Raw genomic sequence first — 72089 nt, 5'->3', positions numbered from 1 at the left:
CAGTCAACTAGCGTGATTGATTTATCAGGTATGCTTACACGTTTTTCATTCTAGCCTTTTTGTATACATCTCCGTAATCTTCTTTTTCTTCGTCAAACTTTCTCTATTTACCTTGTGCAACTAGCTATGCAACTGCTACCTGGTGTGCCACCTGGTGTAATAATATGCAACTCCAGTATAAGGTGTGCCGGTAATGACGCTACGCGGCGCGCACCTCAAATCACGTTACAGGTCGCACGCTACGATGCTAATGACGATGATGATTTATTGGCATCCCCTTGGAAACGCAGCGGTGGCGTAGTGACCTTGCCAGCTCTAATTAATCAGGTACACAATGTATATTTTTCTAGCATCTTTTATACATCTGTAGCATTTAGAGCACGTTGATCATCGTTGATGAGCACGCCGATGCGTAGAGCACCGTCGTCCCTCGGTGTAGTCGGCGTAATCGAGCGAACGAGCAGAGCGAAGGATGAAAGGAAGAACGCGGAGCGCAGCGGGGGATGAAAATTGAAAAGAGTGCGAGGAGGAAAGTGGAGAAGGAGGCTACTGCGAAAGCATGCGGCGGAAAGTGAAGGAAGAGATTATGGCGAAAGCGCGGGAAGAAAAGTGTAGTGCCACTCTGCGGCGACGTTGGCTACGAGATGGCGCCAGAGTAGCAGGCGTCGTCTGTTCACCGATGGCATGAGGCGAGCGCGTCCAATGATACTATATATGAAAGTGCTGCATTAGCGGATGTCTGTTTGCGGCGGCTGCTGTGAATCTCGCTCACGCGTCACCCACGCGCTGTCTCTGGCGATCTCCCGATTAGCGAGGCAGTCGCACCACACTTCGCTCCGTTTGCAATGGGCCGTACGAGTCAGATTGTCCGCGCCAGCCTATATATCGCGAAATCAAAACACGTATAGCGTTGCGCTCAAATTTCGAATTTGCAAGTATCGTATTCGTCCGTAAATTTTTCTTCCTCAAACCTTCTCTAACTACTTTGTACCGCTACCTGTGCATCTGGTACATGGTCAATACATAGGAACTGTTTTTTTTTTTTTTTCTCCTTCCCGGTGATAGCTGCGACGGACACCGGCGGCGGCGACGGACACCATCGCCAACCGAAACGGCTATCGGAATGATCCCATTGTATCACTGATTACGCTGTAAAAGCTTTGTGATTTGGGCGATTCTTTTGCAACAAAGCCGCAGCAGCACCGTGCATGTCGTGACCACCTTGTGGCGGGAGCACACGTTGGGTGCTACCAGGGGCCTCTGGTGTTAGACTTAGTTTTCTCCTCCCTCGCGCCCATGCATGACGTAGGAACATGATTTAGCAACTCTTTTCGATACGTGGGCAGTAGGCCTTGGTGCCCTACTTAATAAGTGGAAACCAACATTCCGTTAAGCTGCGTTTGTGGCGCGATTTCATTGATGTGGCTTTTCCTCCGCCATACATTACATCTAATCGCAGGTTTCTTTGCGCCTTTTTACGCCCAACCATGAAATAGTATGCCTTCTCTGGCTGAAACCGAACAAGGTATATGTATCAACACATACGAGCACAAAGAAATTGCCGTTCAAACAAAATTCTTGCCAAACAATTATTTCAGTGATAAACGCAACGCGCAAGTTGCGAAGTTCCCGGTTAAGAATAAAACTAATGAGTTTACTGTCTAGCTGTGTTTAAATATAGTTTACCTATAGTATGATTGAAACCGAGATGTGAAATGGGGGGATCATTTGTGTTCGCTAATCATCTATTCAAGTTGTAAATAAATCATTCTTGTGCCAAGAAGCCTGTGGTAGTACCCGAGTTTGCTGGTTGAGCTATCAGACTTTGCGCTCTTTGGTAGCGAAAAGCTTGACAACCTCCTTTGTAACGGCTGTTTTGCGGTTTGATAACTATTCTGACTCGCACATCTTTACTGACTGCCTTAATGTTACTAGCACTCCGCGTTGCCCAGACTTCTCAAAAATCAATTGTCAGCATACTGTCGCACCTCGTCAGTCTTTAGTCACCTGTGCGCCTGTTTGGCCAAAGACGTCTGTTTGCCCTATTGCACAAAGACCCCTTCAGACGCTGTGTTCACGCCGAGAGAGTGCGTCAAAAGTAAAAGCAATAATTCAAATACAAATATTTAAAATGCAAATCAGCGCAATTACAATCATCATCATCAGCCTGGTTACGCCCACTGCAGGGCAAATGGCCCTCCCATACTTCTCCAACTACCCCGGTCATGTGCTAATTGTGGCCATGTTGTCCCTGCAAACTTCTTAATCTCATCCGCCTACCTAACTTTCTGCCGCCCCCTGCTACGCTTCCCGTCCCTTGGAATCCTGTCCGTAACCTTTAACGACCATCAGTTATCTTCCCTCCTCATTACATGTCCTGCCCATGCCCATTTCTTTTTCTTGATTTCAACTAAGATGTCATTAACTCGCGTTTGTTCCCTCACCCAGTCTGCTCTTTTCTTATCCCTTAACGTTACAGCAATCATTCTTCTTTCGATAGCTCGTTGCGTCGTCCTCAATTTAAGCAGAACCCTTTTCGTAAGCCTCCGGGTTTCTGCCCCGTACGTGAGTACTGGTAAGACACAGCTGTTATACACTTTTCTCTCGAGGGATAATGGCAACCTGCTGTTCATGATCTGAGAATGTCTGCCACACACTCCCCAGCCCATTCTTATTCTTCTGATTATTTCAGTCTCATGATCTGGATCCGCGGTCACTACCTGTCCTAAATAGATGTATTCCCTTACCACTTCCAGTGCCTCGCTACCTATCGTAAACTGTTGTTCTCTTCCGAGACTGTTAAACATTAGTTTTCTGCGGATTAATTTTTAGACGCACTCTTCTGCTTTGCTTCTCAATTACAATACTATTAGGCAAAGCTGTCATATCCACCAGATAATGCTGTGGTCAACACAAGTGACGGCGCTTTCGGAAGACGCCCATTACCGAACTAACCCAACCAAGCGCATTACTAGCGATGTAATTAACCTGGTAGAAGGAAAATTGTCGTGTAACCGAAAGTAATCGCGAAGCTTTGTTAGTGTGGAGGCTTGGAAGAGTTGGTGATTCACGATTCAAGCACAGCGTGCACGAAAACAAGACATTAAAAAGAGAAGAAGAATGGTACACGCACACGACATGAAAGTATACTATATTACTCGTAAACGGTTTCCTGCGAAAGAAAATTCGTCCTGCTTCGGAAGTCGAAAGCGGCAGCACAAACTTTCGGGTGTACCACCTGTTCCATCAAATTAACATTCCAAGGAGAAGGAAAGAGTGCCCTGAAAAGCTAGTAGGACCAGGTCCGCGAAGTAAACTGAATTCGTCCTCAACTCAAAACATATATGCATACCTTCTCAAAAACCTGCGCGGGTTTAGTTTTTAGCTTCATGGTATAGCCACGTTTGATATGAGAATGCACCTTGTGCGCATAGTCGTCGGAGTTCCCAGACTGCACGGCGGGGCCGACCTACGAAAAATTGCTTTATTCAGTACCCCTAATGGAAACGGTGCTGAGTTCTCTCATTTCTCATACGTCAGCCTTCGAGCCCATTGGTCCATCCTTCAACGTGTTTCAGTTTCAGTTTATTATTCTTTAAATACAATGAAGCATTGCGTACGTCGATCTCTCCACCAGTCGCCCGACGTTGAGAACTATTGTGAAAACACAACAAAGCAGAATAACGAAACTACCGGAGAGCTTCTTCACTCTCTCTCAATGAAATCGCAGTTCGTCATATTCTCCATGCTAACTGTATACTCACGATTCAAGTTTCTCTTTGTCCAGGACACCTCATACAGTTCCGCCAAGAGCAACACTGTACAAGAAAGATAAAGTTTCGCACTCCCAACCTTCTCTTTTAACTGAAACGGGGGACCGTGTAGGAGCTTGTCGTGACGTTCTTCTTTTTTTTTTTTTTCGTCGTAAACGTAGGACGGGTGCGGCGGCGTAAACATGCAAAGTGAAATGGCCTTTGCCTGGACACATTGTTTCTCCTCGACGCTGCTGTCTCGTTGCTTTTGTTTACAAGTGCTATGTCGCTCGGAGGGCCCAAGAAGCCCGTTTCTCTGGGGATCTCACGCTCGCTGACTGACGCGTCGGGTGATAACGCGCCGTCTCCAGCGACCCCTCGAGTACACCGACCGAACCGTACGGCCAGGGCCACGCGGTGAAGTGTGTACCCTGTAACCTCGGTGAGCGCTCGAAGGAGAGCAAAGCCAGAAGAGGACAGTCACTGTGACAACCGTTCTCCGGAACCGCACAGCGTCGTGGAAGGGGCGCGTTTATCTCCTTCCTGCAGAAAGTTCTCTCTGTTCACAGCGAGCCTCCCCATAGTAGTTGCTGCATGCTTGTCAAACGATCCAGTTTTCCCACGCTGTGCTTAATTAATGGTGGCATTACGTGTGCTTTCCGCTCTTCTTTGAGTAGCGCCATAAAAACTGAAAATAAACAAAGAAAACTTAGAGAGAGAGAAAGAGAGTTACAGGAACAGGTGCTTCTCGTTCCCATAGGCTGTTCCACGTGTGGTACCATAGGTAGTATACCCTAGTCCAGGTCGAGCACTCCATCAACGACAACGGCTAAAATAGAGAACGCCCTCTGGGGCTACGAAACGCTGATATCGTGCTCAACTTTGGGTCGCCTGAATCATTGGGTTTAGATTTAGTTTTCTTTCTTTCACTGTGGGGCAAAGTGAGGCCTTCAATGCGAAATAACAAGCGCTACTACGTGTACGTGTGTGTGGCGGGAGAGGGAAGCGGTTCAGTTTAACACACTTTGCCATCTATCTGTTTCTCCGTATGACACCAAGAATGTCGCACACAAAGTAATGGTGTTTGAATAAGCGTCTGTTTAACTTGACAAACCATACTTCAAAGAAACAAGAAACTGAGATTATTTGTAGTTCCTGTATACAGGGTGTCCCAGCTAACGTCAGCAAAGCTCTTGAAAATATAGTATACGGTATACGAGGATGCAACCAATGGTATACTGTCAGCAGTGACGTACCCCGCCAGATGGCTTCTTTTTTAATAATTGAACCATCCGTAACTAGACTAGATTAATTAACAAACATTTTACTTACTATATTGAGGGCGAGAATTTCGATAGAAAAGTAATAATTGTGTATTAAAACACCCGATTCAGTTGCCTGCAGTGTGCTATGTCTCGCGTAATTATTTTTTCCGCGTTATAAAGAAAACACGTGAAATATGACAATAGCCGCATGATTACGCGTCTTTTCGCCGCGACACTTGTGGTCCCAGGCGTTACTCGGAATAAATAAAAAACTCTTCTCAACCTGCTGGACAGCTCACAGGATGTCATCTATAGTGATTCAAGGTCTGCAGTCAGAGCATTTGAAGAAGGCGCCGTTTTCAAACAGGCCCTCACACTTCTTGGGGGCAAAGCAATCACGCACAATTTCATTTATTGGTTTCCCGCACATCAGGGTCAGATAAAGGGTGCTCCTCCCAACCTAGAGTCGGCTCACGGGCTGCGCGTCAACTTGCCCACTGCGCTACCCTCGACCAATCGGGAGCCGACTCCCTAGAGAACAGGAACACGCCCTCCACCTACAACGAGATTACTAAACACTACTATCTCAGCCGTACAACCTACTTTGTTCCTCATTCGCGGCTCAATAGACCTCCAGTATTAACGCTCCGTCTACTACAAACGAATACGTATCCCAATCCGTCGCTCTTACATAAAATCTATCCGGATACTTACACCAATGCTACCTGCCGCGATTGTGAAGACATAGCCGCGTTAGACCACATGCTCTGGCGGTGTGCCCGGTCACGCTCTATCATCGATAACAGCTCGGCCAGATGGGAGGCGGTTCTCCGCAGCCCTCTTCTGGCTGATCAACTCTGAGCTGTCCAGCAGGCCCACGATGCGGCCGAGAGGCTCAGCCTTCCGGTTCCCGCGTGGAAGCGGCCCGCTTCGTGAAGACTCACGATCTGCAGGACTTCATTGAAGCTTTACATACCATACCATACCATACCATGCCTGGCTCAGCGGCCACGTGAAAGTGGCGAGGCATCGGTGTCGGCACTGGTCACCGCCAATGGCGAGCTGCCTTTTCCGCGTGAAGCGCGGAGTCAATGCAGTTCGCATGGGCATTGAGGAGGAGAACAAAGGAGAATATATACATATATTTCTTTTTCTAGCGTGGTTGGTATTTGCGTGTACACGACTGTTCCTTCCATCCCTGGCCATATGAGCTTTCGTCAAACCTTAAATTTCAAATCCGAACGAACTAACCAAGCGAAACGTCCGGCGCGATTAGCAGACTTCTGCATTTCGCTGCTGCGTTGCGGTAATTGCAACAGCCGTGTACGTCATGGGTGCCCAGCGTTTTCCACGAAATTATCATAACTAGCTGCGTCATTCTCTGGGTCGGTTAGGCATGCGGAGAAGTAAGCGCTCTTCTGCGGTGCTCCGTAGATAATCCCTGCGCAAGATCTAGGCAGAGTCCTTTGGCGGCATTCTTAAGGTGGTTAATAATAATTATTTGGTTTTACGTGCCAAAACCACTTTCTGATTATGAAGCACGCCTTAGTGGAGATCTCCGGAAATTTGGACCCCCTGGGGTTCTTTAACGTGCACCTAAATTTAAGTACCACGGGTGTTTTCGCATTTCGCCCCCATCGAAATGCGGTCGCCGTGGCCGGGATTCGATCCTGCGACCTCATGCTCAGCAGCCCAACACCATAGCCACTGCGCAACCACGGCGGGTAAGGTGGTTAAGGGCCTGTTTACGCTCGAGCCGGCCATCACCGCAAGCCGCACCGCACGCGTGCGGTCGCGCCGAAAATTACACATATCGACCACTTGCGCACAAATTTCAGTTTGCAATGTGTATGGTTTACACTGTGTACGTAGTGTAAACGGAAATTTGTGCACAAGTGTTCGATATCTGCAATTTGTCGCGCGACCGCACGCGTGCGGTGCGGCTTGCGGCGATGGGCGGCTCGAGCGTAAACAGGCCCTAAAGGCCGAAACATGTTCAATCCGCCCGTCCGTTCCGCCCTCGTCCGCCCGGCTGCGTATATATGGCTATCCGGTCGTCTGGACCACAGACGGTCGACCGTTCGCAGCTTTACCATCCACACGCCAGCTCGTCTGTCATTGGCTGGTCTTAGGCGGATGACGTCGGGGAGTCGGGCGTCTTCACGGTAAACATGGCACTTCCTCGAAGCGAAGCGAAGTGGGGACGCGAGGCCTAAGCTACAGCCGCATCAGAAACAGTCTATTTTTCTACTTCTTGCGATCTTTACTAGAGTTATCCAGCACCCAAGGAGATAGCCATCGAAGGCAGCAAGCCCGCGTACCCTTCCAGGCCTCATCAGTGCGTGCGATCGCCGACAGAAACAGAGAGGGCGCAGGAAGTGTGTGTTGTGCTTACGACAGCGGTCGGACGAAATATTTTAAGCGGATCGACGTCGTGATTTTTCGTTCCATGCTTCGCGCGTGGATTTCAAACGAGAAATCCATCACACACACGTGCATTCTGAGCACGACACATGCATGTCCAGGAAGTGGCGAAATGAAATGTCTGATCGGCGCGCCCAACTTATGAACGCGACTTGTATTTGTTCTGTGTATGCGGTTCGTTGGGGCGAAGTCGTGGACGCAAGTCTTTTACAACTTTCAGAAGTGATCACACGATCAGTAGCGATGAGCTTTATTGCCTCGTTATTGGTATTGCCGGCTGCGATGCGCCGTGGTGATGCGCCTTGCTTTTACGAAGTGTGTTCGCAAGATACAAATCGCGATATATACGTGCGATGTGTCGCAGCAGTATTAGGCATAAAAGCGCTCTTTTTATGCGATGTCCGCGTGCTAATAAGTGAACTGTGCATAAGTGTTGCAGATGGCGTTTTTTTATGTAGTACCCCAATAGAGAAAGCCTAATCACAACGGCCTTTTCTGCTTCGTACATATATCGTTTGTTTCAAAAGTTGTTACTGCACTTTTGAAGGTGCTTCTATCGGTGAATTTATGGAACGTCTTAAAGGTTACATACATCAAGATATACAGTACTGTCGTCAAATGTGGGCAAGCCGGAGAGCACTATTGTCATGAATGCAAATTTCTGGCAGCCTTAATTTTTTATCATGTGGACATAGGTGTGAATAGCAGGAATTTTTAGATTGCACTAAATAAATAGCTTTATATTTTGTGATGTAAACGGCTTAATTGCATAGCCAAGAACCCTAACTACTTGGTTTTTGCTAATGATCAAGCACAAAGCCGCTTTGTGCAGGCACCAGTGGCATGGTAGATTAATGTATTATAGGTAAGAACTAGATATGTCCTTCTGAATCTGTACTAATTTACGTTTTCTGACAAAAATAATAATGCCTGTAAAAATAAACAAGTAAGACTGCACAAAGGTATGGCGATATATGATATTCTGCTAGCAGCCAGTGGAATCGCATAAAATTAATTTTACCGACACTTCTTCCTCATTGGCTAACCTTGGTCACATTACTAATCCATGCATAGTAAGCTAAAGGAAAGTTTGCCGTTACGTTGTAGATCCACCCAAGTTCATTCTGTGGTTCGTGCCCCCATTTTGGCACGAGCCTTCAGTTTAATGCGAACAAAATTTATTACTACTACCAGCAAAATCTGCCTGGGAAGTGCTTTAGTTTCTATCCTCTGGTTGGCTCTGCAGACAGTCAGCGCCATATATTGGGCCTTAAAATGACTTGCGCATGCAAAGTATGCCCATTAAGTGTTTTTGCAGTACTATTTCATCTAGTTGTAAGCGTACTGCTGCCAATCGTTCGTGGTTGTAGGATATTGGACGTTCTAAGTGGCCATCCCTTTTATCTGGACAGGTCACAGTTTCATTCATTAACAGAACCGTTTTCAGCTGCGTTGCCAGGCTATAGAAAGAGGCATCGCTCGCCTCCCGTCATTCTTTAGCAAGGTCATGACCACGGCGAATTGAGCCTAAGAATTGGCTATTGGCTGTCATGAGAATATTCTGAGCACAGATTCTCACAAATATGTCAATATTAGTCATGTGATCGAAGCCATTCAATGAGGACGAACTGCTGGAAAAATTTTCAGTTGACTGTTCCGGCAGAATATCGGCTCCCTACGTTATATTAGCCGCACTGTTTTGGTCAGTGTACTACATTTTAAAGCAAAGCTGTTTGTGGCTAGGTTCTGGCGGATCTCATCTCCGTGGACATAAACCAACAATTTTTTATAGCTGGGCCGATCCCAAAGATAGTGCAACGCCGGGCCGACCCGCGGCGGAGGTGAAGCAGGCGTTAAGCACTCCCCATACGTGGACCGATCCCGAAGATAGTGCAATGCCGGGCCGACCCGCGGCGAAGGTGAAGCAGTGTTAAGCGATCCCCATAAGTGGGCCGATACCGAAGATAGTGCACTACCGGGCCGATCCACGGCGCAGTTGAAGCAGGGGTTAAGCAATCCCCATACGTGGGTCGATCCCAAAGATAGTGCAACGCCGGGCCGACCCGCGGCGGAGGTGAAGCAGGCGTTAAGCACTCCCCGTACGTGGGCCGAGCCCGAAGACTGTGCAATGCCGGGCCGGCCTGCAGCGGAGGTTGTGGGGTCTTAGGGTCTCACAGGAGTACCGACCACCGCGGGTTCGAGCTTAGCGAGCCACAGGGCCGCGTCAGCCGTCAGCCTCTAGCGCCGCTGCGCGCGAGCTCAGGCCACGAGGGGCTACCGAGCGACGCACGCAAGAACACAGTATTGCCCTAAATTGACGGAAACCGTTTATTGTCTCCAACGGCACCCAACACTGCACGAACGCCCAGTCCCGGGACGGCGGGGAACCAAAGGGGTCCCGCACCAAGGGCGAAAATACAGTTAGGGGCGCCTGTAGCACGTCGCTGCGAGAGCACAGGCTCAAGCTGGGACGCGCCGCTAGGAAAAGTCCCGGCGGCTATGCTACTCGCTCTCGCGATAACCGATGGGTCAACTCGGGAGAGCTCGGGCAATCTCCTTCGGCTTGGGCCTCCGATGAGTGCGGCTCGGCGTGGTACGACCTCGCGCGAGCACTAGGCACCCGTTCTTCGGCTTAGCGTCGGGATAGGAACAACACGAGGTACGCGCTCCCCGCACGGGCAAAGGCACCGTGCGTGAGCTCAGTCCTAGTCACAAAGGTGTCGGCGGACGAGAGGAAGCATGTACGTACCGGGTGCTGTCCCAAGGAGCAAGAGAGTCGCTACCGTCACGGCAGTAGCCACAAGGGGCCGCTCCGTGACGTCACTAGCTCCGCCCTCACCGCGAACCAGCGCAAGTGGAGCGCCACCGCCAAAACTGGTTCGGAGCAAGGACGACGTGGCAAAAAGGATTGCAGACATGGGTGAAATGCGCCCGCGCAATGGCGCGTCGAATTCCCCAAATCCCCACAAGGTGAAGCAGATGTTAAGCACTCGCCATACGTGGGCCTATCCTGAACATAGTGCAATGCCCGGCCGACCCACGGCGGAGGTCAAGCAGGCGTTAAGTACTCCCCATACGTGGACCGATCCCGAAAATAGTGCAATATCATGCTGACCCGTGGCGGAGGTGCAGTTCGCCATTAAGGGGCCCACATTTTCAGCTTCGCTGGTCATCCTTCATTCAGCTTCGCTGGTCATCCTTCATCACACAGTGGGAGGACACTGTTTTTTTTTTTAAATAAGTTGACTCTCGATAGTCACAAAATTAAGCGCAGTTATTCACTCGTTTGCTTCTGTCCTTGACAAGGAGGGCCAAGTAGATGCAATAGTTTTGGATTTTCAAAAGGCTTTCGATGTGGTTCTTCGCGACAAATTAATTTGTAAATTAACGTTCCTTGGTATTGCTAGCTTCATCGTGTCCTGTGTTTCTGCTTACTTAACGTGTCGACAACAGTAGATAGTGATTGATGTGCGGCAATCCAATTCTCTTTCAGACCTCCGGCGTCACTCAAGGCCACGTGTTTGGCCCACTACTATTTTTTTATTTATTGTAACGACACAGTTGACGTAATAGGTGGCCTTATTAATATACATCTGTTCGCTGATGACTGTATTATATTTAACTATATTAATTTATTAATGATCAACTATCGCTTAATTTCGCTTTAAACAACATTCTTGAGAGGAGCAATAAATGGGGAATGAAACTCAATAAATCTGTGCTTCTACGTATAACAAACAGAAAAGTACCCCAGAAGTTTCCTTATTCCATTGGTACAGATCCCTTGGCCGAAGTGAGCGAATTCAAGTATCTTCGAATTTCAGTTGCTAACAACCTAAATTGGAATAATCACATTGTTAACACCGCATTTTCAGCTTTTATAAAACTGCCTGCTTCCCCATAGGCTTAAAAAATGCACCCCATGAAGTTAAATCATTAGTCTATACCACTTTTATTCGACCAATATTAGAATATCCATGCGTTATTTGGGACCCGTTTACCAAAAACAACATTAACACCCTTTAAAGGATGCAGAAAAGAGCCATACGATTAATTTTCTTCAAATACGATCGAGAAGAGCCCATAACTTAATTATTGTGAACTAATGGTTTCCACACCTCTCAAACGAGACGAAAAATAATGCGATTGAAGTTCCTTTATTCCTTAATAAACCGTAAATTTTCTTTAGATCCTAGACCATACATAACTCTTTATACATTTGGGGAAACCCGTCATTCCCACTCCATCACTCTCTTCCCCTACATTTCCAGGACAAACCTCGTTAAATTTGCTTTCTATCCTCGAGCTGTCGAAGAATGGAACCTCATATCTTTCCATCATCTGAATGCCCCTGAATCAATCCAAACTCATATTATCAGTACTTCCTAATTAACATTGATATATTGTGCTATTTTTGGCGTTCTCAAGTTTTATAGTGTGCAATTCTGCCTTTTGTGCGCATATATTCTTTTATGTGTTACCTTGCCACTCCTGCTTGGGCCACATGACCTGCAGTATGATGTAAATAAATAAAATACACACGGACACGGCTTTATTTTATCCTATTATGGAAATGATGCCCAAGCCCAGATTAGGTTAACATCAGCTTAATATATGCACGCAGTTAACTTCCTGCATGTGAGAAAAAGAAATCATCGGGTAACTAATTGGAATTAGTCCTGCACAACATATAATACGTTCATATGTCTTGATTGTATAAGTTGTGCTTTCGTTTGACACACACAGTAACAAGTAAATGCAAAATGTATGCAGACCTTGTGCTTGCGTGCATGTGTGTTTAAATAAAACAGCACAACTTATCATATTAAGACATGTCGTGTCATTCCCATTAAATGTGTTCTATACAGAATTCAACTCGTCTTACTTAAATTTTATCAAGTGGTACAGGTACAGCTTTCCTAGGTATACTTTGTGGCGCACAATACATTTCTTGAATAGGGACAGAAGAAAGAGAGACAGTGATGCGCCACAAAGTATACCTAGGAAATCTAAGCACCAACTTGCCCAAGAAGAAGTCCTTTTGGTACAGGTACAGCCTTTCATACCTGTAGGTAAAGCAATTTATGTACTCCATCCGCAGCTTGTAAGAATGCCTTTTTTAGAACAATGACAGTACCTGAGGCAGGAGCTTTTCTTTTAGCCTTTGTCATCGCTCAGTAGAGTGGTCTTGTTGATTATATCATCTAAACAACTCATCTTTGTGTTTAATATAGCAGCATTGGAATACTCAACACAGCTACACTACTTTGTATACTAGTGAGATTAATTCCATTGCTCGTTATTCTGTCACGTGTTGTTCTTCAATCGCACATGGTGAATGCATTTGGTGTCATGAGTTCTAGGCGAACTTTCATTTGGGCCTTTCAATCAAGTGAAATCTCGCTCTTCAACAGTCAATTTATCAGAAAGCCACCACTGAACCGATAGTTGCAAAACCGATTCCTGTGCACTTTTGGCCAATCAGATTATGTGCGGAAGCTTTGCGTTATACATCACTTCAGCTACATCAATAATCACACAGCTCAATCCGCAACATGTACTTAAGTCACTCAGAGAGGCAGGGCAAGAGGTTGAGCTTATGCAACCGTCACTCATCACTTGAAATATGAATGACCCAAATCTTCGTGAGCATATCGGTTACAACCATGCGACAGAACACGGGTGAGCTAAGCTTTAGAATAGCACCACCATCTCAGCTGGTTTGCCATGGTGCTCTTGCCTGCATGTTTCTTGTTTATATTTAGTAGGCTTTCTGTTTTATGAGTTCACAGCTTTCATAGCAGTTACTGCCTTAAAGAAGGCACAGCACCCATACGACTACTGAAGAGGGTATCTGTGTGTGTAAAACAGAGAGAACTTATGGGTAAGGTAAAAAAAGATACAGGTAAAAATACGTCAACTTATTTTCCAATTAGAAGATATACCACCGGCAATACATGCACATTCAGAAAATGCAATAAGTACCATGGGTGAGAAATGGAAACGTGTGATGCTGAAAACGTGCTTGCCTCTTGAATATCGATGTCAAGAAATATTGCAGTCCGAACTTTTGTCTTCTGTGTCCAAGGGTAGAATATCAAAGATGTGCAAAACGGATGTTGTATGTAGTAGTCCATTATGAATGTGCTTCTCAAGTTGCACCAACTATGGCCATCAGTGCGCAAAGAATTGGACCAGTAACTATACGTATGCCTGACACATTAGAAATCTTTTGCATTGATCATTCTGAACTCTTATTGAGAAATGCATGCCGTTTTCAGCTTGAAATAGTGGATATGTATATTTTCATTGCAGCACAAAGAGCTGATAGGATAAAAAAAAATATGTACACGTGAGTGTTATGCTGCTTTTCATGGTGTCTCAGTTTACTTAAAACAGTTTCGGATTTACAGATTTTATAATATTTTTATATTTAAAAACCACATAGAAACCTACAGAAAACTACCATCATTGTCACTGGGAGGTCACAACACAAGTATTTGTGTGGTGCCCTTCCTTTCCATCCATGTGGTCTTGCACTATATGTGTAAAATATCACACCAGCAAACTGAGTATGAACCCTTACATTTCAAAGGCTTTTTTGAATGCTAGGCAGTTGTGCCTATCAGCATATTCTGACGGCAAATGTGCATCACCTTGAATGAATGAATGAATGAATCTCAAGGACCTTCATTTCAGAGTGATGGAAACCCTATCAAAATATCTCATATGACACGTGTGCCACATATCCAAGTATTTCGTATCATATGAGAACACCTATGTTTCATATGTGTTCTCATATGATCATACGATATAATTGGATATGTGGCATACGTGTCATATGATATTTTTTCTAAGGAAGGGTTGTTTGTGCATATCCAAGCTGTACTAGCGTGCCTGCAGGAATACAGTAGTGCCTGGTGGGACCGTATAGTTTAGGCGTAACAGTGAACAAATAGTAGAGAAAGCGGCTGATGCTAAGGTGACCCATGTGTAGGAGGATCATATTATCCAGCCGCGTGCAAAGTTCCTTTCAGTGTACTGAATTACCACAGCTTTGATTTGTGAGGTCATTTTACTGTGTACGTGAATTATATACCCACACACACACAGCGCTGTAATAAAGTCTGTACAATGGTGAGCAATGAGGCCACGAATAAAATATTATTTGTGATTTGCGGATTTGAACAGTACATGTGAATGCATGCCCAATTTCCAACAGTGTACATTTTCTTGTGGAACAATACTACGTTTTGCAAAGAGACTGACCCACTGACTCTCTTGACTGCAAATTTCTGTGTTCTCTTTCACAGTGCCCATGGGGGTAGCATTTACTTGGCTACTCGAGTAATGACTAGATAATAGAGCACGCCAATTTGTGACTTTTTGGAGAACACATTGAGTATTAGTCACCAGTAAGTGTCAATTAACCTCCTTCACGCATAAACTCAATCCATACACGCTTGATTATAAATTAGATACTGTGTATACAGCTATCACGAGTGAGTGAGTATAAATATCTTGGGGTGTAATTTTAATCCGACCTAACTTGGACTTAGCAGGTTGAATATGCAACAGCGAGAGTTTGCAAAATGCAGCATTTCGTGACTCGTAACTGCAAATACAGGAGCTCCCAAAATTATAGAACGACCTCACTTAAGTACGATCCATATTACAGTACACCTGCGTGGTCTGGGACCCGCAATCTAAAATACTTCATAATACGCTTGAACTCGCACAAAACAGCGTAGTTTGATTTGTTTCTAATAATTACAATCTTGCTTCTAGTGTTACTACACTTAAGGATGGGCTGGGATGGGAATTATTAAGCTGGCGCAGAAAAAAAAAGCTTGCCATTAGAGATGTTGTGGGGATTACAATGCTGCAGCCACGAATTTCGCTCACTCGTCTCCCTTTGGAGTGCATTCGGTTGTGCCCAGTGGCGCAACCTTCGAGCGCGCACCTGTTTTGTCGACGCTGGCTGCAAGCGGCTTAAGCAATTCACGTATAGCTGCCTCAAGTGGCGGCTGTGAACGACAGCAGGCGCACCCCGCTAGGAGCCCGTTTTGCTCTGGGGCTGGCGGTGCCGCGGCCGGTATCCCTGTGGAAACCGCACCGCTAATCGAGCTGGACGACTGTTCACCCTTGCTCGGCCACGCCGCTAACGCGCCAACGGTTCCCTTTGGAGCAGGTGCACAGACGCTGTTGCAAAACGCCGCCGAAATGATTCAGTCACTCTCGGGGGCAGTTAAGGCGCTTTCGGCTGTACCGAAATGCGCGCACCCCGCTGTACGGTTGGCAGTCCCGACTTACAGCGGATACGGTGACCTGCTCAGTGCCAGGGATTATTGTGACTCCCTGGTACGCTACCAGATGGCAAATCGTTTGGAGGATCAGGAGGTGCTGGAACGCGTCGTTCCCGTAGCACTTACTGACACGGCGGCTAGGTGGTACCGGCTTTCCGGATACCGTGCAACAACCCTCGAGGAGTTCCGCGTGGCATTCCTGCGCGAATTCCTACCCGCTGACTACCAGAGTAGGATGCGGCGAGAGCTTGAGCTACGTACACAAGCTCCTGACGAGTCGCTTCAGGAGTACGTACGCGCGATGCAAGACCTGTTCTTAGTCGCCGAGCCCAAAGCTTCGAACGAGGAACGCGTCGAACGGGTGATCAGGCAGGCACATCCGACCTTTTCGGCGTACCTGCGCGGCGGCCGCTTCCGAGATTTAGAAGAATTGGCCGCCGAGGCAAAGCGCATTCAAGGCGACATTCTCGCCGCGCGAGCCTATCGCCCACCGCCGCCCGCCAGCGAGGCCCTTGAGCCACGCTGCGCGTGGGGAGGGCCTGTGCCCCTCCCCCAACGGCAACAACCCGGCCAAGCTGCCTTTGCGGCTACAAGCGGGTGTGCATGGGAGCTGAGCGCGCGCGCTCTAGATCCCTACACGTACGGGAGGCGGGCAGCCTGTGCTGCACCACTACCCGAAATGCATGCGCAGAGACGCTCTTCGACCCAACGCATCGCAGATGCGGACGCTCGTGACAACAGGCCCTTTGGTCATGCAGCGAGTCGACCCCGGCAGGGAGCTGAGGCCGCTCCGCCTCGGGAAAGGTACCGCGGCGGAGTGCGATGTTTTCGCTGCCAACAACGAGGGCATATAGCAAGGGACTGCACCGCGCCCAGGCCTCCTGCGAGGTCGGGAAACGGGAGCGCGGGTCGCTCGTGAAGGCACGAGTGACCGAAACCTTGCTTGTCCCCTCGGCGTACCGAGCAGGTTGTGTTGCTGGGGCGCACGCGCCCTTTATTCCGGTGACCATTGTCGGCCGCGAATTTCCTGCGCTGCTGGACACGGGCGCAAGCGCTTCGTTGTTCGGCGAACAGGTGTTATCCCACTTGCAGAAGCACTCAGTGCGCTTGCGGGATTGCCGAACGACATTCAATCTTGCGAAAGGCGTGGCCCATTCGGCGGGCGCCGCAAGGCTGACTGTCAGGTGGGGAGAGCGAATGAGACGCACGCGTTTCGTTCATCTCCCCGGGCTCAGTGTTCCGGTGATTCTCGGAAGGGACTTTCTCCTTAAAACCGGAATCGTTGTGGACATTGCGAATGGCGGCTATCGCGACGGACCGTTTACGTTGCTAAAGCCGTTCATCAGCCCGCCGGCGTCCGATCTTGCCTGTGCAGATGGGGCGTCGGAAACGTGCCGCGCGCCAAGTTCGGGGGCAAGCCCTCGAGCTGTGCGCTCGCCTGCTAAGACTCCCCTTTGGGAAGGAGAGGCACGGCACGAACCGCGTCGCGCGCAGAATTCGGGGGCAGGCCTCTGCGCTCTGCGCTTGTCGACTCAAAGTCCCCATAGGGATCGAGCGACACGGCACGAAGAGGCACCACATCCTCTGGCCGCCTGTGCGGTTCATTTGGATGATACACAGAAGGCTCGTTTGTCGGCACTGTTATGCCAGCACGAAGAGCTCTTCACCGATCAACCTGGCTGTACCGATTTGGCGAGCCACGCGATCGAAACTGGAGACGCGCTTCCTTTGAAGTGTAACCCCCGGCCCGTCAGCCTAGCCAAGAGGCAGGTGATCGACGGCTTGCTGGACGAGATGCTATCGGCCGACATTATCCGCCGCTCGTACAGCGCCTGGGCGTCTCCAATTGTGTTGGTGCCTAAGAAAGACGGCAGTCATCGCCTGTGCGTAGACTACCGCCGTCTGAACGGAGTGACTCGTAAGGATGCCTATCCGCTCCCCACGATTAACTCCATCGTAGGAACCCTGGGCAGTGCGAGGTACTTTACTACGCTGGATGCCTCCAAAGGTTACCTACAGGTCCGGATGGATCAACGTGACCGGTGCAAGACCGCGTTCACGTCCCACAGAGGGTTATTTGAGTTTACTCGTATGCCCTTTGGTCTATGCAACGGTCCTGCGACCTTTCAGAGACTCATGGACCGCGTCCTCGGGGAAGCAAAGTGGTCATACTGCATGTGCTACCTCGACGACATAGTGATTTATTCACGAACCTTCGAAGAACACTTGGCCCATGTTGCCGATGTGCTCGAGAGGGTAAGGGCCGCCGGGATGACTTTGAATCCTGCGAAAGCCCAACTAGCGCAAACCCGAGTTCAGTTACTGGGGTTTACGCTGGGCGGAGGCTCCATTGAGCCGGACCGGGAGAAACTTCGGGCAATCCTCGATTTCCCCGCGCCCAAGGACGTACGTGGCCTTCGCCGCTTTTTGGGAATGGCCAACTTTTACCGGTCATTCATTCCGTCCTGTGCCCGAGTGCAGGCACCCTTGAGCAAGCTCTTGGGTAAGTCGGCCGCGTGGCAGTGGGGACCTGAGCAGCAGCAGGCCTTTTGCCAACTGTCTAAAGCCATTGCTGAGACAGCGCAGCTCAGACTCCCCGACCTGACCAGACCTTTCGTTGTCCAGACCGACGCGAGCGATCTGGGTTTAGGAGCAGTCCTCCTACAGGAATACGATGGTGAGTTGCAGCCGTTGGCCTTTGCCAGCCGCTCCTTGATTCCGGCAGAGAGGAATTATTCCGTGACCGAGAAGGAGTGCCTCGCTATCGTGTTTGCGCTACGTAAGTTCGATGTTTACCTTGATGGGACGAAATTCGTAGTGCAGACGGATCACAGTGCGCTCAGTTGGCTGATGCGGCTCCGTGAGCCTGCGGGCCGGCTGGCGCGCTGGGCTCTCCTGATACAGCATTATGACTTTTCAGTGCAGTATCGAAAGGGGAGCACGAACGTGGTAGCTGACGCGCTATCCCGTGCCCCATTGTCCACCAAGAGCATTCCTCCAGGTGTTACAGCCACTGCCGGTGCCTTTGCGCCAGCAAGCGTCGGGGGCGAAACGAGCGCAGAGAGAGGCGAGTCCGCAAGCGGGCAAACCTGTCATTCCGCTCTCCAGGCAAGCAGCGCGCCGCAAAACGAGCGAGCGGGGGAGCTTCTCGAAAGCGAACCCACGACGCCGTTGGCTGCAGTCCTGAGTGGGGACGAGACCGGACTCCCCTTTGGGAGAATTGGAATCGCATTCAGCAGGCAAGAGCTACTGAAGGCCCAGCAAATTGATCCGTTTTGTCGCGGAGTGAGCGACGGTCTCAGGGAGACGGAGCGCCGAGACGCTGCTGGTAGTGCGGCGGGCGCAGGGGGACCGGAACCAGCGTGTGTCGCTGGGTCCCCCGCGGATTCATATTTGCTGGATCACGATGGGCTCCTGCTGAAATACATAGCCACCGATGACGAGGCTGTGGACCCGTTTAAGGTGGTTATCCCCAAGAGTCTGAGAAGCGCACTGTTGCGATCATCTCATGACGAACCCTTGGCCGGTCATTTGAGTGGCTCCAAAGTTTTTGCGAAACTAAGCCAAACTGTGACCTGGCCTGGCATAAAGCGTGACATTTTTCGCTATTGCCGTTCCTGCCATGTCTGTCAAACGGTGAAATCAAGGGGTGGCAAGCCGCCCGGGTTGATGAAACCAATTGACAGTGAGCGTCCGTGGCAAGTGGCCACCTGCGATCTTATGGGGCCTTTCCCCAGGAGTAAGCAGGGGTTCACACACCTGATGGTAGTCGTCGATCATTTTTCGAAGTGGGTGGAGTTGTTTCCGCTTCGAAAAGTGACCGCGCGAGCGGTGCTGGAGAGGCTACAGGAAGTTTTTTGTCGGTTCGGCTTTCCGAAAAGACTAATTACGGACAACGCGTCCTATTTCACTGCTCGGGTGTTTGGTGCTACGTGCCGTTCCCTGGGAATTAATCACTGCACCACGTCGCCCTACCATCCCCAGTCCAATTTGACGGAGAGGGTCAATAGAACCCTCAAACCAATGTTGGCGGCCTTTGCCGTGAGTCAAAAGGATTGGGCAGACCACTTGAGTGAGCTCGCGTTCGCAATCCGAACCGCCGAGAATCGCTCGACTGGTTTCTCTCCCGCTTTCCTCAATTTTGGAAGGGAGCTGGCAAATCCGGTGACCAGTGTCATTCAATGTCAGCTCGGGGATGAGGAGGCGCCGGCAGACTGTTCTGCGTACGCTTCAGCACTTCGAGACAGGCTTTGTCGGGCTCTCTGTAGAGCAAGGCAGAGTTTGACTTCGGCCAGGGCCCAGCAGAAGGCTCAGTACGACCGGAAGCATCGCCATCTTTCATTTAAGGTAGGTGATTTAGTCCTGAAGCGCAACCAAGCTCTTAGCGACGCGAGCAAGGGGTTCTCAGCCTCGCTCGCTCCTAAGTGGCTTGGTCCGTACCGAGTAGAGAAAGTTTGGTCTCCGCTCGCGTACTTGCTGAAGGATTCCCCTTCGGGAAAACTCAGCCGCGCCCATATCGCCGACCTGAAAGCCTTTGCGTCGCGGTCCGACGAGCTCGCGCCGGTGCCCAGTGGCACCACGCGCAAGCAACAGGGCACACCCGGCGCGAAGGACCGCATTCGGACCACGCACCGGTACAACCTGAGGAGACGGTCACCTGTGTGATATCGCGCCTCACGGCGGACTCTTTCCGCCACCGAAGGCCCTCAGTAATATTGCTTAGCCTCAGTGGGTTAGCTTCTTTGCGGCCAGTGCACGAAAAGAAGCTGGCCCCAGCCCAGCTTTCTGCTAATGTTGTCAGCAGTGTGTTGTAGCAGTGTGCATTTTTATTTTTATTTTTATTTGGTGAGCATGCTGAGTGTAATTATTGTGTTAATGTTTTAAGTCTACAGTTGTATAGTTCATTTTTTTTGTAATTTGTAACTTGTTTTCTTCTGTTTTTTTTTCTCTCTTCTCGTTTTCGTTTTTTTTACCTTTTCATTTTGCCAAGAAGGGGTCATGTCGTGTCGTGTCGTGTGTAATTGGCGTGTCGTGCAGCGCGGGGGTGACAATGGTCACGTTGCCTCGTTGGTGCGGGCGAGAGGGAAGCTTCGACCCTGGATCGGCGCGGCGCGTTGTGAACAACGGGCGGCATGGCGGACGTTGAGGAGTGATGCGCGGTACCACGAGGAGAGCGTGCGCGTGCGTGTGTGTGTGCGTGCGTGCGAGCGTGCGTGCGTGGAGGCCGTTGCTCGTTGCCGCACCAACTCCATCGGATCGCCGCGGATACCGATGGTGGACGGGACCCTATGACATCACGCCAGGAGCTCGGCTCTCTGCAGTCGCCGACGCCGTCCGAACGCCCTGCAACCGCCGCTGTGGCTGCTCATCCATCCTGCATACGGCGGCGTGGCCAGCTGACCTGGCAGTGTCCTGCCCCGTCCACCTGGAGTTCGGGACCACCACCACCACGAAAGCGGCACTCATCGGGCTCGCCGGCAACTTCGACGGAACAACGGTGAGCCCGTTCCTGCGTTAACGTGGCCTGCAATCAAGCCTACGCTCGCAGCTCCCGCGACTTCGGCCACCGCCCTAGCCACAGAGCCGCGTTCTCTTCGCACCCCTGGACATTGCCCCGCGCTAGCAGCAGACTCTTTTGTTAATATTTCTCCCCCCCCCCCCTTCGCTGCGTCATTTTCTTGTATCTTAGAGTGTATGATCTTTTATTTATTATTTTTCCATTATGATTGTATGTATGTTTTTTTTGTACGCATAGTGCTTGCTGGGCTGAGGCAGCAATTAGCTAGTGCATGAAAGGCTCAGTTGTCTTTGGTGCATTAGCCCCTACCAGCTTCTTCGCCAGACTGGTAGGGGGGCAATTAAGGAGAGGAGGATGTGGGGATTTGGGGAATTCGACGCGCCATTGCGCGGGCGCATTTCACCCATGTCTGCAATCCTTTTTGCCACGTCGTCCTTGCTCCGAACCAGTTTTGGCGGTGGCGCTCCACTTGCGCTGGTTCGCGGTGAGGGCGGAGCTAGTGACGTCACGGAGCGGCCCCTTTTGGCTACTGCCGTGACGGTAGCGACTCTCTTGCTCCTTGGGACAGCACCCGGTACGTACATGCTTCCTCTCGTCCGCCGACACCTTTGTGACTAGGACTGAGCTCACGCACGGTGCCTTTGCCCGTGCGGGGAGCGCGTACCTCGTGTTGTTCCTATCCCGACGCTAAGCCGAAGAACGGGTGCCTAGTGCTCGCGCGAGGTCGTACCACGCCGAGCCGCACTCATCGGAGGCCCAAGCCGAAGGAGATTGCCCGAGCTCTCCCGAGTTGACCCATCGGTTATCGCGAGAGCGAGTAGCATAGCCGCCGGGACTTTTCCTAGCGGCGCGTCCCAGCTTGAGCCTGTGCTCTCGCAGCGACGTGCTACAGGCGCCCCTAACTGTATTTTCGCCCTTGGTGCGGGACCCCTTTGGTTCCCCGCCGTCCCGGGACTGGGCGTTTGTGCAGTGTTGGGTGCCGTTGGAGACAATAAACGGTTTCCGTCAATTTAGGGCAATACTGTGTTCTTGCGTGCGTCGCTCGGTAGCCCCTCGTGGCCTGAGCTCGCGCGCAACGGTGCTAGAGGCTGACGGCTGACGCGGCCCTGTGGCTCGCTAAGCTCGAACCCGCGGTGGTCGGTACTCCTGTGAGACCCTAAGACCCCACAATGTCTCTCAAAATCTATTTCGGTGTTGTTAAAATAAACAGAGAAATATAAATTTTGCACCCTCAATTCACATATCAAGGATGTGATCATCAATGGAAAATAAGGCAAATTATTTGTCTTTCATGGTTAATTTTTTCCGTACACCATCAGTCAGTGGAATCAATTGCCATAATAAATTACTGAATGCCGAAATGAAGCTTTGTTGTTGGATGCCTAACGGCGTACGTGGTAGTTTGTTGTTTGCTCCATGCGGGCTCATGCAAACGCAATGTATTCACCCCCTCCCTACCCCTGCAGTAATGCCTTCGGGCGCTGCAGGTCCAATCAAGGTAGTATCAAGGTAGTATCAATCAAGGTGCAAGCCCAATCGAAGGTAGTATCCCTTCGTTTGTTATGAAAATAAAAAATGTCAACAAATGTTTTCTCTCTTTTTTTGGGCTGCCCTTTCTTGCGCCATATGAGATTTCGTTTAATTTCGTTGTCATGTGCATGTTCATGTAACTGCTAATTAAGACACACACAAACCTCTATGTCAACCTTTTCTCACAACGTGAGACCATTGAAATCACTGCGAAGCTTTGTCACTTTATAATCTTAGTTGGCTTTCAGATAATATACAGGTCCTGGCCAGCTGTTTATGTTATGCTATGCATTTCTTTTCCTTATAATATGGCTCTGTATTACCTAGCTAAGTTGTTACTATATAACACGCACCCCATGCCCAGCTCAATCAAAGAACCTGAGTTGAGCTTACAATAGTTCACTGATCCTGTGCGAGCTTGTTTTTTTTTTATAGAGAAAAAGAATCAAAATAGAACACGCATGCATGATGCTGACATCATACGGTCTCAAGTCGATCATCCTTGCTTGCTGTCATGGCTGAGTGAGGGAGCATGCCTTTCATGGCACTGATAAATTTTTGAGTACTTTGTTAATGTGTCGTACATTGTTTAAATGCTCGGTTAAACATGTCGAAATAGTAAAGGGGCAACAGATTCGCCACCCAGGCCAGCAAGAAAGAATGTAATTATTTGATTTCACACTAGATAAGGCGTCTTATCAGCAATGCAAATTATTTGCTTTCATATAAATATTATCCTTGAAAATATCTCCTGTGTATATATCTGCATAAGGTGTCCATAATACATACAGATCGCTTTTATGCCAGTCATAATGATTTGTACCCTCACTGCTTAACCTTCACTTCCTTGCTGCATCGAGTTAACCGCTTATGCACAATATATTTACACATGGTAAGAACTTGATTCATGGCTGGGCGCATGTTTATTTTTACGATTTAGTTAAGGTCTCATTTTGTTTAGAAAGTTTACAAGCAGCAAGCATTCAATTTCTAAATGGCATTCTTTATGCCGCGCTTCGTCTTCGGTGGTTCTATATATGTAAAGAAAGGAAAAGGCATTTAATGCATCCAAGTAGTTTAACCACACTCTTCAAATTAGCAGAGTAAGTAAAAAAAAAAAACATGAACAAGCAAATGCAAGCAAATCAGAAAGCCTCACATACGTGCTAAAGTATTTTTCCGAGCGTGAAAGAAGCCCGCGAATACACGCAAAATTGCCGCGCGACTGGCCGCTCGAGGCAGCTTGCATGTATTCGCTGGCTTATTTCACGCTCGAAAACACTTTTATGCATGACGTATCGAGCATCAGAAAGCTGTATCGGTAGTTTTTGTGTTGCTCTGCAATTTCCTCATTGACACTTTTCGTCTAATTATAATATTAGAGAAGTTGAATAATTAATTACGGCTAATTACTAATTATGTAATTCGGCGGAATGCGAAAAATAATTTGGGTATCCCCAGGTGACGGTAAACAACTTCACGTTGGTTCTGCACAGCTACGCGCCATTTGCATATTTTAACATCTTGGTGCATGATAGTTGGGACACACTATATATATATATATATATATATATATATATATATATATATATATATATATATATATATATATATATATATATATATATATATATAGAGAGAGAGAGAGAGAGAGAGAGAGAGAGAGAGTATTTTGCAAGTTAGACAATTACTCAAGTTAGTAACTGCTATGAGCACTAAACTGCGCCAGTTTTATTAGTTTAAGCTATAAACCGTCGCATCGGTGTTGTACTATGGAACGTTTCGCTGTCCTCGCGATAGCTGCATCTGTCAAAGCGCTAGTCACAGTGAGCATACGTTTGGTCACTCTTAATAGTAATTGCACTGAAATCTTCACATTGAGAGAGCTTCCAGCAGTTCTTGTTTTAACTGAAAAATGATGTGGCTTGCATCTGTGGCTTGCAATGATGTGGCTACACTTGCATTATAGGAAAGTACGTTATACATCTGATTGTTATCTTGGGCCAGTTGATATTGCATTTTGAGTCTGTGTCAGCCCGAAACAGAGAGGCGACGAGATACGTGTGCTGTACTTCTAACTGATATTTGATATGCCGGAGCGCGCACTTTATACACAGATGTGCGAGAAAAGAAAATGCACACAGAAATTGTCTCACACTTTAATTTCGCTCACAACGCATGAAAATATCCAGAAAACGAAATTAAGTAACTTATTTCCAGCATTCATTGTGAAGCACAAAACGTTATGGTATCCCAAACATCGATCCTAAAGTTGCCTGAATTTCCACTGAATGTGAACATTGTGTCACGTGCGTTTATGCTGAGACACAGGTAATTAAAGCGCGAAAGGGGTCGACCCACGTTTTCATGTGCTGTTTGAAGGAATATCTTTTTTACAAGATCAGCAATTTACAAAATACGTACATTTAACTTCGCGTGCTTATTATTGGCCATGCGGTTTCCTTTCCTTCTTTTTTGCCTGCCCTGCTCGGTTCTGCGGCCTGCAATAAATAAAATTTTAAAAATCACCGCCCCTTCCAGTCCGTGAAGATGGTGGAACAGCGAAGCTGTGTTAGTTACACGCCGAGCGTTACACCATGCAAGTCAAACTTCGCATGCAGTCTATACTGTAAATCATTTATTTCACCATTCTTTCATGTAATTTTTGCTTTCGCGTGCTTCACGTGGTGAGCACGTTTTAAGAGTTCTTTTTTTTTTTTTGCGTATGAGATTTCTGTTGGTGTTTTGCCGTGCTTTTGTTTTTCGCGTGCAAGTTTCTCTGCCCCTTTTTTTGCGCGTCAGTAATGAGAGCAAGGTTTGGCGTGAAATGAAAACTATCTGATCGTTTTTTTTTATTCATTTTGCATGTAATGTTGTATTTGCTTGGTCATGTCTCTTATACCGCGTGATAATGAGTTGTCGTCTCTTGTGTCTGCACTGCTCGATGTGCCTCCTCGGCTTGCAATGCTTTGTCTGGAGACGTTGAATCTTGCATTGCTTACTCTTGCATTGACGGCAGATGGCGGCGTTTACATTTCAAAATTACAGCCATGTGCATTAAAATTAAATCTGTCTGTCACGTAAGACAAAGCTACCTTAAACAATGGCTCATACCTCCGTAAACGCGGCCTCCCCATTACGACGACAGAAGTGAAATTCTACGCAGGAGTGACGGGCGGAAACGGAGCCAGCTGTGCAAGACGGCGACGACGCTCGGGCCATTGCTGATGATAGTTTTAGCGAACTCCGACAACGACGGCCCAGGGTCCGCATAAACAGCTTGCGCTGTAATAACAGTGCAACCGTTTGCACCATGGTGCTAGTTATATTTCTCGGGACAGCAGGCTAAATTCTGTGCCCTTTATAATGCACACTTGTAACGCTCCGGAGCACTTGCATACGAAATTTACTGCGAATGCTGCAATTAATCCTGTTAGGTATCGCACTGCTGGCACGAGTTGTTGCAAACTCAGCGCTGACACCCGTTGTTGCAATCGGGTCGCAAGCCCCAAGGGTAGCGTTGGCCTGGCGGCCTGGGGCACTGGAAGCATCCGAAGGTCTCGGCAAAGCATGAGTCGACTGGTAACAGAACAACTGGTTTATTCTAACATCGCAAAAGAGCGGGCGGTCAGGTCGACCGAAGTGAGAGACGGGAGAGCACGTAACTCGACAGAAGAAATCGGAGCCTCTCTCTTGGCGTCCGGGGGCAGCTGCTCTTATAGTCTCGGCGTCGCGGGCAAGAAGGAAGGTCACGGGGGAGACCACGTGACGGCGTGGCACGGACGAGCTGAGATACATGTTGAGACGAGTGTAGTGACGCATCGCCAGGCCGGCGCCGTGGTCAGACCTCCTCGCTTCACTCTTGGGGAGCTCCTCTCTCCGCCTGCCGCGCTTTGACAAGCGTGGGCACACACACACACACGCACACACGAAGACACGTGGCACTGAAACACGCCTGGACGCGCTTGGCGGGGAGGCGTATCGGCGGCGCTGAACGGGCCAAAATGTCCGCCGCTTTGAACGAAGCCCCGGCGTCCGTTGCATCCGCGCCGGCTATACCGCGCGTCGTAGGCGAAACGTAACAGACCGCCCCGCCGGGGGAAGGAGATCCCGATGGTCAGGGGACTGCATCCGCTGTCCGGAGGGATGTCGCTCGATGATGCACATAACCGAAGTCGGGCGTCCGTCGGCGTTTCTTGAGCGCAGCGCACGGAGAAGGCCTCGTTCTCTCGTTCAGGTTCACACAGGACACTGCAATGTGACTTCGGGAGAGTTGACATTTTTGTTCTCGTTCCCGGCAAGCGTTAGAACTACGCCGAAAGTCAACCGCTCAGTCAGCAAGCACGGCACAACCCTCACTAAGCCCTGCCAGGCTCTTTCCCCTTTTTTACTACTGCCTAGTTCCTTACAGTAGTTTAGCAGCACTCAGAACGCGTCCACAAATCGGAAAATTGCACTAGAAAGCACATCATCACTTTGAAACACTACACAAAAGCAATATGTTAAAAATCCTGCCTCAGGAAGAAAAACATCAGTAACAAACAATTTTGAGGCTGATTCCCACGTTAGGGGCTTCGACTTAAGCCATCGGCGTTACCGTTGAGACTCCCCTTTTTGTAACGCACCTCAAAGGAATATTGTTGCAAAGCGAGGCTCCAGCGCAGGAGGCGGCCATTTGTGGAAGAGATGGTCTGCAGCCATTGGAGAGGGCAGTGATCCGTCTCGAAGCATGCGAAGCGGAGAACGCAGCGAGCGACCGTACACTAGCTCAGCTGGCGAAAACCCCGTAGCCGCATGCGGAGCGGTCTTTAATGCCAACGTCACCCCAGGCAGACACAGATCCCAGTCAGTTTGTTGTGCAAACCACAATGCTCTCAACACGTGCTTCATTACGGAGTGGAGCTTCTTAACGGAACTCGACTGTGGGTGGTACACTGAGCTGTGTAACAGCTTTACCCCGCACCTTTCGAGAAAGGCTGTCGTCAAAGGGCTAGCAAACACTGTGTCCTGATCTGACTGGATTTCCGCAGGAAAACCAACTCGCGCAAATATGGACAGTAGTGCATTGACTATCTCAACTGAGCTGAGTTCTTTAAGCGGCACTGCTTCAGGGAACTTTGTCGCTGGGCAGATCACAGTCAAAATGTGTCTGTACCCCGTGGCTGTTACCGGCAGAGGTCCCACTGTATCAATAACGAGCCGTCTGAAAGGCTCCGTAATGATAGGTACCAACTTCAACGGCGCCCTCGATTTGTCCCCTGGTTTGCCCACCCGCTGACAGGTGTCGCATGTCTTCACAAAGTGGTCTGCGTCCCGAAAACACCCTGGCCAATAGTACTCTTGCAAGAGACGGTCCTTAGTTTTCTTAACTCCTAGGTGTCCGGACCACGAACCCCCATGCGACAAGCCCAACAGATCCTGACGGTAGCACTGAGGCACGATCAGCTGATCGAACTCCACTCCTCTGCGGTCTAGATACTTCCGGTACAGGACCCCACCTCTTTCCACAAAGCGAGCATTTTTCTTGGCGATACCTTCCTTGACAATGCAGCGTATGTTTTCTAGGCTGCCATCCTTCTTTTGCTCGGCTATCAAAGCCGACCGGCTGACTTTTAGCAACCTGTTAAGTCCATCTGACGTAGGCGCGATGAGCAAATCTGCAGATAGCTCTTCTAGCTTTCCCGTGTCGGGCATTTCCTCTCCAGTATCTGGTGCCTTTAACGCTACAGGCTCAATCTTATTCAGTTCGGGCGTGCTCTGAATATCAGCTTGCTGCGCCTCTGACCCTTTCTCATCGTTCGACAACGTCGGTCCCGCAACTACCGCCTTTGCAGCGAGCTCCCGAACCTTCGATCTGGTTAAGGCCTGAACGCTAGCCTCACCAAACAAAAGCCCCTTCTCGCGCAGGAGGTGATCGGACCTGTTCGAAAATAGGTACGGGTACTGGGGGGGCAGCATAGATGACACTGCGGCCTCCGTCTCAAGCGCTCCGAAAGGTCCTTCAATAAGCACTTTTGCTACGGGCAGACACACACTATGAGCTTCCACGGCTTGCTTGATCCATGCGCACTCGCCGGTGAACATATCGGGTTCTACGTAAGAGGGGTGAACTACATCCATCGTAGCTGCGGAATCGCGAAGCACTCGGCACTCTTTCCCGTTCACGAGGAGGTCTCGCATGTAAGGCTCGAGAAGCTTCATGTTCTCGTCAGTGCTGCATAATGACAAAAACACGACTTTTGTTTTTGTTTCCGGACACTGCGCCGAAAAGTGACCCGGCTTCTGACACGTATAACACACGCGCGCTTGCCTCGTCTCGAACCGCTTTCTGCGTTCGGCTTCGGCTGCCGCCATCTCCTTAGGTTCGGTCGGACACTGCGCCGAAAAGTGACCCGGCTTCTGGCACGTATAACACACGCGCGCTTGCCTCGTCTCGAACCGCTTTCTCATGGGCGTGAACTTTGGCCTCTCAAACTTGGAGCCAAATTCACCCTTTTGACCGTCCTTAGCTCCGCGAGCCCGACGCGTCACAAACTCCTCGGCTAGCTCAGCGGCTCTAGCCACCGTACTAACGTCTGGCCTATCCAAGACCCAGTATCGCACGTTCTCAGGTAACCGATTATAAAACTGTTCTAGCCCGAAACACTGCAGAACTTTCTCGTGATCACCAAACGCTTTCTCTTCTTTGAGCCACTCCTGCATGTTTGACATAAGCCTGTAGGCAAACTCTGTATATGACTCACTTCTGCCTTTCTCATTTTCCCGAAACTTCCGACGGAACGCCTCCGCTGACAGCCTGTACTTTTTTAGCAGACTCGATTTCACTTTGTCGAAATCCTCTGCCTCCTCTCTATTCAAGCGAGCTACTACGTCGGCCGCCTCGCCGGGTAACAAAGTGAGCAAGCGCTGTGGCCACGTTTCCCGAGAGAACCCCTGCCTCTCGCACGTTCGCTCAAAGTTAACCAGGAACAAACCAATGTCCTCTCCAAGCTTAAACGGCCGCATCAGGTGAGTCATTTTGAACGATACTCGTTCTCCTGCACCGTGTGCCTGACTTCCATTACGAGCGCGTTCCATCTCTATCTCGAGACGCTTCATTTCCAAAGCGTGTTGACGGTCGCGCTCCTCTTTTTCTTTCTCTTTTAGCTCTTTTTGCGTCTTCCTCTCCTCAATGGTCTCAAGGCATTCCGACAGCTCGTCATCCTCAGCTTCTAACTCAAGAATAGCCCTTAGCAGTTCTGGTTTTCTGAGTTTGTCTGAGACATCCAGACCCAACTCTCTTGCAAGCTCCAGCAATTTCGGTTTGCGCAACGACTTCAAATCCATGGCTGCTCTGAATGCTGCTTTCTCTACTGCCTACTATTGTCTTGCCGCAAACTAACCCGGCAGCAACGACAACCACAATTACCAGCTCTGTTTCTGACACTAACAAAAGCCTGGCAAAACTCAGAAGAAGAAAGTCCCGCACTCACCAAACCTCGCAGCCAAGAATTCAGCGCAGTCGTTCCGCTGCAGGCAACCAGTCATCACACAGGGCTCGTTGCACTGCTCCCGGATGGTCGTTGTGCTGCTCAGCATACAGTCAACCGCATCTCTTCGCTGCTGGCCTCCGTTGTCGCGATCCCACCGCTGGCAACCAGCTGTAGGAACCGCACCGCTGGCACGAGTTGTTGCAAACTCAGCGCTGACACCCGTTGTTGCAATCGGGTCGCAAGCCCCAAGGGTAGCGTTGGCCTGGCGGCCTGGGGCACTGGAAGCATCCGAAGGTCTCGGCAAAGCATGAGTCGACTGGTAACAGAACAACTGGTTTATTCTAACATCGCAAAAGAGCGGGCGGTCAGGTCGACCGAAGTGAGAGACGGGAGAGCACGTAACTCGACAGAAGAAATCGGAGCCTCTCTCTTGGCGTCCGGGGGCAGCTGCTCTTATAGTCTCGGCGTCGCGGGCAAGAAGGAAGGTCACGGGGGAGACCACGTGACGGCGTGGCACGGACGAGCTGAGATACATGTTGAGACGAGTGTAGTGACGCATCGCCAGGCCGGCGCCGTGGTCAGACCTCCTCGCTTCACTCTTGGGGAGCTCCTCTCTCCGGCTGCCGCGCTTTGACAAGCGTGGGCACACACACACACACACGCACACACGAAGACACGTGGCACTGAAACACGCCTGGACGCGCTTGGCGGGGAGGCGTATCGGCGGCGCTGAACGGGCCAAAATGTCCGCCGCTTTGAACGAAGCCCCGGCGTCCGTTGCATCCGCGCCGGCTATACCGCGCGTCGTAGGCGAAACGTAACAATCCACACACTTTGAATCTTGGCCACACATTTCCCATAACCTTATCCTTATTTTCAACAAATACAAACAAAGTGACTTATTTAGTTCCCCAATGACATTGTGGAAACGTACGTATCTGATGGAACGCATGCCAATATGCAGAAAGCGAGTGCTCAGTAATTATTTCCAACGATCGTAATTGAGCTACAAAAATTTAGATTCCACAGCACGTAATCATTAATATGCATCCCAGCATTTCTTACAATATGTCTGCTCGGTATGACGTATACAGCTTTTTAGGGACACTGAGGAAACATAGCTGATGATGGCTGTGGAGGGCTTTCGAGCCCCACCTGAGGAATGTTTTCCAGAAGCTGTAATTTACTAACGCTCTTAGAGGGCTTCCCACGCATCACGCATAGAATTCTCCCTCTTGCCTGAAAGTGGCAACCTCGTAGCAGGTTGAGTTTCCTGATGCAGGTCATTGGACAAACTTCATACGCGGATCCTAAAATACGCCTGCGAAGCTCTGGAACGCTTGTAAACGTAATTCGCTGAAGCGACTGTTATTAGCCCACACACTTAGAGCTATCGGTGCACGTGACCTATAAGATGAGCCACATTCTTTGCAAATATATAGTTGCTACCGTTCTCCCAGAGCAGCGGGAAATTATTGTGAGCGTTTCATATATGACTTCAACAGGCAATAAAAAGGACGTAGCAGTTTTCATTTGGCCACTAATTAACCCACATACCTGACATTTTTTCCTTCACTTCACCCCTATAACACGCCCCGCCCTCCTTTTAAAATAAACTCAGTGCTTTCGAGAGCGAGAGTGAGGTTGACGTGGCGTCGCGCTGATGCCCTCTCCACTCATGCACCACCTAAATCAGTCAATGAATCAATTGACCGGTGTTCATATACCCACTACCGCATGCCTATAGTTGCACACGCCGCGTGGCCCGAGCTATCTCTTCAGGCGCATGTCTCGTTTCACACACCATATGGCTCAAGTTGTAGAATCGGCAATACAGCAAAAGTGCAAGGAAGAGGCAAATAAAGAAGATTCATTTTAAAACACGCGATAAACTTATCTTGGTGTAATATTGCAATCACGCGTTTCCGAACATAAACTCGCGTTGCTCTGCCGGCGAACGTGGCTGTCAATACACGCTACTGTGGCAATGGTATATGAGGCCACCATTGGCTGAAGTCTATGCCGTATAGCCGCACCACGTTTATGTGCTTAGACGTCACTTGCAGCGAAGCAGGCAAGCAGCCGGGTATTTTCTTTTTGTGAAGTGTCCCCCTCGATGAGAATATGGGATGGTTGCGGCACACGCGTCAGTTTGACAAACCGTCATATTAAATTTAAGAAAATAACTATAATGGCCATACATTCGGCAGAAGGAGAGTAAGTAGGAAGGTCTATAAAAAAAAAAAGCCTTGATATTTCTCTTTTGACTGGTCATGTATTTTAAGCATGAGTAGCGGCATACTCTAGACAGCCACCTTACTTGAACGGCTAACCCTGAATGAAATTCACGATACCCACCGCTCACTTGGCGTAATCTGCGTATTTGGAATTTAGATATATGGCGTCACCGAAGGGTTGATGCTGTTGGCCACATGGCCACGGCGTTAAACTTAGAGCATAATAGCGCTTGGTGGCCGTTTTCAGGTGTCAGAATGAAACCTCTTCCCGTTAAAGTTTCTCCCGTATATTGTCTTAAACAATGGTTGTCCTTCAGGGTCCGTCGAAGCACGTCTGTCCGCTCAGAAAACCTTACTCACACCCCAAGAATTGCAGCGACAAAACAGCGTACTTCGTGTCAACCACAAAACTCACTTCGAGCTCGTAGGTTAACAAAAAAGAAAGAAAAGCAGCAGTATGCGAATGAAGATCGGCTTCGTCGTCGTTGTCGACGCCGTCCCCTTTATTTTTCTGCATGATTCCGCAAGCAATTCACCCGTCCGCGGGAGACGTTTGTGTGACAGATGGTGCCTGGGCCACCGCCTCCCTCGCCTCTGCAGCTGAAAAGCGAAATGGGGAAGAAAAGGGGGATAGGGAAAGGAAGAAAGAAAGGACGCTGTGGGTGGGAGGGGAATAGGGAGCAAGGCGGTCGGCCACCGCCCCCTCCCCAACACGCGACTCCGGAATCGGAGCACGTTTCCTTCCATCGGCCGGCTCGGGAGCTTCAGCTCGTCGTCGCGCGGCACTGAAGCCACGCAACCCCCTTCCAATTCTCTCTCTTTTCGCGACGACGAGGCTTCCGCGCGTTTTCCCTGCGTCGCGCTGTCGGATTCCTCCCGAGCAGTCCAACCCTCTCTCTCTCATCTCAGGGCGCTTTCTTTCTTTTTTATGTGCGTCAATGTCTCCGGTCGATGTCGTCGCGCTGCAATATTGGTCATACTCTGCGCGTTTCGAGTCCCTTTCTTCTTGACTTTCGCCGCTTCCGGCGCACGCCGTCCGAGCGGGCGTTGGCTCGGCCTCGAAATGGTGTGCGCCCTGCCTGCCTGCCGCTGCTTTCCTTTGTATAGGTGAGCGCCTTCGTTTCTGCTTGCTTGCGCCATCAGCGCGCAGCGACCGTCCGGCCTGCCATAGCAATGTCCGGCCAGCGGCGCTTCTCCCAACGTCCCCTTCGCCCCCGCCTCTGCTGCTCTTCGCCGCCGGCACTCGCCAACGCTGTTGCCGCCGCTGCTTTTGCTTTCGGGCCGAGCCGCCTGCAGTGAGACGTGACGGAGACGAATGGCGCTGCTGATGTCGCCCCGGTCGTGCATCGCGTCGAGAGACGTGCCGATGAAACCCGCTTCTAATGCACTATGGATGGCTGGTTCTTTCTTTTCTTTGCCTCTGCCTGCTTGCTTGCTTCCTATCTGGACGTATGTGTGCGCGTATCTGAGTACGTCTGTCGTAGCGAGCAGCCGTGTCCAGGCGTGCGTGTACCCTTCGCCGGCCTTTTATATCTTCTCCGCTATCCGCGCGCCACCTCGCGGAGCGGCGCTGTAGTGAGCGGTCGTCTTTCGCCGTGAACCGCCGCAGATGGCGGGACGACGTGTACGTATGCATAATGCAGGTCGTTGTCGCGACCCGCTATAAACGCACTTGTCGACGACGCGTGCGTTAAATCGTGGCGCGAGCGAGCGAGGCGAAGCTGCCGAGCTGGGTGCTAAGCGGTCGCCGCATTTACACGCTCTGCCCGTGTTTTCAACTAGACTCTGCAGTCCTTGTCTGTTGAACTCTCCCGGCCCTGAGTGAGATGAAAAACGACGTTGTTGGCATGGTTTGATTGCCGCGAATTAAGTGAACTCGAGCGAATAGAGGTGGGCGATGTGATATCAAAGGCGTTTCGCAGTTGCTTTGTTGTTTGTTTCTTTTCTGTAGACCGGTTACGTTAGTCTATGCATAAGAATAAAAAAAAAACCAGGTTTCTAAAATACATTCTTAGAAACAGCCTCTGAATGTACAGAATAATAAAGAAACGTGCGATACCTGAAAGATAGGGAAACGAAAAATAAAGGCAGCAAATGCTACCAGTTGCGCAAAGCCGTTAATCAACCAAATGTTCTCGAACACTTTAAGTCGCAATTAGGGCTTGAATGGGAAGTATCCAAGGCTGTGACTTGATTGCAAGCGTGCGTGTGTGTGCATGCATATGTGTAATGTGCGGGGGAAGGGGGGAGGCAGGGGCAATGGATGAGTTTATTATTTCCTCATATAGCAAAAAATTGCAATCATGTTCAAACAATCAGCTGAAACAGTCAACAATATGAGGCTCGGTTACTGTCCTCTGCGCTGTTCGCCATGCGAGAAAAAAAAAGAAGGCTATAACCCAGCTTGAAACACTCATCCACACTCATGCGTCGTTTCCTTCTCTGGGCCCCCATTTACAAAAATCTATCGCGCTATCATTGTTTCAACCAGCAAATTCAAGTCAGTCCTGATGTCAGATGTATCATTAGCGAGGGCGGCCGGCCAATTTCAAGAGATGACTTATGAACGACAAGCTTCGTGAAAACTTGTGAAGAACTTTGTGAATTTACGAAAGAAGGTCTCCTTTCGTAACTGGTATTTGCAATTGGCCGGTAGCTTTCACTAATAATGTGCCCAACATCAGGATTCGTGTCAATTCGCTCTTACGAAGATTTTGTAGCGTAAGAGCTTTTTGTGATTATTTCACGAACTTCTTCGTTCGTTAGTCGTACTCGTCATTGGCCGGACACCTTCGCTAATGATGCTCGCAGGATCAGGATTGGCTGGAATTGACTGTTACGCTTTAAGTGTTCGTAAGAGCAAGTTTTAGCATATCCAGATGCTGGACGTATCATTAGCGAAGGTTTCCAGCCAGTGGTGAAGAGCACTTACGATCGAAAAGCCTTGTGAATGCGGCCTTTTGCTTTAAACTGCCAGCGAAAAAAGATCTATATAAATCCAGTCAAGCAGACATGCTGCAGAAGCAAGAAAGCTTATGTACAGCTTTTCTTTTTCTTTAATGCAGTTCGCTATTAAGAGAGACATTAACGAAAGGCAGGCAAGAGAATCTCACAAGCGATTACTTTCTTGATTTTTTGCTGTCCGACTGTGACTGTGACATATTGCTAATTTAACAAATAACTTAGCTGTATTCATTGCAGAGGGCGAGGAGGTTGTTTATCGGCCAATCTATGTGTGGCGTTAGAAACTTTTTGTTTGTTTACCATCAGCACCCCAAAAGTATTATTTTCTTCCTTTTGCTCTTCTTCAGGCTCATAAGTGTTTTGTAATGCACGTTCAAAACGTATATATGCCATCTAACACACAATACATAGTTACATACACTGGTTACAAATCTTTGAAAGTGATATAAATTTGCACATTATCAAAAAGTCAAACTCCTTTACTGCCATCGGAACGCAGCAAAGCCAATTGAGGATGTCCTCCAAAACACCAGGGCCCGTATATTAACAAAAAAAAAACTATTGTGCTAGCAGTGTTTTTAAGACAAAACTCAAGCCAGTAGTGACGCTGGACATATCATTAGCGAAGGTGACCGGGCAACGCAAGGAACAGTCACAAACAAAAAATATTTGCGAATTCAACCCCAATTTCTTTCATCTTCACCCTCCTTGCAGCACGTTCGTATAGCGCATTCCGTGCAATGCATGTGTCCAGAGCATAAATAAGCAAAAGCGATGTGTTTTACACGTCTATATTCCTACCAGAAAGAACGATTGTGAAAAAAGAAACATTTCACCGGTAACCATCGTTGTACGAAATGCAAGTTTATAAGTGATTAAATTATTGGGTTTTACGTGCCAAAACCACTTTCTGATTATGAGGCACGCCGTAGTGGAGGACTCCGGAAATTTTGACCACCTGGGGTTCTTTAACGTGCACCTAAATCTAAGTACACGGGTGTTTTCGCATTTCGCCCCCATCGAAATGCGGCCGCCGTGGCCGGGATTCGATCCCGCGACCTCGTGCTCAGCAGCCTAACACCATAGCCACTGAGCAACCACGGCGGGTAAGTTTATAAGTGATTGATAGAAGGGTTAATGCTTCAAAATGCTGTGCCAGTAGTGGAGATGACGTTACGGTTTTCGTTTTCTTTTCTCGTGTGTCAGAAATAGTCTCCGGTAAGTCAAAACCGGGCTGTCGGCCCCACAACCCTGACCCCAATTAAATCTGTCTATATGCACAGTAGTTCTGCCATTTCCATAGTTCGGTGAAAAAGGCGTCGGCGAAGAACGCTTGGCTTTAAAACCCTTGGCCTTTCATCTTTCATCTTCAATCTTTATTAACGGTAAAAATAAGAGTATAAAATACAGGTAAATATACAGAAAGAGGTCCCAAGGTTACAAACCGCAGGCGGGGCCCTTTAATATAGAAGATTAAATAAGGCGACGATGTATCCAAATTACATGGCGCAGTGGCATATCTGTCTGCCCAATCATTTCCTTCAATACTGACATGGCCTGGAATCCACTGGAAATAGTCTTTATATCCTGTCAAAGGCGCAATCTTCAATTTTTTTGTGTGTGTGTTTCTTCTTTTTAAAGATTTTGCAAAGTGTAACATACAAGTATCTTTGTAAAATCGTGATGCAGTTAGCGTCTCCGCAGCCGTTCTTGAGTCAGAAAAACGACTCACCGACCAAGGCGAGCTCTTCCTAATATTAACCTCAGCATTTTCAGAAAAAACGAAAAGTTCGCCAATCATAGATGACATCTTGTGCGGTAATAGCGCTAATCTCGGTTCACGTTATGTTAAGAGACGTGAAGCGTCCCCACCGAACTTTCATCTTTGTTTAACCGCTTGTGAAAACAAATGGAGAGAAATCTTGTTAATTGTTCCATAATTTGTCAACGATAATGAATAGCCACGTGTTTCATCGGAGTAATAAAGCCGCTCTTTTTCGTAATTTTTGTGGTCTATAAACATGGGGGAAAGCCCCATAAAGCAACCTTCTTTCTCCTTTTTTTTTTTTCTGGAGAGGTGGCGGATACTTAATCTCATCGCTGACGTAGCGTACCAAGCTTGCTATGGCCAAGGATGCGCTCAATATCAGTCACTAGTTTAATTTGTGGTTCCAAATCCTACTTGCCCGTTCCTAATTAATTAACTAGGACAAAGGAAGCATTGGTAGAACTGTTGGAAGAAAGCATACGGGATAAGACAATTCCCGAAATCTGGTGGCAGGGTAGGACCAATTTTCTTTACAAAGGTAATGAAGGTAATGGAGATGAAGCTATTATTAAATGCTGGAAAGCGATTACGGATATCAAATCTAGTATATTGGTTAGCGGTGCGAGCTAATAAGTTGAAACCTCGAGCATGGGCCAAGCAGTACGAGCTGCTCAGCAGATCGCAGAACGAGGTACACATATGTATAGGTGACGACCTGTTATCAATTGCTCAGTGCACAAACTAGCGAAGTACGAGAACAGGCCATCTATATGGCCTTTTTAAGACATTTCCGGTTCGTACGACAACGTAGACAGGGTGCTTTTAAGGAACCTCCAGCGATGGCCTTGGGGAAGGCACTATAGATTTACTGGAGGAAATGTATACCAGAATAAAGAATAAAAATGTGCGGATCCCACACCCTGTGAGAATCGGTTTAATCGATGCTTTCATTGGTACTTGAGAAGAACGCTGTTCTCGTTTATATATCGACCATTTACAAGCAAGGTGTGCAGGACCAAAAGTTGGGCACATTTTCACCAGTAAGCGCCTCGCTCAACATAAACTTGCGGCGCTCGAACATGCGGATGTCAAACAAGACGACGGAGCCATGACAACGACGGCATAACGGCACTGGAATGTCGACAACTGAATGCCGAGGATGGAGCGACTGCGATGCCATGACGACGACTGTATGACAGCGATCACATGGCAACGATCGAATGATGAAAAAGAAATGAATGGAATGGTGGCGACGGTGTGACCCCGGTGGGATGACGACGCTGGAATGGCCACGATGAGATGACGATGGTTGTATGACGACGATAGTGTAGCTACAATGACATGACGGCAATTTGATGAGGATGCTGGAATGACGACAATGGAAAGACGATGGCACGATTACGGCGGCCTGGTGACGACGATATGATGGCAACGGATTGATGACGACTTCATGATTATGACAAAAAAAATAACAATTGTGAAGGTGACGGAATGATGACGGCGTCCTGGCGACGGCAGAGGGAGGGCGTGGGAGCGATGACGACGGTAAGACAACGAAAGGATTATCACAGTGCAATGAAGGCCATGAAATGAAGACCACGGTATGCCGACGACGATGGCATGGTTCTGCTTGAGCTCACGTCCGCACTTACGTACACAACCTGCCGCTCCGGGACGCATTGGTTTGGGCTATATACCGGTGCCGTTTTGCACTATGTCCGGTACCGGCTAATCACGGAAGACCGCACCCAACAGCCCGCATCTGCAGTGTGGAGTGAAGATGGCAGAGAAATTTTTGCTTTAATATAGTTAAAGTAACATGCGAAGCACGTTTTCATCTTCATTATGTATATCATGAAAAGGATTGGCGATAAAGTGCAGCCCTGGCACAACTCCTTCTGGATATTTGCGACCACGTCGTCTGTTACTAGAGGCAAGTAAGTCAGGTTTGAATCTTTCATACAAATTAAATGGTGTGGTGGTGCATGCAGCAGCGTCTTCCGTGGTTAATGCATGTGGTTGCCTCGTATTGCTAGGGAATAATCAGATATTCATTTTCTTATAGATATGCGTAGAGAGCAGTGTGAAGCTCTGGAATTCTTAGTCTAAACTAATTTCTGTATTGTGGTTAGTTATACGACTCTTGATGCAGTCACAATGCAGGGAAAATATTTACCAAGGGCCATCATAATCATCGTCGTCCTGTTTATCCACTGCAGGATGAAGGCATTTCCAATGACATCTTATCACCCTTTTCTTGCGCCCGCTGATGCCTGCAAATTTCCTAATTTCATGGTACCATTTAATTATTTGCCGTCGTCGACTGCGCTTCCCTTCTCCAGCCCTTCTGTAACTCTCACAGACCACCACTTATATGTCCCACGCATTACAGGGCCTGCCCCAGCTTCATTTCTTACTCACAACTTAAACTAGAATATCGGCTACCTCCGTTTGCTCTCTGATCCACACTGGTCTCTTCCTATCTCCTAACGTTACGCTTAACACTTTTCATCGTTCATTGCGCGTTCCTTCACTTGTCCTCAAGCTTCTTTTAACCACCAAGTTTTTGCCACATATGTTAGTACCGATAAAATATAATGACTCTACACTTTTATTTTCAACGATAGTGCTAAGCAGACGGGTATGACTTGGTCATGCCTGCTGTATGCTCCCAACCCAATATTGTTGTTCTGTAAATTTTATTCCTATGATCACGGTCCCCTGTGAGTAAATGGCCTAGATAAACGTAGTCTTGCCGATTCTAGAGGCTTACTGCCACTAAAGAGTCTCGTTCTCTTGCCGGGACATTCAACATTGCCTTCGTTTTCTGCATATTATTCTTCAACCTTACTCTTACACTCGGTCGGCTAAGGTCCTCAACCATTGTTGCCATTTATCACCAGCGTTGCTGAACACGACAGCGTCTTATGAAAGACCATAGGTTGCCTTGATATTCGCCGTCCATCCTCACTATCCCCTTAACGCACTGTCCCCGTCAAAATAGATGCTTATATAATCATAATTACAATTAACATCATAACAATTATGTCCCTGGATGCTATTCAGTAGCGTTCTTCGTTTATATATGGGAATACATGAAGCGCTATTTTCAAAATACTAGAGTAGGGCAACACAGTAAAATGCCGCCCTTTAAATGCTTTTATTTTATCTGCAGCAGACGCAGGCAAATGTAGAGTTCGCACTTTTATCATGAGGAAATGTATGGTTGTTCATCATTGTTACCAAACGACCACGGTAGTTCCATTAACATGTTGGTTTTACAGGATACAGCGCTGTTCTTTCTAGCTCCGGTTTATTTCTGTGAAAACCTAAGTTCATCCGCTGGTCCTCGCTCCCTGCTCGGTCGTAATGGAAGTGGACGACCCCGCACGTCTGCCGGCGACGGCGGCGTCAGCGGCGGTCGCCTCCAGGAAGCTGATCGGTCAGCAGAGCGACACCGACAGCGAGGACACCCCTGTCTACTCTCTCAGCAGTGAGGACACTTCCGATGACGACTTCCAGCTTGTGCAGAGCCGCAGAGAAGGAACACCAGGACGTCCTCATCGTCAAGCACGCAAACAGTGAGACAGACGCAGAGGCCGGACGCCAATACCATCATATTTGTGCCCCTGCTACAGGCAATCTGTGTCGATGTCACTGGAAGCCCTGGTGCCAAATGAAATATCGGACATTCGAGTGAACACCCGAAAAAATCTTCTGGCGGTTGATGTCCAGCATGCGGCTGGTTTGACCACTCTACGCGGCGTAACGGACCTCGATGGCATTCAGGTGCGCTCTTACATCCCTCTGGGATCTGACGTAGTCACCGGCGTTATCTACGACGTAGACGTCGCCATCCTTAATAACGACTTGCCGATTCCTATCAAGCCAGCCAATGATATGGTCATCGTTGATGTTAAGCGGCTAGGCAGTTCACGCCGCGTGAAAATAGCATTCAAGGGTAAATATATACCCTCGCATGTTAAGGTGGGACACTTCAGACATGCAGTGCGGCCTTTCATTGCGAAACCTCTTCAGTGCCGCAAATGCATGAAACTGGGACACGTGAGCAGCGTCTGCGAAAATCAGGCAGCATGCCCCCGCTGCGGAGAGCCCCACGCTGCAGATAAATGTGGCGCGACTGTAGTGAAGTGTTCAAACTGCGGAGTCAACTGTACTCTATCGTGCAAACACGATAGAGTACAACTTTTAAACTTTTGTTTGATATATACTTCTCATTTTCTATTTCTAATTTTATTTCGTACTAACCTGTTGGTGCCCAGTCTCCAAGAGCTGATATGTGCCACTGACTTATTAAGTATTCACGGTGGCACTTAGGTCATCTGTCCTTTTTAGGCTTGTTCTGTCGTGACCACTTTCCCTACACAAGCAAGCCCCCGATATCTAGAGATCTGTGTTTTCGAATTAACCCGATAAAACCTGAAAAAAGAAGCACGTGTCGTAGAAATAACGACGATTCTCATATGTCCGGAAAACCACGAATTTCGCTGTCCTCAGTTATGACAGTGTGACCGTGCCGGAAGTTCTCGGAAGAAAAAAAGCAAGGTGTCAAAAACGCAAGCTTTTCTTCGTGACAACAAATTCCTCTAACAAGCCACTTTTCAAGCTGAGGTTCCTAAAGAAAAATTCGAACGAACTGACCTCAGTAATTAAGAACCTATACGCTGATTCTTCTCTTTCTCGTGGCACGTATCGTTTTACCGCCTCTGTGCCGTGAACCTCCACCGACCGCGAGGTCGACGAACCGACGCATTTGCTATTCAAGCTTCGCGCGGACTTCCACTTGACGTTGTACACGAGAAGTGCTGTGAAGTCATTAAAAGCTTCCGAGAATATTACGTGCTTTCGACAAAAAGTGGGCCCGTGCCATGCAGCCTAACATTCCTCGCCGCTTGTACCATACCCGCTTGTGCAATGACCCGCTTCTATTCGCAAGTGCATCATTCTGGTACCGCGCCCAGATCGTAAGCCCAAGCAGAAGTCAAACTGCCAGCAGCGACCAACACGTGTACGGGCAATTGCTTTCGTGCCATATATATATATATATATATATATATATATATATATATATATATATATATATATATATATATATATATATATATATATATATATACCCTGCTGGCAAGGAAGTGCCATCAGGCGTAGAAGTTGTTGCAGATACCATCACCGAGCTCCAAGTTTTCTGAAGGGCGCGTGCTCGAAACTGGCCGTCATTTTTGGCACTTCGCTGGTTGACGTTGGATCAGCGCTTTCGCCACTAATACCCCGCGGAGGATTGATCTAGCACAGATATGTGGCGGCGACTGCACACAGAATGACAGATGTCCCATGCCTGCCTCATTTCACCCAAGTGTATTCAACCAAGTAGCCGAATAAAAAGAAAAATATCGCGTAATCGTTATTTGCAAGCTTAACTGATTATAATGACCCCTCCCGAAATCCCACAAATCGCTGGAAAGGGAGTTCTGGTAATTTTCAGCCGCCGTGAAACTTAACCCACACAATGAAGAAACATCTATTGCTGCTTAACTTTACTAACAAACATGGGTTGTAAAGAACAAACATAGAATGCGCTGAAAGGAAGACTCTTTAAAGCTAACGCCATTCACGGTACCCCAACCAGACATATCCAGTCAGTTAAGCAGAAAGAGCACACCGTAACGATCATTTCCAATACTGGTAAATATGCATGTATATAGACGTATGTCCGTTACAGTAAATTGTATAATGAGGATGAACGCTTCAGCTATTGTAAATGTTGACTGAATATAAGAAACGTTTTTGCCTCTCTATTCGGCCCTTCTTGTTCTCCTTTAACAATATATGTAGTTTTTAGAATGCAGGCGAAACTGAAAAGTGAATAACGCTTATAATCCGGAAAATTCCGCATTTCATTGAGCCGTAAAAGAAAGCTCCGATAAACTCTGTTTTTTACAGAAAGAGCCAGCTTCGAAAACCGCTCTCCGATTTTGCCCTAAAGTAAGCTCTGAAGGCACACTACCCAATATATAATGCGGAAGTGCTCGCTGGTTGCATTCATCGTAACACGACGGCTCTACGAAGCGATCAAGATAATCAAATGCACTCAATGATTTGAGCAGGTCCTCGCTCTCCCGATCTCACAATCAGTAACATTTGTTCCTACGTGCATCAGTGACATTAAAAATGGGTGAAAAGCGTTCCAAGATGCCTCAGGTATACTGAGGTCCCTCTAGCGTCTACGCCATTAGTGCGATAAGCATTGTTTTACTACGCGATGTTTAGGAAATATCATTATTGAAAAATAAATTCCGGCAGAACTCATCTCACGGTGAATGTCGACGTTAAGGCGATTAGCATTGAAGCAATGTAGGGACACACCGTATCGCGAACGCAGAGGCGCGTCATGTATACATGCATATGAGGCAGGTATGCAGCCGGCTCCTCTCTTGCCCTTCCCTCTGGACACGCCGCGCCATCTAGCGGTGCCGCTGCGAAGTCCGCGAGTGACGCGTGTAGGAATATATATTCGGACAAGAGTGTCTGAATATAGTGGCACGAGTTTGACGTTCATTGGCATTGTTTGCCTACTTCGGGTACTTTGAGTCTATCTATCTATCTATCTATCTATCTATCTATCTATCTATCTATCTATCTATCTATCTATCTATCTATCCTTTAACGCTGACCCATTGACCATAGCTTGGACCCCCGGTATGCCATCGTGGTTGCGATGCCGTCGTAGTCATTCCATCATCGTAATTGCAGCTTTATCATCCGGCTCTCCTCACGCCATTGTTGTCACGCCATCAGTGTCATACATTCGCCGTCCTCCCACTGTCGTCGTGCCGCAGTTGTTACGTTATCTTCGTACCGTCGTAATGATTTTAGAAACGCCATCCAATATATCGCCACGCCATCGTCGCCATACCGCCTTCGTCGTTTCATTGACGTCATCCATTCTTCGTCATTCCACCGTAATCATGCCGTCGTCATTTAATCATGATTATATCGCCGTTGTCATGTCAGAGTCGTCGTTGCGCCGGCGTCATACAGTCGTTGTGCACTCGTTGTCATATCGTCGTCGTGATCGTGGTCGTTCCATGGTCGTCATTCACGCGCGTCCTGATGCCTTTGTCACGCTGTCGTCGTTATACAATCATCATTTCAGAATCATTATCATACTCTCACCAGGCCGTAGTCGTAATACCACCTTCGCGTTCCCATCGACGCTATTTATTCTCCGTCATTCCATCATCACATCTGCGCCTTCGTCGTGCCGTCATGATAATGGCCGACCCTGGAGAGCGAGTGTCACAGCAAAGTGGGCCGATCCCGAAGACTGTGCATGCCGTATATAGCCTGAGCAACAGAAATTTCAGAAGGACCGCTAGGTGTTCTAAATAAAGACGATTTCAGAATTACGTTCTAGCTCTACGTAATTGCTTGAACCTGACCGCCTTTACATCGACAGTGATCGTGAGATTTGTTCTGCCATAATGTTTTTCTAGCGATTTCCTCCGACCTTACATCTGCTCTTCCTGCAGGCCCACGAGCGGTTCACCCTGATCTCCTTGTTTGCTTGTCTTCCTGAACGAAAAATGAAAGAAAAAGAAAATATATTTAGTTGACAGTTGTCACTGAATCCACGAGACGTGGCTCGACCCTCTCCTGCGCCGTATGCAGCTGCCGGGCACGCTGGTCCGACTCAGCAGTGGTCCTCCCCCAGCGTCTTCGCGGTCCTGCCTGCTGCGGGCGTATAGGGCTGCAAACAGAACGAGCTGAACCGCCCCCCCCCCCAACCTCCTTTCCTGCACTCTTGATAAGCCTGCATGGCCAGCCTCAAAAATGGAATCAATTTCGCATCCCGCGGCGGCGGCGGCGTCTCCCTTACGTGCCCTTTTCATTTTTATTTCTCTCTCTTCCGGCGACTAGTCGTCGCCAGTGCTTGCTTGCTGGCTCGCTGGCGTGGTACGTCTCTATTATGGATGACGACGGGCTCGGTGCTAGCGAGAAGGCCGCGGAGAAGGAGGTACGTGCGTGTGTGTGTAAGAAAGGAAGAGACGAGGGGTGTTTCCAACCGGACCACGTGACGCGCGATCGGCACCAGCGAATCGACTCTGGGCCGCCGACGACGACGACCAAGAGGACGCGCGCGACGGTTACCCCGCGCCGCCGGTGTCGCCGCAGCCGTCAGCAGCGCGCGCACGGGGCCAGTTCGGGGTCGTTAGCGACGTCTACCTGCGCCCGGCAATCGATCACGCGGCGCACACCGCCCGCCCCGGCTGCAGGCCGCTGCAGTGACTCGCCCTCACGGCCTCTTCTTCCCCCCGCGTCGGTGATCGATTGCAGGGGGGACCCGCGCCGGCGTTTGTATCTGCGAGACGACGACGACGAGCAACTGCCCTTATCGAGTCCTTATTGTATTCTTCTCGGTCACGAACGACCGTTTCTTGCTTCGATCGGTTTCGGCGACGCGCGTCCCTTCCTCGAAGCCACGCTGCCGCAGAAAACTTTGGTCGCGTAATCACTCGGGAGGCTTTTGCAAAGCCTGTGACACAAGCCTCCCATGCCTGCAGGGTGTATGCCTATGAAACCTGCAGGCCTAGTGATGGGAGAGAACTTGCGATCAGCACGTTGTATCTTACCCCGTACACGACATGCCCTGCGAGGGTTGAATGGCACTGATTTATATCTTCCATAGACAACATACATGGTCGTTTTCAGAAGCAAATGCCGGGACGTATAAACCACATTGCACTTACGCTACGGTTCGGCACCGTTGTGCAATGGCGAATTATACTTTCGTTCCGTTTTGAAATAAGCTTGCACAACAATGCTACTATGTTTTTCTTGTTTAATAAATGACGAGTAAGTGGGAAAATAGGCTACCGAAGGGCCGGCTAAACCAATCATAAAAATATAATCTGTTTCTTGTTGCTTGTGGCGTAGCAGCGATTCCAAATAACATGCTGTTTTCACGCTTGTGCGAAGTAGCTGGAAAGCAGCAGTCGATAACAAAAGTATTGACGTGATATGCATATGCGCCATTCTCTCTGAAACAAGTATGCATTGTGGCGGATACTGCAAAAACTGCGCTGTGTTCGCTGTTGTGAGACTTCAACTCAATCGCGACTGCCGCCTTCCAGAGAAGGAAGTAGCGGTGACATTTTACAGTGACAGCAGCCTCAGAAGACCCTGCAAGACTTTTTGAGACAAGAATGCTGGCCTTGGGCGTTAAACGTTGGCGTGCGTATTCGTAGAATACATGCCTCGCAGTGTGCGTCCACCTAATTTAGTGTTTGCATTTAAGAGAAGGTTGTGATCGGTGTATTGCATCAACAGTGTAAATATTGCATGAGATTCAAGTTCTGACTTTTGCGGCGCATAACCATACACATTGCATGAGATTACACCTCGAATAGGATGAAGGTAAACATAATTTTATGCACCACCTTTGGCTGTAAAGGATTTAACTAACCGCCTCACTAAAGCTTCGCTTTTAGAGCACAGCTACTTGTTTGGTTACACTTGCTTTGGTTAAACTTGTTGGTTACACTTGGTTTGGTTTGGTTTGGCTACACTTGTTTGGTTAGCTTGGTTCGACGTCGTTCGCACTTGTTTCGATTGCCATGATTTGCGATATTTTTAAATCTAATTCTATGCGCGACGCAAATTATGTAGTACTTTCTGGAAGCCACGTGGCATCAGCGACTACACTGGAACCTTGGATGAGCCATGTAGGAAAGCCGACGCACTTGACCCACAGGTCAAATTTTCGACGATTGCCGACTCTGCTACATGTATCTCTCAAATTCCCTACCTCAGTATATCATGAAATGAAAACACGTATTGAGCTGCGCTCAAATTTCGCATTGGGGATGATCGTGACTGTCGGTGATTTTTTTTTTAATATATATTTTATTGGATGTCTAGAAAGTGTGTCCTAATTCTCTGCGAATATACCTGTCTTCATCATTCTTTCCTCAACAGGCTTCATACATCGTCTTCGTCCCTCGGAACATCGCTGCGTTGATATCTTGCGTTCTGCATAGGACTGACTGTTGTTTGCATTTGGGCCTAACTTGTAAGCAGTGTAGTGCATAAACATGGAGATTACCCGAGACTAAAGTTGTGATATTTGTGGTGTATAAACATACCTATTGCGTGATAGTAAATGTTGCACAGAATGAAAGAAAAAAGAAATATGCACATTGCCACTAACCGCTGCACTAAACTTTAATCGCTTCACCGTACGGTCGCAAACCGGAACTTCCCTTCTAGTTAACCTCCCTGCCTTTCCAATTTCCTCTCTCTCTCTCTAGGGATAGGAATAACTTTTTTAATATGCCGGCAACCGACAAACGCTTCACATTGAGGCCAAGAAAGGCATTGGATCTGAATATATATTTTTTTTTCTTGCGGATATTGAGATCGAAATGCAGTGGAGAGGAAAGCGGCGCTTATATTTATTCTCGTCGATATTTGGGAATGCTCGTCGCTTCAGTTATGTTCTTGAAAGCAATGACAGGCACCAATCGATGTCAAAGTGCTGTAGCTTTTCTTCCAGCAAGAACTCTGGAATTCAGAACGTGATTCATTAAAGGCGCGCGAATATATGGGACTTCATTATTTTATTCTAACAGAGAAAAACGTTACTTCATCAGAGACGCGTGAACTCGACGCAAACAGGAAACGTTGTTGTAAGCGCCTTTCGTGTATAGTATAATCTGAAATCTGCTTCAGCTCTTACGTGGTACAGCTCCCTTGAGCTGCACCATGCTCTGTGACCTTGGAGCAGCGCTGTCAGTGCTACGGACACCGCGAAGGCCACCTGGTACTCTTCGTCCAGATGACTGACTTCGACCAGATTGATTCATTCGTGTGTTTTAAGGTCCCGAAGCAATACTGGGGCTACAAGATACGCCGTAGTGTAGGGCTCGGGATCAATTTTGACCCCCTAGGTCTGTTTACCGTGCAACTTAATTAAGTAAACTAGCATATTTGCATTTTTGGTGCCGTTGAAACGTGGCTGCCACGAACGGTCGCTGAATCCACGAAGTGCGAGCTCAGCAGCAGAAACGCCATATCCTTTGCACAACCGCACGAAAGCGGGGTGAGGGGAGGGGGGGGGGGGGGGGTCTATAGTTAGCTGTTTCAGTCTGCGTGTGTGCATGTTGTGTCCGTGTGTGGGGAGTATGATCGAGACATTTCATGCACCAAGCTTGTCATTCGGAGTAGCATGACAGATGTTCCCCATCTCAAGCATCCATTAAATATCATATTTCCCACTGACTTTCGGATACTGAAGTGGGGGTTTCCGTACCGTATTTCGTGCGTTAAAGCTTTGTGAACAGGCATGACGCGTGAATGAGCTATTTTCAAGCGGACCCACAAAGCCGTCGTAATCCAGTCATAGTCATAGCTAACGCTTTTAACAAATTATCGTTGGAACAGCTCCAGGTCAAGCGTATTTACCGTTGACAAAATCTCTGCGCGTTTCTACCCCTCTCCCTCTCTCTCTTTCTTTCTTTCTTTTCTTTTTTTTTTTTTTCCTTACCATCTGGTGCCGCGTCCTCTAGCTATGGGTCATGGCGGCAGTTTATCAACGCTCTCAAGTTTGATCGGCACAAATTGTTAGGCATTAAAGAGAAACACAGAAGCAATACTATCTATTAAGTGCTTTTAACAAAACTTGACGCCTTCCGTATTTTTTCCCTCACGATAAGAGCTCAGATCGAACAATTTAAAGTGCATTATTTCTGCCGGGTGGCGCGGAAAAGGAAGAGCGAAATGGTTTCGTTTAGTTATACGCTACCTAGCAGACTGTCTCGATAAAGAAAAAAAAAGAGGGGGGGGGATCGGTGGTGGCTGCGGAAAGAGAAGAAAATGACTCCTTTTCTTTTTTTTTCTTGAAAAGCACCGTACCTCAAACACTGCCAGTCTCCTGGTTGCTTGCCAAGAAAGTGGATCGATGGCTCGAACGAGTTTGCTTATACTTACGTTCGTTTTCTACCTATTCATTTTGTTTCTTTTCGGCTTGTCACTGCGCACATTGTTATATTAAAGAAAGCGAAACGAAAAGACTATGGAAAAAGAAAAGAGAACGAAAGTTGCGAAATTCGCAAGATCCTTCCCCAGACGTATTCTGCTCTTTTCTCTTTCAAAATTCGCTCCCGTGGTATTGGCGCTCCTCTTCTTCCTTTTATCATTCTTTTCTTCTTCTTTTTCTTCGGCGCTGAAAGGAAACGGTGTCAGAAAGAATTGAACAAAGTGGAAGCCGAACCGGGAGCGACGAAACTGCTTTCGTCGATTAAACAAAACGCAGTGCAAGAAAGTCAGTGGGTCCGTGTGTGTGTCTCCATGTGCGTGCGTGTGGGCGGTGGGGTGAGACAGGCCGCGCAGACACCCGAGGAAACGAATGCACGCACGCACGCACGTACGCAGGAACAGCGACCTCGTTCCGTTGTTCCCTCAGCGCGGAATTGAAAACGCACACATGCACACCTTCGTTAGTTCTTGTCCTCTTCTGGTGTTGTTTTGAGGTTATCTACCTATACATACATAATTTATTTATTTTTTTTAGAGGAGAGAATCGGTCGCGACGCAATGCTAAATTAAAGAAAAGCCATAAAAGAAAAGGGGCAAACACGGGGTGGGAGGGAGGGGGAGGGAGTATTCATACAGGGAAAGAGAGAGTCGCGTGCCTTACTGCAGCGACGAGTGCGGCAAGTATTCCTGTCGAAAACAAGAAGTAAAATATGATACGGAAAGTAAAGGAGAGAAAAAAATGAAATAGAGAGACGGGGAAGGGGAGGGTGAGGGCGTTGTAGGGGCGAAATGTTTAAAACTGCGCACTGCATTATAAAATGCTACATGAAGGATTCGCAGAAATGACAAAAAAAGAATAAGAAGGGTGCACGAAGTAAAGTAGCAAGGCGACTTCCTACATCTTTTTTTTCTGCCTACATATATATATATATATATATATATATATATATATATATATATATATATATATATATATATATATGTAAACGCAGAGACAAGCAACATACAAAGAAACAGATAGAAAATGACGTATAATTCGGCGCATACACAGAAGGCCGCACGTGGTGACGGTATGCGCCTCTGTTAAAAAAAAAAAAAAAGAAAGGAAAGAAGATGAAACGAGTATCAGCGGAAATGAGAACACACAAACGCCAAGAGTGGGGTGGGGGGGAGGCAAAGTGAAGTCGTGTGAGTTTTGTGCGTGCGTTACAACATCCGAGCGTGCGAATGTACGCCGAGGCATTCCTCGGGCGAGCCCGCACCGCGCGCGCGGGCGCGCTCTCTTGAAAAATCGATTGTTAATTAGCACTGGAATGAATGCCGGAGGGGGAGATGCAATCAATCATTGTCACTTTTGAAAGAACAAAGCCAGTTAAATATGCGCGCCGAGCTGCAGGGCCGCACCGAGCTCACTTTCTCTCTTTTACCACCCTTTCCTCCTCCTCCTCCTCCTCCTCCTCCTCCTCCTCCTCCGCGAATCAGAAACAAACGCGAGCGTCCCAAGAAAAGTGCTCGTGCCATAATGCGGTGCTGCGGTACAAGGCAGAGATAGCCGCGTGCTTGTATACGCATGCAGGGCTCGGGCAGGTCTTGCGGCTCGGCCGTTGCCCGACCGTATACAATATACGCAAGCCCGAGCGCGGCGAGCGGTGCACCCACAAACACGCACGCACGCGCACTTGTGCGAGCGCGCGAGAATTCGCTGCCAAGAGCAATCAGCGCGTGTTTATGCGCGCACGCGGAATAGCGACCGCTCTGCGCTGTTTCGCCGAGCAGCAAGCACCCCCCACTTCGCGCCTCCTCGAATTAATAAGCCGCGGCTGAGAGACAAATGTTGTCCGGACGAAGTCGTTATATGGCATTTCGGCAACAATAATAAAAATTAAAAAACTGAAGGAAGTACGTGCAACGCAAAGCAGTCCCGAGAGGTAACCAAGAATAACTGTACGCAGGCCTTGGAAAAAAGCAATTATCGTTGCTTTTGTTGTTGTTGTTGTTGTTGTTGTTGTTGCTGTTGTTGTTGTTAACGAGTACGAAATGGACCTGTCACAAACATGCTTCCCGCATATGAAGCAGCACGATGCCTTGAAAATGGAAGACGCTGCGCGTTTGCGCTAATTCCGGCTATGCTTCGTCGCATACAGGAAAGCAAGTATGTAGCGTCGTCTATATGCAAAGGGCCGAGGATGCAAATTAGTTTGTTAACCGGACGGGGAACTATTTGCTGACTTTTATTTAAATCGCAGGATGGGTAGCACGGACTCGTGCGCGAAGCTGGTCTTAACTAAAATCTAAAGATTCGTTACTGCCGTTCAAGAAAGAGCGAAAGAAAGCCAAGTTCCTAGGGGAACGCGCGGAGACGGCTCCAAAACCGGCCGACACACCGGCATGCAGCGCGAATTCGAAAAGGTGCCTGCTGATCTCAGAGCTGAAGCTGAACACGCCACCTGATAAGAATGAACGATAAGGAAAGACGTGATCGAGAGTTGCCACAGGGCGCTGCCGCGAAATTATTTATGGGCCTTCTCGATTACAGAGGTAAAAAATACTGTGTAACCGCAGTTGCTTTGGCACGTCTATACTAGCGTGAATAGCGCACCTGTGATCGTGTATCTACAATCGTTACGTTTAACGTTGCCGTCAATGCTATTGCAGCCGCCTTCTCCAGGCATTCTCTCGACTTTTATGGGAGCTCATCAGACACCTAACTAGGAAAATCTTTGCGTTTAACTTATACATAAAAAAAGAAAAGCTGTCACCGCTTCTTTCCACGCCTACCCATTTGAAGCGAAGCTCGCGAAAGTGGCACGGGACGAAATTGCGATAAGGTATAATGAGGAGATATGTACCATTGCAGAGCGTCAGAAGATCAACAAGTAACAAATCATTTTCTCGTTATTTATTTATTTATTTACTTATTTATTTATTTATTTATTTATTTATTTATTTATTTATTTATTTATTTATTTATGTATTGTAGTCTGGACAACATTAGATGCTTTCTTGCTTTCACCTGCAACGGTTGCACAGACGTGGCTGGTGGAAGAGCGAGAGATGTTTCGTCCCACTTATTGCTATTACGCGTCCCAAGTGCCATAAGATAAGTGAAGGGGATAGTGAAAACGCAGGGACATGAGCGCTGTAGTGCACATGAGCAGGCTTTTCTTCCCGCGTGTTTCTTCCTGACTTTGTCAGTTACAGCTCCTCTTAGTGCTCAAAAACAAGGAAGAAAAGCAAGCGGGACTCAGAAATTTTTCGAATTTAAAGTACGCATCGCTTGTTGTGGAATTTAAATGACGCAACGCTTGTTTGAGTTAACTAATGAGGTAGCAGCTGTAGTGGGTGAAACAAGCACAGCCTCGTCATATGTATCCGCCATAAGGACGAAGGCGATGTATATGACGCCTGACGAGGATGGAATGTTGATGGTGGATGTACGCACAGAGAAGTATACGACGCACTTATAAATACATTTAGGCCTTCACCTATCCCTAGTGTCACAATGTTACGTCCATTCTGGGGTGAACATAAGCCAAGAACGGGTGCATGTACCCAGCCGCTCCAGTTGTTTACTTTAGCCCAGACGGCAGCCAGGAGCAAGTTGTCTATTCGGGCACATATATATACCCAGTGGTCCACGCTGTCTATACATATCCACAAATATGTGCGATGTGTAGACGACGACGATTGCCACAGCCCGCGAAAGAGGCAACGAAACTTGTTGGTTTAGGAAAAGTATAAATGTTGAGTGTGTAGGTGACATACGTTGGAAAAGAAAGCTCTTTCAACCCACCTATAGTATATATTCACGCCTGCATTGGCATTCGCGGGCGTTTTTCATAATTTTGCGAATAACTCAACAGTTCTATGTTGGCAAGAAAGAGACCAATCAATTGCTGACTTATACGTGCCTGTTTCTGCGTGCTAAATAATTTTAACGCACAAGTGTCTTATGGAGGTGTCTGCCGCCAGAAATCAAGCCATCAGTGCGTGATTAGAATGAAGTGTGTATACAGGGTGTTTCACGTAACTTGAACCAAGGATTTATAAAAAATGACCAACCCTACCCCTACCGGAAAATGGGGGTAAGATAAGCTTGTGCTGTGTGCACCTGAACTTCGTCACGGTTCAGTGACCCACAGGTAACGGTGCCGGATTGCTTCGCCCTCCCGCTCCCTCAGCTCGGGATCTTCTCGTTGCTGTCGGATTGTCTGTGCTCGGGCGGCTCTAACGGCTGGATTGGTGCGCCGACGGTGAGCCCTTTCACGGGCGAGTTCTCGCCGCAGCTCGTCGAAGGAAGCCCGTTCCTCGGGGTAACGCACAACGCGTGGCCGTCCCATCCGTTCTCCGAGACTGAATTAACGGAAACCAAGCCGGTGCAGCGCGCGCGACACCCTTTCCTGCCCTTTCCCTCCCCAGCGGAAGCGAAACGGCTCTGATTGGCTGCGCGTGTGGCGTGAGCGCGCGCCTATGCAGCTGGAGTTCTCGCTAATGACTGACGCTTCAGTGTCGGCGCAAGCTGTCAATTCATTAAACCGCCCTTTCCCGCAGCTGCTCTGCTCTAGGAGTCACCTGGTCTCCTTTTTTTTTTTTGCATGACCACGACAACGCCACTTGTGAGCCAATACAAGCTGCGCTTGAAAAGTGGTTAGCCGCAGCTGAATGAAGCCCGGCCCATGGTTTGCCGTCATGTGGCGCTCCTTAGAGTATCTTTAATATACCGCTTAATTGGTTATTTTACTAAGATAAACTATGTAAAATTTTTAATATTCACTTTAGGGCCAAGCGTGTCTCGTTGTGTTGTAGAGAGGGTTCAGAAACGACCGATCCAATTTTTTGTGGTAACGTACATGCTCCTCGGCGAACCAAGTGACTGCGCTCGTGCGCTATCGTATTGCAGCGCACGAGTGATAGCCTATCACCTGACAAGTGATAGGCTCTCGTGGAGCCTATCACTTGTCAGGGAAGACGGCGCTTCCTTTCCGTGTGCCATCACCGAAAATTCTGACCCAGTGAAGCCGATGCCTAGAGCCAGGCCGCTCACTTCGCCACGATTCGCGCGCACGGTTCTTTCGCACGAAGCGCGGTTGATAATGCTGCAATACGATAGCGCCTGAACGCAGTCACGTGTTTATTTCATATCTCGCGGGCTTCCTTAAACGCCGGAAAAGATCATCACACAGCATGTATGTTGCCAAAAAATATTGAATCGGTCAGTTTCGATACCCTTCTACAACACAACGAAACGCAGTTGGCCCAGAAGTGAATATTAAATTTTTTGCATAATTCACCTTAATTAATTCACTAATTAAGTGGAAAATAGAAAATACGCTAAGGAGCTCCACGTGGCGGCAAGTCATATGCTGTTGGTTTCATTCCGCTGCGGCTAACCAATTTCTTCAAAATCCTTGTTTCAAGTTACGTGAAACACCCTGTATAACAAAGAACCATAAAAACTCCCTCGCATGCGAGACGACATCGAGCGAATGTGAACCCCCACATCACCCTCAAAAGTTACCGCAGTTGATTCTGCTGGGCTTTTGATTCCGTTGTGGCACTAACTATGTTCGCTCACTTTCTTTCATTGTTTCTTTTTCTGACAGCGCCATGCGACCCCGAGACGCAAAGTGACATGCAGCGACCTGCAAGAACGACTACGCCATATTTGCTTTCCCAACTAGGCTACAGCAAATTAATCGCTGTTCTATATGTTAGCGCAGCACAATATGTGGTTCCGTGGTCTCCCCTACCGCGCTATACATGTGCATAAATTAGAAATTTCTATACAGTTCGCGGAAACAGGTGTGTAGATGTACACAAGAGGGTTCAGCAGCGCAAACCAACTGTCGCTCTTGGAATGATATACGAGGTGTCCGGTCTGCTAGCTTGGTGTAAATTCAGCGCGCAAACATTAATTTTTATAGCCATGACCTACATGCTTTTTCCTGTAGTAGACCTCACCTCATGCTCGGAACACTGTTGCTGACCTTTCCCTGCGTTTAGTTCAGCCTACATGCGCGGGTGGATTGCGTTATTACGAGTGAGAACGCCACGTCACTTCTCGTGCTCGAGCTCGGCTTTTGCACGTTTCGCTTGCACATGAGTGCGCGCAGCCCGAATTTGGCAACGATCAAGAACTGGCTCTATAATCGCGGTCAGGCGCATTTTTCTTTCCCTGAAGACAAACTATTTAGTGCGTTGGAAGAGTTTACGGCCAACGACGCTTACAACACACTTACAGCGGCGATGCATAAACCGAACCCTTGGTTAGCCTGACGAGGTTCTTGTAGTGGAAAATAATTCGTCATGTGACTATATATGAATTAGTCGCCGCGCCAGTTTGGTTACAAGGAAGAGAACCGCAGGAGAGTCTGCTCCGCGACTATCTTATACGCGTGATCCAGCCGCGTGAAAGGAGACCTGCAAGCGTGCAACACCAAAATTTGGCGGAAAAGCCCGCGAAGCGGATGAATGGACGCATCGGCTGTGAATATATTTTGTAAACGTTTCATATGGGACTGGTCGGTGGGATCTGTACCCAACTTCGTTATTTATTTTCTTTTCTGCTGCAGTTGCTATCGACCATTAAGAAATGTGGGCCCACATTCACAAAACTGTTCGTTGATAAGTCATCTCTGCCATTGGTCGGCAGCCATTGCTAATGATACGTCCAGCATCAAGATTGGCTGGAAGTTTCTTTTCCGAACAAATATAGCGTAAAAGTTCTTTTGTGAACACGGGGCCGTGGTTATCGTGCAAACAAGCCGTCTAACCTTAAGTAAATTTATTGTCCTAAGAAATAATTTCTTATAATTCAATGTGTTTTCTGCATGTTCGCCACTATATGCTTAAGCCACCGTCTTCTGGAATGCGCTGAGTGCCATCTTCAGGGAGGTGAGAGAGAGAGAGAGAGAGGAGGTTAACCAGACTGAGTCCAGTTTGCTACCCTACACGTTGGGAGGGGAATGGAGAGTGAAAGAGAAAGCGAGAAAACATGATTCTATACCGCACTTTCAGATGCACTAAGTTAGGTGTAGATGTCTATAGTCTGGCACTCAAGTCTGTTGCCTTCAGGTAGTGAAGAAGCGCTCGAACTGCTTTCTGGGCTAATGAACTGTGAGGCCAGGCTCCCAAGATCTTTGCTTCTGTAAATGGCCTGTCATCCAGTCTATTCAAGGCACACTGGGGAGTCTTACGTTGGTGATCAAAGCGAGAACAGTGGCACAGAAGATGACTGATGGTGTCTTCACACTTGCACTTAGCGCACGTTGGTGAGTCCGTCATTCCAATACGCTAGCTGTAGGAGTTGGTGAATGCTACTCCTACCCACAGCCGAAGCTTCAAGATTACTTACTCGTACCTTGTACACCGGGGCTCCGTAATCACAAAACGCTTTTGCGCTATATAGAATTGTTCGTAAGAGCTAATGGAGCCAATCGCCATGCTGTACAGAATATTAGGGAAGGCGACTGATCAATGGCAAAGAGGACTTACGAACGAGAAGCTTCGTGAATTTGGCCCCGGATGTCCTGACACCATTTGAGCGCAGCGGGTGCAATGTAACCTTGTCGAAAGAAAAGGGCTGCCAAACGCATACATGCTTCGACTTCGGACAAGCGATTTGCTACGTATACGTGAAACGTCGTGAAGCTATAGGACGAAGTAAGAACGAAAGGAGGTCTAACCCACCATGCCTCTGCATCTTCTAACTCGCCATGAGTTGCCACGCAGCATAATAGGGAAATGAAATTATACGCCAGGCGCCTTTCATGCAGACGCTGCAAGAGTGACTTATATGAAATGCATTGTCCATAAGCCATCGCTCATACGTCAGGCGGACTTCGTGAATCGATCTATGGCATAAAAGAAAATCGTAATGCGCATTATAGTTGCATTCATGTCCATACTCTACACCTTGTTGAACCCTTAAAATTTTTATTGCAGACAAGCACAACAAACAACGAAAACCTTCTATGGAACACTTATCAGCCGTGAAGTTTTTCGGTTTTATGGAGATTTAACTTGTATGCTATTAGAATTTATGCGAATTTTGTGCGTTCATATTTGTTGTGAGTGGGCGCGGTGTCCACACCTTCTTTGAAAAAAAATGAACAAGAGCTTTTCTTGAAGCATTCACCAAAGAATCTAAAGACCTTTGTAGCCACGCTAACTTCGCCGTCTGCTTTAACCATTTACTTAACCGAACACTGCGCACGAGCATGCTCGTCTTCAGCATTCAAGTGTGCATTTGAAGGTTTATGTGCAAACCTGAGCTCGGTTGCTGCATTGTTCGCAAACATTAAACGTTACAGAAGCCAAAGGCATTTCGGGCGTTGCACAATATTGCTTGCATAGGCGCCTTCGTGAGTGCTCAGATTCACAGTACAAGCCACCAAAACGAGAGATGTTCGTTTGCGATAGGCAGCATTCACTCGACGTGACGAGACTGCATATACCAGTCCCGTTCACAACTTCTTCAGCGCAGCTGGAGATAAGCCGTAGATAAGCAAGTCGGATTAAGGCGAGGCTCTTCGCTCAGATCTTCGTGATCAAACGCATCGGCGGCGCGGCGACTTCACTTAATTCTCTCCCTATTGTCTGCGAAGGAACACAGACCCTTGCCCTATACGCATGCAAGACCTTGGCGTCTCTGTTGAGTTGACGTCATCGTTGTCGTGCGATGCACTCTGCAACAACCTGTGAAATATTATTGACTATAGGGGCGCCTTCAAACCTTCTCTCGGCCTGCATTCAGCACCGTAGACCCTACTCTGTTATAATATTAATCATAAATTCGAAAGTATCACGTGGCTCCCTAGACAGTTCCGCCATATTTTATTAGTTGCTTGCCAGTGGACGTGGAAATGTCGTATGCCTGGGCACACTAACTTTCTAACTCGATGTGGATACATGAACTCCGCAGTGACAGGGAGCCATCAAGTCTTGGCATTCATATGTAGCCTTCCTGCCCAATACTAAGCAAGCACAATGCTGCTTAGTTTAATTGATTCGATCAGAACCAGCGTATTAAAGTTGAAATGGCTGGTTTTCTGGAAGCTTTTGTGCAACGACAAAGAAGGAGTTGAAGGAAGCTAGTGTCCTGGCACAGGTACACCCTGTCTAAAACCTTTATTTATTATTTGTGTGTTATTTTTTACCGCGACGTGATCACAGGCGTAAGAGGTAGGCACATGTTAAGAAATAAACGTGCATGGCTGCATCCCATCTCTCCTCACCCGGCCGTCACTTTCACCACCAAATTTGTGTATGCTTGACCACAGGCACCTTCAGAGAGCTGACATTAATACACGTCAGCAGTCTACGAAGCCTACGTTTAAACTGCTGAACCATGGCTGGTGCTAGGATGTGCCGCCGTGGGCCAAGACAAGGTCGCCCACCGAGGAATCACAGCCAGGACATAAAGCTGGATGTATAGTATGCTCCTGCAACTTACCGGAGTCACCCCTGTCGAAGGACTCTTACCGACTGCGAAACGTTGGCTTAAATACAGTGATTGTACTTGTTTGATGTGTGTTTAATTAGACTAAATAAGCTTCGAGATGAGCACCAGCGCTCGTAGGGCACCGCAGTTTTGTTGCGCCGACACCATCGTTCCAGCCGCTGCGCGCAATTACCTCATCCACACTATTTGACTTCGTACGCGACGTCGTGTTTCAGTGGCTGCCTGGTCATTGCGGTATCTCCGGCAACGACCTCGCTGACGAAGCTGCTAGGGAAGCACATGAAGGAGCAACCCTTGTTTCCATACATTTATCGCGGACCGACGCAGCCCAACACTTAGGCAAGCTATAGCGCAGTCTTTGACATTCGAGAAGTGGCACACACCTGAATTCACTCAACATCGATTGCATTCCCTCGATCCCTCTTTGCAACTGCGGCTGTAACCAGGTCTTCCGCGTAATGAGGAAACAGTGCTGTACCGCTTACGTTTCGGCGTCGCATTCACCAATGTATATACATTTTTGTTTGGAATTAATGGCTGATAGCGCCGAGTGCAATGCCTGCGGTGTCGACGAAATCATAGAACACCTACTGTGCTACTGCCCATCTTTTGAAAATGAAAGGCAAGACCTCTGCACAGCTCTCAATCAGCTACATGGAAAGCAATTCACCTTGAACCAGATCTTGGGACCATGGCCTCGCATATCGCAGCTACAAAAAGCCACAAAAGCGCTGCTGCGATATTTGAAAGCTACCGGATTGAGTCAGCGTCTGTGATCCGGACTGAGTCCTCAGTGGACTTTCTCTTCTTTTAATCTTTCCGTCCCCTTTTCCCCAGTGTAGGGTAGCCAATCGCGCTCAGTCCTGGTTAAACTCCCTACCTTTCATTTATCATTTGCTCTCTCTCTCTCTCTCTCTCTCTGCTGTATACAGCAAGCGCCTCCCTTTCAATAGTTACGTTGTTGCGCTCATTCATTAACCATTTCTTGCCCAATCATCCCTGCGTGAATCATAGTGTTTTGCAGGAGATATCCGAAGTTGAAAAAAAAAACTATTTTCATAAATGTGAGATATCTTCAGAGATGCGAACTAATCAACTTTGTGTCGCAGATAAATCTGTCTCTCCACCACGTTTCACGAATGTCCATTCGCCGCATCAAACTGATGTTTGGGTTCGGTGCTTAATTTTTGATGCCTGATGGGCGCAAAAATGGTCTTCAAATAATCTGTGACCGTTTTTCACGCCTAATATGAGTGCGAGTTAACAACTCTGAAGAACCACATGCTGCTCACAGTACATCGAGCTTTTGGCAGTTCGTGAGAAAAACCTTCGATTTACTGTCAAAAGCTTCAATGGAAACGCTTTCTTTCATTTTTGTGTCTTTTGTCGTTCAGATGCACGTCATATATGTTTACTTTGACGAAAGAAATTCGGGCCAGAAAGGGTTTTAAGTGAGTGCAGCTTCAACTCGCAGTTGAAGTTATACACCAACAAGCGCGAAACATGCCTCTTTGCTTCGAACCTATACAAGGCCGTCCAAAAGAGGCTCAGACACAAACTAACAAAACGAATCGCCGTGCACCGAGACATCTGGCACCGGCTGCAGCAGCTTCCAAAAAGCCTGGGCGTCGGCTGCAACATGGTGTCACTTTCGGAGTGTTTTCGGAGCCTCGCCCACGCTTCCAGAAGTGTTGCCGACTTGCGCAAGAGACACGCGACCCTTGACATGACGTATTGCCGTCTGGAAGGACGCGCCGCTGGTCACGGAGGCGCGAGCGCGCTAGTCGACGCGAGCATCCTCCGACCTTCAACGAACGAACAATTGTCATGTCACGAAGGCAGTCGCTCACATGCCGCGAGCGCAACAGAGTGGGTCGAAATGTTGTTTTCGATCTTTGGCTCCCCATTGTTTCCCTACACCTGCGCACTTGCGCGGCCCTGAGAGAAGAAAAACGGTCGTCAAACGTACCGTCTCGATGCGCCGGCAATTTGTCGGTTTTCGATGCGTGCTGCTTGCTCGGTTTCGGGCAGCAGTGCGACTTAACGTCGACCAACAGTTCAACGATGCGAAGCTGTGTGCTGCATTGACCATGCGTATATGTGAGAAACCGCATGGACGAAAAAAATACATATATCCACCGAATTGTTAAACGGACGAGTCCCTATCGGTAAAGTATGTATTCAAGACTTAGTGCCTGTGGGCTCAACAGTGCTCAAACAAGGAACGCTTCAGGCAGGAGCCAACGTTTCGAGAAGAGGTCTTGTCCTTGTCAGGCTTTGACGAAGGCAAGTCCTCTTGTCGAATCTTTTGACCTTGTTTGACCACTGTCAATCTCTTCAAGTCTCCACTTTTTGTTGAACCTCTGTATTGTTCGAATTTCCGAGAGCCATTTTTTGAGATGCGGCACTCAAATTGATATGTGTTTATCGCCTGCTGATAACATGCTCCTCCTTCTCCAACCACCGTGAGTAATCACGCATGCGCACAGGCATATGCGCACGTGAGGTTGGGGACGCGAGGAGTGTGAAAGGAAACAGAGAACGAAGGAACGCCTTACGAAAATGGAAAAAAAAAAGTATGGCAGGCGCACTCTCCGCAACCGCTACGAAACGTCCAGCACAGCGGGGGGAAAAATGTGTGCAAGGAAAGATGAAGACCGTATACACTTTCCCTCGCGCATGCATTTTATACTGCACACACAGCACCCTTTATATACGCTTTGCACACGCGAGAAGGGAGTCTCCGCGTCACAGGAAAACTCAAAAACTGGATCCGGTAGACGTCGGAGCGCCTCTTTAGTGTGTAGCTGCCGTCGATGCTTGCCGAGAGGTTGAGGGCCAAGACGCCGGAAATAAAACAATGCCCCGCGCTGCCCCAGTACACGCACGCACGCACGCACGCAACAAACGACGCCTTGGACGGGGAGCGAGAAAGTGAGACGCAAACGCGGCATGCCTGCGTGTCGCGCTTGCTTCTTTGTATACACACCGAGAGCAACTAGTGCGATTCGCTTTTTTTGTATACAGCGCGGAAGCCTCAGAAGAAACCCGCTTCGCGAAGGAGGTGCGCCCGTCTAGCTGCCGCTATACTGGTTCGTTTTCGTCTTCTCTTTTGCACTTCGATGTCGTTCTGTGTTGGCCACCCTTAATTTGCGGCTTGACGGGGAAAAACCGGGCGAGGTGTAGGTTGCCGACCGGCGTGTAGTCGACAACATGCCGTGGGTGCCGCTACACTCGAACAAGGGTGTCGCAAAGGCAGCGTGTGCGCAGTGGGAGACCGCCCTGTCGTGGGCCTGTAATGCGCACGCTTTGAAAAGCCCACCACGCACAATTTATCTGAGCCGGCGTGACGTGTAAATGAGGCGAGCGACGAGCCTTGCGTTTTCGCCGGAGTGCTCGGGGGTACAAGTTCTAGAGAGCAGAAATGCGAAAGAGAGAGAGAATTGCAGAGGGCCACTTGAAAGAAAGGCATTGAGTGCTGCTGGAACAGCGGTAGCTGGCCCAACAGCAAAAGCGATGACATGATGACGATGACAGCATCGCGGAGGTATTACCGCGACTACATTATGGCAGATCGTTGGGTCCTGGAGATCAAATTCTGAGGGAAGGGGGACAGCGAGGAGGGTGGAGAGAGGGGAGGGGGCTGACAGTGTCATTTCGCAGCGACTGCTTCTTCCTAAGGAACGTGATGTTGGCGATTCGATGAAATTTGACGATAGCGCCCGTGATGGGCGTCGGAAATTTGGGGGAAGTATACCTTAAGAACGCGGCTATCGATATCCTGAAGTAATCTTCTGTTTGCATTATTACTATGCAAAGTTCGAGACATGAACGGATAATGAAGATCGTGCTCTGTTATAATCGCACGTACCCGCCTCTGTTGGACGGTGGATCGAACAATTTCCAGGAAGTTTAACGAGCGCGAGTCGAAGCCAAAAAAAAGGGGAAAAAGCCTCTCGGCAAGGCCACGTCGCCAGACTCTCCATCATTAACCGTCAGCGCGCGCCCTCGGTAGTACTGGCGAGGCTCGGAAGAACGCGTTTTTTTGAAGTGGGAAGCACCATTTGTTCGCCGCCCTGATGCCATTGGCCGACTGCGCCTTGTCTGACGTCGAATGACTGAACGCCCCAGGAAGACGAAGCAGTAGAAGAAGCGGCACGGCGCAGAGAAGGAGTTTGGAGGGGGGAGTTCGACCGCGTTATGAATTGCATACTTCATGCGCCCTAACGGCCCTGCAAATGCGCGCTCTATACGAACAGAAGCGCCGCGTAGCTGCAGCACGCAAGCAACAAAAGATCCGAGCACGCGATTGCCGGCCGCCGCCACAGCCGCAGCTCCAAGTGTCTGTCGAAACTTGTTGACCCTGAGCACGGAACGAGCTCGCAGCCGAGTCGTTAATCACGCGTCGAATGGGGCCCGTGCTGCCGCCGCAGCGTACGACTGCGGCACGCTGCGCGAAGCGCGCGCGCGTTGAGACTTTGGGACCGGCCGTCGCCGAAGCGTTTGCAACAGCCGCGCTGGCAGTGAAAAACTGTGTTTGCGGCCGAGAACCAATGAGCGGTTCCTATCGAAAAGCAATCAGCGCGCCCCGCCCCAGAATTCACACACTCGTTCCAGTTCGGACGCAAATGAAACGGCCCTCTCTCTCTCTCTCTCTCTCCTGATTTATCTGCACCCGACGCTCGCTTCGCGTGCGCCAGGCGCACCGCGGCTGTGGCCGGCTGACGTCTCTGGCGAGCGAAAGACGAAAACAGGAACCCCGTTTATCAAAGCGGCCCGCAGAGCCGCCCAGGCGGATATTTATTGCGCCGAGATTTTGCCGCTCCTTAATAATTTCTGTTTTTTTTCTTTTCTTTTTTGCATTCCAAGTGGGCAGCACAAGGTGCAAGTATATCAGCGCTCCTTCATCCACGCAGCCATTCACCTAACCCTGTAGCCCCGGTGAAATGACGCAATTCAGGCCTACCGTGCTGAACTCCTTGTACAAAGAGGTGGCAGCCATCACTGGGAACTCCTCAATATCGAGATCTTTATACGAAGTTTTGCAGATGGATACTGCCTCATAAGAGCGTACTGCTACAAGATTATTTTCCTTCTCTAATAACTCCACGTCAAAAAAAAAAAAAGAAGTATGAGCTGGAGTACACTGGTGTTTACAGATTATGCGAGCATTATGTGTTTTTGGTAGACTTGTTTTCTCTGCGATCTTGCCAAATATTCTCTAAGTAACCTCTTTTTGTTGTAGTCCGAAGTGAATAGCCCTCAAGAATTAAATTGCTAAGCACCGCCGCTTCGGCGTATACGTGCGAGACACTCATGGGAGGAGGAAGAGGAAAACGAGATGGGGAGACAGGGAGATTATCCGGTGTGTACATACCTGCTGGCTACCCTGTGCTGGGAAATCTGTAAAGGGAATAAAAGGTGGAAGATTGAGATAAGAGATAAAGACGAAACAGAAAGGATAAGGAAGAAGCGAAAAGAAAGAACGTGCGACCACTAACGTGGTGCAACGCCTTACAACCCTTAGAGCTGGTCACAAAGGCCGCGTGTCTTCAAGTACAGCGGAGCAACGCGTTTAAAGCATATGCTATGCAGTTCAGAAAGCGTAGAACATAATGCATGGACGTACGGTGGAGAGAGGAGCGCCAAGTCCTCCTCACTCTTGAAGTTGACGAGGTAAGAGAAACTATGCGGCGAAGTAGGAGGTCCAGGAGCGTCTGCGGTGATGGAGGAAGAGCGAACGCGTGCGGCCGGTGTCGAAGGACGCTTGCGAAGGCTAATTCAAAGGCTGATTCCTTCCTATAGGGAACGTTCGCTGCTGCTTGCTGGGAAGGCGCTACAGCTGTCGTTCCTACCACGTTGCTGTCTTCACACACTGTATCTTCACTAAGCTGCCTTCTTCACTCTTCCCACACACGAATCTACACATATTCTTTCCTTCTTCTTCTTCGGTATTCATTTTCAGTTTACTATACTTTGAGGCTCGTCCGTTCCTGTCGCCCGCTCCTTAGTTTAGAGACTGATGAACTGCCTCTGACAGATCACCGGCCCCGACGTTTCCTCCGTGCTGTGCTTTGCAGCTGCCCGCAAACCAGTGCGACCGCGGTGTCGAGAGACTGCCAACGAGAGAGATCCGAGGGAAGGCTCGGGCGGACTGCCGTGCGGGAGTGTATCCAGAGTAGCGAGGGTGTTCTCTTCCGATCCGTCATGCCCACACGGCTCCAAAGTAGCTGGTGTAGCTTTCTCTTCCAGACGGAAAATCTTCGGTGGCGCCCTCCCCCGCGCGGTCTCGTTATTTTTCTTACCCTCCCGCCCCCATCTCCACATCTCGCGCTCAGTTCAGCCGTCCAAAATAGGAGGGGGGAGGGGGGGGCGGATATAAATGAACCCGAAGAAACGAAAACCTGTCCGCGAAAAGAACTTGAAGCAGACAGGCGGAGTGGTGTGAACGAATAAACAAGAGTGCTTCGGGAGATCGCGGGCGGACAGGGGCAGACGGCGAGCTTCGTTTACGTTCCCTGCTCAAGCTGAGCACTCGTGGCATATTCGACTGGCCGTTTTTAAAGCGCTCTCAAAGTCGTGCGACGAGAGTAGTGTGACCACATTAACGTTTTAAGACGAGCATCAGTGGGCCTGTTATAGTAATAACCTGGCTTCGTTGTAGCCATTGCAGAACGTTTATTCTCGCAGGATAGAGCATGTATGCCGCCTCAGGCGACCTTAGTAACTCTATACCGGAGCGTTCTGAAGGCGACCAGATAAAAGCGGTATCGACATACATATGGGACGCCATTCGACAGCTTGCCTACTGAAATCGTCCTCTCTTGTTCTAGAGATTCCCAACTCAGCAGTGTCTTTGTTTGTTTGTCTCTTTCGTTCTTTTTTCTTTCTTTCAATTAACGCGTGACTACAACGTGAAAATCCGAAGAAATGACTGCCTCGCATTAGCGTTTTCGTTTAACAAAACTCATTTACGACAAGCCCACCTCCAGAGTCGAGCCCATTGTCTATATACCACTCCGAGCCGCGTTACCTTGACTCCCACGGTATCATTTCCATGTAGCGCTTAGTCGCTCTTTGCCCGCGCCGGAGGAAGACGTCTTTATTTTTGCCCGCAATTACGGCGCCGATTGAGCGGTGCTGTTTACACGAGTGTACACCTCCCGTTTACACTGCGCACGCTCGGGAGCCGCGCTGCTCGTTTCTGGCCTTATCAAGGGGGGGGCCACGAATGGGGCAATTACGGCCACGCAACAAGAATAATGTTCCGGCGCCAGCGCGGCGCGCACGCGTTATGTGTATGCGCCGTATACTCACTCGTGCTCGCGCATCGGGAGCACGCATGCAAGCAGTCCCCGAAGGAAAGGCCAACCGTTGCCGCTTTCTTCTGCTCGCTCCTCTTACTCTCCCTCCCGCATCCTGCACCCTTTATCGGTAATGAATTCCGGAAACTGGAAAGTCGGGTCGGTCGGCTCTCTCAACGAAACGCACATCCCATTGTTTCTTCCTTTTTCTTTTCTTTTTGCGCGGCCGAGGGCAGTCGCGGCTTGTACGACACGCGCCAATGCGCACGGAGGCTTCCGGCCGCAAAAGCCTACAGGCACGCGAACCACACACACACTCTCTCTCTCTCTCGCTCCAAGAAGAGTCGCCGATCGGTGCCGAGATGAAATGAGACGAGAGAAACCCCTCGCGGCGCCAATGCATATCTCTCCCCTATCTTTTTACGTTCGTCTAGCGAGGTATGAAAGAGATCAGCAGTTTCACGGTCTATTCGCAGAGGTAAGCGCGATGTATACTCCGAGGTTCGGCCACATAGCCTATACTTATAGGTGCGCGCACGTATACGCGAGGTTCGCTATCAACACACGGCCGCACTATGACACGGGGTGCGAGCATAAGAACAACGGAGTGGGCTAACACTGCGAGCTGTCATGAAGCACGATTGTGGCGGTTTGTGCGCAGAAAGACAGCTGCCAGTGGACCGAGTGAGGCGTTAGTGTCTCGGCTTATGGCACAGAGACCTATTGCACGTTTGTAAAGGAGAGCGTTGCGACGTCTCTAGCGAGCCTCAGCTTCAAACACGGGAAAGAAATGCTGCCCGTTCCATTGTTTCGTCACCTATCGTATCAGTGGCAATGATTCCGCCGATAACGCTGCTCGCACAGCACATCAGGAAGAGCAGAGCGTTCCAATTCCGCTTTCGAGGACAGACGCCGCTAGGCAGCTTCGATACCTGGCACGCAGTCTCACACTGACCGAGTGGAACTCGCCAAACTTACGACTCACACGACTGCATCGACTAAACCCCTCCCTGCAACTCCGGCCTCCAGTCGGACTTCCTCGACGTGAAGCTACGCTTCTCTGTCGCCTTTGGTTAGGAGTTGCCTTCACAAAGGCATACTCTACATTAATTGGACAGACTGACAGTGGAGCATGCGAGGTCTGTGGCACGGAAGAAAACATCGACCACCTGCTGTGCCACTGTCCACGATACACCCCTGAAAGACAAGAACTTGCCAAAGCTTTTCATAAACTGGACAATCGGCCGCTTTCTGTGCAGGTGCTGCTGGAACACCGCCCCCATCGCCCGTCGGCCCATAAAGCGGTGAAGGCACTTTTGTGCTTCTTAAGGACGACGGGCTTGTGCGACCAACTGTGACTATTAATGCAATTTCTGTAAGGCCACACACGTCAGCGAACTCACTGCAATTTCCTTCTTTCCTTCCCTCCTCTCTCTCCCTGTTATCTTTGTTTTCCCCCTTTCCCTTTCCCCCGGTGTAGGGTAGCCAACCGGACATGATTCTGGTTAACCTCCCTGTCTTCTCCTCATCTCTTTTCCTCCCTCCTCCCTATCGTCTTTTCTGGCTTGTTAGGCCTGCAAAGAAGTTCTACACGTAGAAGAAGAAAAAAATGAACAAGGCATCATTAAAGGCCACAGCATTTTACTCGTGACCACGTGAGTGTAAGTACGTGAGTACTGTGAGAAGGGAACGTTAATCTCGCCTTCGGGTGGCCTTCGCCTTCGCCATTGGCTCAATCAATAAACATGCCATGCTCAAAAGTGTTCTAACTTGAACAGCGCCACGCAGGATGGAAACAAATAAGACGTGCACAGTGCGGTGTGTGGGTCTTCTCTTCGTTCATTTGTGCTGTTCAGACCAGAAGGTCTTCCATGAAAAGACCAAATTCTAACGACAGAATTAAGTGTTCCACAGGATTGGCGGGAGGGCTGGACTCAGTACACGCGTATACTATAAGTCACGACTAATCCTGTCTTGAGAAACAATTAGATTTTCTCTCTCATGTTACTCGCGCATGCAGTATATCGTACATGCATACTGCATACAGATGTCGGCAACTGTTCGTGTGTTTAGCTTCTCGGCTTTGTGAAGGTTCACATAGTCTCGCACGGTCAAACAGCAGATATCTCTAGATTAGCTACGAAAGCAAAATAATATAGCACGAAAAGATTTAGCACTTTAATTTCTTGCATAACCACTCAAGGAGGCACCTGTAAGGTCACACATAATGCGGTGCAGAATATTTTTCTTTAAGACCTCCTTGACCGGCGCATGTCAGCTGGGCTACGCGTCAACATCCTTGCGTTTGATGGATCGAGTTGCCCTCGTGCTGAACGAGCAAGGACGAAGTCTAGATTTAAAGACTTAATCTCCTGTTAATTTTTTCCTGAGCAACTGCATGCGCTAGCGGTCCATTTACAAGTGTCGTGCGCAGTGTTTTAAGGCTTACGCTGAAATCCAAAGCCAAAGCATCAAGTATTACTGGTATCATGCTGCTCTCCTTAGCCCAAAATTGACAAAGACCTCTTACGCTAGAGTAGTTCGTAAGGGAAACGTCAAGCCAAACCTGATGCTGGACATCTTATTAGCGAATGCGTTGCTTTTTGCCAATGGCAAAGAGCATTCCCATTTCTTCTTGGGAACAATTCTAGCGTTAGCTCATTTTCTGAATATGGGCCCAGGTGGCGGTTGCCATGTCGATCTCTCCGTTTCTCTAGCCAGCTCGTCTGTCATATTCATATTAATTCAACAAACTCAACATTTAAACCTGCGTTTACCGCAGGCTATGTGCAAGGAGAGCAGCATGCAGTCACCCCAGTGAGCTCAATTTTCTGCGAAGCGATTCTTCTGGGCTCCGTTTCCTTCTTTTCCACGGAATAACGTGTTTCGGCACCTCTCGAACCCGAAAGAGCTTTCATACGCTGCCCCCTGTTAAGCCCGAAAAGCCGGAACGGCAGCTCTTTTGACCATAGACGGCGTCGTGCTATTCAGCCACGTCACGAGCAGGGAAAGGACTCCCGTAAGCTCTTCCCCCTCTTTTTCATCGCTCGCGGTTTTTCGAAGCTGCTACTACAGCGGCCCGGGATACAGCATCTACATGGAATCAATACACGTTGAACGCCTCGCAAACAACTCAGAAAAAAAAAAAAGTGCATTTCGGGACGAGGGCTATGTGGGAGCGATAGAGGGAGAGAGAGATATATATAGAGAGAGGGATGGAGGGAGTTCAATCGAGAGATGCAAAACCTGGCACTGAAAATGAAGGCAAAAAGAAAAAAAAACACATGAGCGACGGTTAGACAAGTATAAAAGCGGGACGCACACTCTTCAGTCAGAACAGCTTACGCCAGACGAATATATATATCCATCTCTATATACATGCGCCTCTAAGAGGTGACACGAGAGTTGGCCGATAAATCAACGCTGTTACAATATTCGTCCGTTCCTCCTCCCTGACGTGGCAGTGATCCTTTCACTCTCTCTCTCTCTCTCTTTACATTTCCTTCTTTCAAACCCTCTCAACAGTGTGCAGCGGCGGCTCTGGCCTGTCCTCTCGGATTCTTTGAAAGTTTGCCGAGACGCCGGCGAAGCACCGAGCAGCGGTGACAGCTCTCCCTCCGTGAAACCGGCGGCGCAAAAGCAACACACACGCACACACGTGCTCGCAGAGAAGGGCCTCGGCAAACCGAACGAAACAGTAAAGATATGGAGGGGTAAAAAAAACGTATCGCGCTGACGAAGAAAAGCACGGCGGCTTCCACCACGTCCTTTCGTGTTTCTCCCGTCTCCGCCTCGCGGACCACGTTGGCCTGGCTGCGTCGGCCTTGCCGCACGCTTTGACGTCGAGCGCGCGGCAGCGCTCGCGTGCTGCTACTGCAGGCCTGCCGCTGTTGCAAGCTGTAGCGGTGCAGCCCGCATCGCTGGAGATCGCCGCCACTGCCACGCCGAGCTGCGTGGCGTGCTCTTTTCTTCTTGGTCGCCATGGCACCTTTTGTGTGCGCGCCCGAATAACGTTCTCCTCAACTTTATGCTTCCTTCCTTTCTTCTCCTCCTTCTTTCGTTCTTTCTTTCCTTCCCGAGCTCGCTGGCCGCCTCCGTCTAGAAAGGCTGCAGTGCGAAACAAAACCGCCGTCGTCGTCTGTCTCTTTATACTATTATGCGACATTTATTTGCTCCTTTATTCTTTGGCTTCCCTCCTTCCAGTTTCTCCTCCTTTCCCTTCCTCCTTTCCGTCCTCTCCCAACCCGCTCCTTTTGCATGCACGGCTGGAAAGCAGGCTGGTCGAGTCAACAGCGGGAAACCAAGCAGACGGCGGCGTGTTTGCGAGTGCGTGTTGTCGCCTCGCTTGCCGTGACGCGCATGCAGAAACAGGCGGCGTGCGCGCGCGGACACTCGCCGGGCCCACGGCCCAACTGCCGCGGCACCGTTTCGGTTGAAACACGTGGTGTGCGTCTCTCTGTCTCGTGCGTGGAGCTCTACATCATCGCGGTTCTGTCGGGGCCCGAGGGACCCTCCATGCCCGCGTCGTATGCGAGCGATGAGCGAAACGCGGGCGCACTGCGGGGGAGCCGCTTTCGCGGCGGGGAAACGGCACGACGGGCGGCGGAGAATTGCGGAAGCTGTACGCTTCTTCAACCTTGGCTCTTACTTGGTTTTGTGTCTGTTGTGCGTTTCCTTAGTGCACGAGCTTGCCTAAAGCTCTCCTTTGTTCGTCGAAGCGCGATTGGCGTCTCTGCGGTCATTTGCCCGCGTGAATAACGTAATATCACGTGAATGTAACGCGAAGCGGTGAAGCCAACGGGCCACATATGCGGAAGACGAAAATGGGTACCCGGATAGGAAAAGCTGGAGTAGTTGAGGGGGAAAGAGGGCACGCTGAAATTCGGAAGTTTGGTGGAGTGTCAGCCTGACACACACACACACACACACACACACACACACACACACACACACACACACACACACACACACACACACACATATATATATATATATATATATATATATATATATATATATATATATATATATATATATATACAATTGTGGCTTCTCCGAAACTCCCTTGGTCGTACGTAGTTCCTTCTTGCGTTTGCTGCATTGTTAGATCGTGGCAATCGACAATTTCATGTCTCTGAGGAGGGCCGGATGCCACAGGACCTGCGCCTAATAGCAGCTAGGCTACAGAATTTCAAGAATAATAGAAGATGGAGAACACATCGGGTTCTTGAAGAAGATTAGGAGGACAAGCACAGTAATAATATTGCAGGTGATGACAGGACCACGAATGCAGCAGAAACATATGCCCGAAAGTTTCTAGGCTCACCGCCTGGAATTTTTCGGGGTGCATTGCAGAGAAGGGCACATTTCAGTTAAAAATGATGGCCGGCCCAAGCGATCATTCCAAATATTCCAAAAATTTTTAGGCTACTGAGGGATTAAAACCGTTGTTTCAGCAAATTTGGGTGCTTCCGAGGTCCATCTTAGCCCTCGGCCGTAATCGCGCGACGAACTGATGGTGTTCGTCACGAAGCATAAACAGAAGCCAGCGTTTTCCGTGACATCAACCACATTTTAATGACAGCTTAGTTCATACACAGTTCATGACTTCCAAGTAATGCACTGGTATAGCAAGAAGGTGAGAACGACCCAGCTTTGCTTGAAATCACCCACGCATGAGTACATTAACAGGCATTGGACAATTGTTTTTTTTTTTACACTCACAATTTTGTCTCGATAGGATGTCCTTTCGTCTGCGTTTACTCTTTGCACACAAGCAAAATTTGGTGCCACTTCGGATAAACGCGTTACCACGGTTGCTCCCCCCTCTTTTTTTTTTTTTTTTTTCACCACAACCTTGCAACTTAGCCGTATTCTCTTTGCACCAGCTGCTGATCACTGAGTACGCTTTTGCGTCACACGACTGCATCTCATCAGGCGCGGGCGAAAAAAAAAACGAAACAATAAAACAAGAGACGTTTACACACTCGCTGTGACGAACTATACGCTATTAGGACCGGGATCAACTCATG

The 72089-nt window shown here is 48.7% G+C and overlaps 2 protein-coding genes across 2 annotated transcripts in view; one reads left to right on the top strand and one right to left on the bottom strand.

Annotated features, from left to right (window-relative positions):
- The first annotated feature begins 15654 nt into the window (after nucleotides 1-15654).
- Nucleotides 15655-16666, top strand: LOC126531982 (uncharacterized). The gene has a single exon (XM_050179690.2). It carries the CDS (start codon nucleotides 15665-15667, stop codon nucleotides 16664-16666), a length of 1002 nt encoding a protein of 333 aa, XP_050035647.1. The 5' UTR covers nucleotides 15655-15664.
- Nucleotides 16667-71608: 54942 nt separating this feature from the next.
- LOC126530801 (uncharacterized) overlaps nucleotides 71609-72089 on the bottom strand; it is a 72883-nt gene continuing 72402 nt past the window's right edge. Inside the window, exon 2 of the mRNA XM_050178084.3 lies at nucleotides 71609-72089. This exon is cut by the window's right edge and continues 7933 nt beyond it. The gene's annotated coding sequence lies outside the window, so the exon portion shown is untranslated.

Source organism: Dermacentor andersoni, chromosome 5 (genome assembly GCF_023375885.2).
Source record: "Dermacentor andersoni chromosome 5, qqDerAnde1_hic_scaffold, whole genome shotgun sequence".
Lineage (NCBI taxonomy): Eukaryota > Metazoa > Arthropoda > Arachnida > Ixodida > Ixodidae > Dermacentor > Dermacentor andersoni.
This window is presented reverse-complemented; position numbering and strand designations above follow the sequence as displayed.

Bases quoted from the DNA above. Each gene is read 5' to 3' on its own strand.
- LOC126531982 (XM_050179690.2), top strand. From the start codon at position 15,665: ATGATTCAGTCACTCTCGGGGGCAGTTAAGGCGCTTTCGGCTGTACCG.